Consider the following 72,089-nt stretch of genomic DNA (forward strand, 5'->3'; position numbering starts at 1 on the left):
CAGCTATGGGAGTTTTCACCTTCCCCACTAAATCGCATACAGCAGAAATTCAGCACCTGCTCTTTTTATTTATTTACGTATTTAAATTGCTGTTCAGTCAATCCAGTAAGTCTCCAAAGGTAAACCAGTGCCAAGGAATAGGAATGACCTATTGAGCGATGAGAACATTGTAATTTTAAAAGGGGGTCAGGGCCAAATAGTCCTATGATTTCTAATTCTTTCACCTCCCATGGGATGCCAGGGCAATCCCGTTGGGCATGTATGGATTCCTCCTTGCTAACATAAAAAGCTGCTTATGCTCCAGAATTTCCAGCTTCAGGAACTGAAATTCTGGCTCAAATTTTCAGCTGTTACAATGCCATCTGAACGAAGAAATCAAGAGATACAATTAGCCCACCCCCCATCTCTGATTGAGTGTATCATTAATCTCTTTTCTAAAGCATTCTTCACCACCGTAAAGGCTATTTTATCTAAGCAACAAAGAGAAACAGGTTCCAGCTGGGGTTTTAAAACCTGAGATACTGATTTTCCTAAAATAAATAGCATTAGTAAGCAATAATGAGGACATTTCTTAATTTGGTTGCTTCTGCTACTAAAATAGCAGCAAGCACAAAAAGAACAGCAAGTAATAGCCTCAATGAGCACAGTTGGATTTTGTTTTCTTACCTTATTCCTCAATGCTGAGGAAAGAGATGACAAAGTTATGCTGAATGTAATGACTTTAAAAAATTATTTAAATAAATCAAGGATTTAGCACACAAACAAAGCTGTGTTTTTCTCCTGAATTCCTGGTTCCTAAACATAACTTTTGCAGCTAATAAGGGCTCATATCTCTGCATCCTGGCCTAGCAACAGGGCTAGAAAAAAGCTGTTGACTATATGTACTTTCTGGCAGATTATGGAATATTTTTAATTTATAATTCAGATCCAGAATACACTGCTCACCAGGTCATAACAATGTTGATAGCTAATCTTGGTGTCTAGCATTATGCTTACAAAGGGAGTTTTGCTCAGTGAAGGAGATACTGTACAGTGTTCTGTGCCTGTTCTAACAAACAAAAAAAGAACCACATTGCCTCAAGATGTTATGCTGCCAAAATTGCTACACCAAAATTTAAATTGAACAGAGCCCAAAATCACTTGTCTGGCTAAAACAACGCGTTATTTTCAGCATCCTTGTAATTCAAAAGCAAGCAAACCACTAACGCTTTGTGCATGTTTGTAACCCCGCATATGTTCCTACCCCCCCCATGAAAAACATGCATCAGGACGTGATGTGAAGAAAATACCAAGAATATTTAGGTCAGATTAAAATACCTACATAGGCCCCAGTCAGTCATTAATATTCCAAAGAAAACACGTTACAGACAAGTAAATAAATTCCTTCTATTTAACACATCACCTACTAGAGTTGCTGAGCAGCCATCTTCTAACACCTGCAATGAACCACTGAGAGCCCAGTGCTGCTCCCTCGTAGCCAGTGGCAGGACCAGACCCTCAGAGTCAAAGACTCAAGGTGTTGAAAGGATGAGAAATTGCCTCAGACAGGTGCTCAAAAATGAGCTGAACCATACTTGCAAGGCAACATATAAGTATTAAAAAAAAAAACAGGCATAATTTAGAATTCAAACTGTCGTTCTAATGGTTCAGTTCCTAACAGTGCAAGGATTATAGTAAATCGGTACCTCTAGAGCTTTTGACGGGCTTTAGATGAGACCCTCTAGATCCAAGGGATTTATCGACCTGTGAGGCAGACAACTTATGCCGACTGCTTATCATTATGGTACTACAGGTGTATTCCGCAGTGCTGGTGCAACCAGAGGCATTCAAGAGAGTTTGAGCTACAAGTGTTGCACCTACAATCTCATATCCGAGCCCTTATCAAAAGCATATTTAATAAAGTGTCAGAAAGCAAGGGGGGGGGGGGGGGAGGGGGGAATCTTCCCATGCACTTGTCTGTAGCACAAAGCAGGTTTTTTTCTCAGTAAGGAATCTGCCACAGCCAACACTGTGCAAGTTCAAAATACATTGCCACTTCTCCTAGTTTTTACTAAGGTAATTATACCTTCATTGTGAAGTCTAAAAAAAAAAAATCTAAATAGAAAAAAAATTAATTTTTTGGTACTTATTATTCTCTGAATATCTCTTAGTGTGCAGTGTGAGATCTAGACAGTAAGTGAGGTCTCATAAATTCTGCTAGCATCATGGAGTGTCCTTAGCTAGTGAAAATTCTCACTAAAATAAGTGAAACTTCATCTACAGAACACCAAAAAGCATCAAAGAGACAGGATGAGAATTTGTACCTGTGCAAGAAAATATTTGTACTAAGTTACCTGACTTTAAAATAAAAAACAAAAGTCAGATTTATATAAAAATCCATTTTTTATTAAACTCTGATCACAGAAGAGAATAGCTCAGTATAAAATCTCTAACAAAGTGATTTTATAGCGCAGTAAACTCTGTCGCAGCCACAAGCTCTGGTTATGAGCGTACAACACGCCTTTGTATCATAGAATACAAAACTGGAGTTTGTCCTTGTAGCCCTGTATTTGTTAAGCAGGAAGACAAAAAGTTAATAAAAGCTGATCCTTTTTCTAGCTTACTGTATCCAGAACACCCAGTTTTGTCGTGATGCTTTGAGACCATTATACGCGAAGTATTGTTACTAGTCAACCTGCTCAGACTGTGCGGCTGCTATTAGGCATCTCAGACTGTAAGAGAAGTCACTTCAAACGCCCCAGTGACAAGTCCCAGCAGTAAATTACTTCCTGAACACACAGGGCAGCCTTCCTCCAAGGAGCCACCCTAGCAGAGCGGAAGAGCAGAAAGGCATGCACAGTGGTTAAAGACAGCAAAGGGGAAAAAAAGGGGAAGTTTTTAGTAAAACACTAGCTGCTACATAAAGCCTCACTTTCTGAAGAAGTCCTAAAAGGTTGTTTTGGTTTTTTTTTCCCCTATTTAACTGGAGTATTTCCAGCACGTTTGGTTTATGTCAAGCAATTAAGAACTGAAAAGCATGCTAGGCTCTCTACGAATACTGAATCCAGAGCCACATTTTCTTCAAACTCTGTACCTCAAGCTGTCAGTGGAAAGTGTTCCAACACCCCCTGGCAAGTTTGGTGATTTGAGAGTAGGCAGAACTGCAAAAAAATTCTTCTTTGGCCCAAGACTTCTCCTGCCCCTTCTGCCAAATGTGTGGAAACCAGGTCAGACACCAAATCCCAGCTGAGAATCTGCTGACCAGTAAAGAAAATTCATAACGGGCTAGATGGACCCAGATTGCTGTTCCCTGTGCCCAAGAACAGTATTTGAGGAGAAGCCAGTGTACCAAGTGATGCCATGGACTTGAAACCTTTGACTATACAACACCCCAGCGTCCATTTTAACATTTTACTCACTTGCAACTACTACAAGATCTTTCTATGAAGTACATCCCACTCTGGAATAATTTAGTAAGCAAGCATCTGACCTGAAGACACGTTTACAAGAATGTAACAAAGCATAATAGGAGCTCTGCAAAATAGGTTTTTAGCAGTTACATAGCAATTTTCATCTTCACAGAGCTTTGTGTTATCGCAAGAAGCTCCTCAGAAGCTCTGAAAAAGATTATTAAAGGGAAAATAGAGAGTATATATTAATTATTTGTGAGTCCGGCCAATGCAGGACTACGACATTTGTCATTACTTCCACTACAAGCATTTGTGGTTAGATAAATAGCTCTCTTCATTGTAACTGAAGACAAAGCAATTTTTATGCACTTCAGAATGTACTTAGCACAAGTACACTACTACTTTACTGTTACGACACCTATAAATAATAAATACACAGCAGTAACAGTTATAGTCACTAAACTCCTACAACATCTAGAGGCAAGGGCAAAAACTAGAGGAGCAACTACATGTTCTCCAGCTTTTGGCCCAAGTTATTTCTTGTATTTCTCTGGTTTTCTCTCATAAACACACTCCAAAAGATACCAGCATAAAGCTGGTTTTCTCATGAAACAAATTAAGACAATACCACTGCAAGAATAACAGTTCTCAATCTAAAGACAGACAACATTCATCCTTGAATCATTTCAAGAATCAAAGATTTCTTCTCATTTAGCAGACTAAAACCTACCCGATACCGATTTGACAGATAGCTGTGATGTCATGAGAGCTCGTATCAGTTCCCACATATTGAATCAAAATGGAAATAGCTTTTTCCCCTCAAAGCTGTACTGACCGTAGTGGTGCTCTGGCAGAAACTACCAGCACTGTTCTAATACTATCAGACCAGCATGCGCTAATCGGGCCCTGGACAACTGGCACCGCGTTGATCAAGAGCGCCATAATCTTGCCCATCAATAAGCATCTTTGTAATTGAGTCAAATGTGATGTCACTGATGCATTAGGCAATCAATAGAAAAGCGTGCATGCATTCATTAGGCTACCTAGAATTCTCAAGCATAGAAAGACACTGAAAGGCACTAGTCCATAGAAGTACTGCCTTCAAAACTGTCTTTGACTACATGCTTCATTTGTGTCCAAGACTACAGCGTGTGTTCACCCAGCCTCTTGTGGTAACTCCAGTGCTTTGAGCTGAGCAAGCTAACAGGTAATAAAACCTTTCCCCCAATCCCGATTTCCTGGACAATAAAGAAAACCAAACATGAAAAGCAAAGGATCCAGTCTATTCTATCCAATCATCTGATGAATCTAACTTGATCACGTGTGCTTATTTTTAATTACTGGTGGGGAATAAGTATTATGGAAAAGATGCCTGGACAGAGTGCCTACCACCAGCATGTGTTAATCTGTTAATCATCTAAGGGACAAATCCTGCTCTGAACACTTTGTGTATTTTCTTATTTCAGGGAGGATGCAAGCAATGAATTGAAGCAACAGCTGTGAATTATGCAAGAGAGAATTGACCACTCATTATTTTGCTATGATAGCAGACTTGATTCTCTGCTACCTGACATCCAGAGTGCCTATTTGCACTTCGGTGCTAGGAGTGCAACATGGGTGCAACTCAGTATTATAAGGTTGATTACAGAGATCATACTTGGTGGACTAACTGTGAAGAAACTTATCGTACACAGCAACATGTAATCGTGAATTACACCTACTGCCAAGAGTGCTCCAGATTCTCCGGGATGAGAGGCATCACATTAACACAATGTGGTGTCCAGCAAAAGCTACACCACGTGGAATTGTTAATACTTCCAAGACCAAACAATCTGGAGCCTTGCATACAGCGTGCAGGTTCTTTTACCACCACCTTCTCAAAATAGAAGATTGAGAAGGTTTCTTAGCTAGAACCATTATATTCAGGCATTACACCCAGTTTTCACTTTGCTGATCCTTCCCTCCCTCTCCTGCATATCCAAGGCACAAGCCATACTGGGGTAGTAGCAAAGGCCAACTCCATCCGACACTTTCCGTTTATCCCAGCCTTAAGATGACGTTTGGACCAAACGTGATGCCAACACATGTGCTGCTCAGCCAGAATATATTTCAGGAGACTTGTTTTTTGTTTAAGTGGACATCCTATTTTCAGTCAGTTCCCCAAGGGTGACTTCAAAGCCACTAGACTACCATTTTGGGGCAATATTCAAAATTAGAAAGTCCCCTAAACCTTAAAATGGGAGGATGTGCCACAGAAGTGTTTCTCTCAAACTTCTGGGCTACGTAACAGATTACATCAATACAACCTGCGCAACACTGTAAAATTAGCAAGCATCTCGAAGCAAGATGGGACACAGAAGAACGTTCTATGGAATGCATAAAACCAAACTCAAACAGCATGAGAAAAGTAATTTTTATTTTTATTGTTTACAAAAGCATGAACACCTTAGGCAAAAGCAGCAACCTGAACCATACATTTCCCTCATCCTCCTGGGATATTGGCAGAAAGCAAGTATTTTCTCTGTTCTTTAGGGTTAAACATACTCTGCTGAGATAAATGGGAACCACCCCCCCGATTTCCATGGAGCTCTGACTGCTTACGTTAGCAAAGGGGCCAACTCATCAGACCGCAACGCAATGAGATGTCATATGGGTGACTTGCTCTAGATGCCAAATTGGCTTAGCCTGTGCTTCTAACCAAGATGAATACACTATCCAGATACTTAATAAGCTCTCCATTCTCTTGAATTTTAACTGAAACAGATCTAATTTTAAATATCTGCTTAAACATTATGACTCTCATCCCACACTAACTTCATGCAAGGTTTAACTTTATGCACCATGAACAATTTTACTCAAGTTTTTAAGAGATAGCAAGTGTGCTTATAAGCTATTTTAGGAGTGAGATCTTTCAGCACAATAGCTATTTGCTCCTTTCTTACCTGCCTCCCCAGCACACGGAGGTCAAGTGCTTACTCTGAAGAAACATGCCCTAAGTTTAACCTGAAAAAAAAAAAACGTGCAGCATTTTTATTTTGCCTTCATCTTTTTCTCCTGATCTGGAGCTGGAAGTAGTTAATGGTCATATAATCAAATAGGTCATGCTTTTGAACCTACAGAGAAACATTTATTTATTTTAAAAGTATTCCGTTAACCAGAGAATTTGATTATAATGGACTTCAGAGACTTACCTGGAGAAAATTACTCACTGTTTCCTAAAACGATCCCTACTATAAAACAGCTTAATTCCTCAGCTCCTCTGAGTTGAGGTCCCTCCCCTCAGAATCTACAACTGATGCCTCAAGATATTTATTACACTGGGAGAAATGGCTCTGGCTTGTCTGCCATCCTATGTCTAAAATGACTGACAAATACTATTTATGTCTGCAAGACTGATATTGGACCTATGGATCAATGAAGACTGCTTCATTTTACTACTCGAGCTGTAGGAACTGTTCTATTAGCTCCTGCCAACTTCACATTAAAGAAATATAATTTACTTCACATATTGAAAAAACGTGCTAAGAGCCTATATATACACACACACACACTATGTATGCGTACACATATATACACACACATATATAGATAATTTGTATTTATTTTACACTGACAAAGTGCTAAAAGAATCCAACAACTGTCACTGCTAGAGATGAGGCTAGATGAAATGGTATCACTCATATGGCATCAAATAATTATGAGACTCTGGTCCAAGAGCTTCAGAACTGTTAGCAAAAAAGTATCTTCCATTGGCAAAAAAGAAAAGTTCCAAATGGTTTGAATTTCACTTTTAAATAAATTGGAAGCATTTAGGGAAAAAAACCCAAACCAAACCCCATGCAAAGTAGATTTTATAATTTAAATTTCAGTTCCGTGTATAGCAAACACACACATTTATACATATATTCTATTACTTTCATGGCAAAATTCTGAGGTGCCTTGGACTCAATGATGACTTTAATGAATCTGGCAGTGTCTCACATGTGCATCATTGCCTCAAATTCTGAAAACAAAAAAGCTGTACAAGTTCAACCCTGTATTCTGTGAGTCTGGCTGCATAGTCAGAAACAGAAGTATTGCACTCAAGACCACGCCTACAAAAATGCACATTTAATAAGGCCATTATATTCAAGATCATAATGGGACTCAAGTCACATGAACAATCAAATATATCATAAATAGTCCTAGAAAAGCCATATTGCAGAAGATGGACTCAAAACAGCAGCGTTCCAGCAATTTCATAACTGATTTTTTTTTTTTCCCCATGAAATGCCAATCTCTCAAACTGGTTTTACCCACAGGGCCAGACAACACAATGTGTATGTATGCATGCATGCATTCTCACAATGCGTTGTTTCATTTTTTCTTAAAAGTTACCAAGTGCCCCAGAGTTTGAGGGTAGGATTCTACTCAAGTTCTGCCAATAAGGTTCAAGTTATTATCAACTTTAAGCAGCTTCCATGCATGATGAGGGGAGAGAAGATTTGACTTTCAGTTATTTAAATATTTGCCAACATGCAAGACATAATTCTTAATTTACACAGTGTAGTAAAGACATAATTGAACCCGTACTGGAATACTTCTCGGTATCCTCTTTCAGAGCTAGATCACATTAAGAGCATCAGTTTATCTGATCTGGCCTACTGAAAGAAAGACGGAGCAAATAAAAGGAATGATACAGATTTACAAGTTAGCTGCCCACATCCCGTGGCAAATAGAGAGAAGCTACCCTTTAATCAAAGTGGGGTAAGCTACCTTGAATTTAATCAAAGTAGGGTAAGTGTATTCACACCAGCCATTATCTTGGAGTAGCAGGCGTGCTGTAAATCTGCTAGCTTGCTTTGTAGTCATTTGCTCCTTTAGCCATTCCAAGTTACCCAGTCAGCCAGCATTTTGGCTTGGTTAAGGGTAGTGGCATTTGTCCAAGAAGGAAGGGTAGACCGCTATCCCTCTTCCCCACGCCACACTACATAAACACACAGAGTTATGCAAATGCAAAAAGCATCAGTACAAAGGCTGGAAGAATCACAAGACACAGCAGATAGGAAACTTAATGGTCACATGCATTACAGTTCAGCAGAGACGGTCTTTCACAATCTTATGTTCTTCCATAAAATCCAGAGTGGTGGAGATTATGGATGAACTACCTTCCAGCTGAATCAACTCCAGCATTAGGAATTATTTCTGAATACAACAGACTATATCCAACCCTTTTGGGTTCCTAGGACCTGTTTTTTGGGTTTAGACAGTTTTTAGTATAGAGACAAGAGACAAACCTGAGACACAGAACATGTGACCTGTTTGCATGTTATAAACAGACAAATGGATAATCGAGATGCAAAAGTTATTAAACGTGTCACACACCTTACACATACAGCTCCATGTACTTTTTTCCTGCAACAATGCTGTCACTTGCTGGATGCAAGTCTGTCACTAACTATGAATATGTTTTTGACCAGAGCTGGGAGGAATGCATTTAGACAGCAACAATGCAGCTCTTGCAGTGATGAGCAAGGAACATGGGAGTTCAGGATATGGTTTCTAATTCCACCCCTGTCTTATACTCATTGCATGCTGAGCAGCTCAAAACATCTCTCTTGGTAATCACATTATTTCAAAGGAGAATAACTCTTTCCGTATTTTCTTCACAAAAGGAGCAGTAAGAAGTCCCTTAATGTAGCACATAAGATGAAAAGCCATCTAAAAGGCTTCTGCTTATTTTAGCAGTTTTGACTAAAAAATGATTAGCAGAATCACTTTGTCAATTAGGTTGACAAGAGCTGAGAATATTTTGGGAACAGAGTTTCAGAAGCCCATCTCTGACATTCACATTAAAATAGTGGCCTGACTATTAGCAATACTTTGTCTGTAAGTGTCTAAACAAATAGAGTTTTGACGGGTATCAAGCAGTAGCAGCATTTTCAACATTTTATGTTTGCTGTATTTAGTACTTCTTAACCGAATTCTCTCTCCCAATAAAGTGACTGTCTTGTAGTTAGCATGACTACCCATACACACAGCATTTCTAAATGTAATTACATATTGTTGTTTTTCTCTCCACCATAATATTATCCTACCATTTTCAGTATCAGTCAGCACCACAGGTTTAATGCAGGTCACGGACAAAAAGTAGCAGGCCTACTTTTACTGCTTGCTTCAAACAATGTATTTTCATATTTATACATTCTTAAAATATTTTCTTCACTTAGCTATACTAAAAGTACCACTCCAAAATTTAAGTTTACTTTGAAAAAGGTTATTGATGACTTGACCAAAAAAATACCACCAAAAATCCCTTTTACTCCTACAGGAAATCATATTTTCTCCTGAATTAGTGTTAACGGATATTTATATTAGAGGACTCCATATTTCAGAAACCAGTTTTTAATGCTCAATATTCTTTTCAGCAGATGAAGAGGTAGGTATATTTCCACACAAGAAAAAAAACAGAAAACAAAACCCTGTAACAGACACTCAATTAAATCAAGTAATGTCTGAGAACTCAAACACTGTTCTGACAGCACATAAACATAATGTGTCTGAAGATACTCTCCAAGGAGGACAAGAAAAGTTGCGCATTCTGATTAGATAATATGTCATAATTTGAAATTTAATAATTCTCTGGAAAGAAAACACAAGTATCCAAACGCTACTTCCTTCCCCTCCCTCCCCCAAAGAAATGTGGGTGCCAACAAAACTGCCTCTATCAATGGTAGTATTAACTTTTGGACTGCTAAACATGGAATCAACTGCAATTCTTCCTTATATTCACCAACACCAGCAGTCTACAAGTTTACACAGAGGTCATATGCATGATAATTACATAATTACAATAGAAATTCAACTTTAGTGTTGTTCTTAAAACAATCTTCATAAATAATGAAAATATCTGTGTTCTAGCTCTTCAGTAACCTAAGGTTAATTGGTACAGATAGTGTTTTTTTCTTCCTTTTATAAACCAAACTGGAGGTTCCTCACTGCCAACAACGGTTAAGGCCTGGATCAAGTTACTCTCCTTTTGCTTTTCCCTTTTTCTGCTTTTTTCCATTTTCCACCACTGCATTATCTTCTGGTTTGCTTACTCCATTTGCAACAGCACCATTTGCTATTTTGCCATTCTTTACAGGTTCCTTGGGCAGCTTATATGTCCGATAGTAGAAGTTACCAAACAGGAGAATGAAGGTGACAGCATAGAAAATCACACCCCAGTGCATCCATTTAGGGAAAGGACAATCAATATAAATAGACAAGGCTGTGTGGCCAATAGTCACATGGAACTGCACCTGAAAGACAGAAAATATAGACTCAAAAAGGTCTCGATATATTCTGTAGGTCTGACTGCACCAATGTATACCAATGCATTAAGTCATTTGAAAATTGCTAAATTGGTAGGTGGTAGGGAAGCTGTATTTGACTGTCACATCATGCACGCGCACATATGCTTGACCAGGGACATAAAATTTATTGCTGTACCTGGCACCAGTTTTCAGAAATGGGAAAATGAGAAGACATTAGGAGCTCTGGATTTTTCTCTACCTTTTGAACAGGTTTTTCCAATTCAGTTGAAACAACCAGTAAAGTAGTATTAGACTTTACTCACACAAATCTTATCTATGCTGCGTATTTTTTGAGAAATGAAATAAATACTTCCATTTCCAGGAAGTATTCTAACTTGAGTTGTGAGTATCAGACAGCTAAGAACTTTTGGAATGAGCAGCATCTGTTCCAAAGCTCTGCAAATGCAATTCCACTCGGAGGCAATACCTTCTGAGATAAAGGGAGGAATTTTACTTACCAGTTGCAATATGGTTAAGTATCGTTTCCACCACAGGTATTTCTGAAATTTAGGGCCACAGGCAGCTAATCCGTAATACATGTACATAATGACATGAATAAATGCATTCATCTGAGCTCCAAAAAAAGCTGTCCAGGAACAGAAGGGAAGATTGCCATGTAATTTTGAAAAAAGAGAGGTGTCTTTTCTAGTATTATTCATGTGACAGTAAAAATTATAAAGCACAGGACATGCCAGGATTCCATCTTTGAAATATTCAATAGTATAGTATAGACCTGACTGCCAACATGTGCTGACACAACTAGCTGTTCATGCAAGTAGTATGTCACATCTTTCATGAAACTACTTATGCAAAAGCTTTTCATAAGGTTTTTTGTTGAACAGACATAAATCACATGGATTCCACATTAGTTACTATAGTATAACTGCAATTGTTTTGCTAAAGGATTATTAAAAGCTGTATTTGACAATATAAAGCATAAAGTATCAGGTTCTGAACTTAAATCTTTTAAACTGTATTTAAATGCACAAGCTTCACTTCTCAGCAAGAAGTCAAGAAACTCATGTGGAAGTCTGATTAAATAGGCCAAAAGAAAAAAAATCATACAAAGCAAAACTTCACTTGTGGTTACAAGACGTTTAAGGGCATTGCCAAGTGAGTTTGTCTAAATTGGTCATCTTTAGTTTCCTTATTTATAGCTTAAAATATCCAGCATTCTTAAATATATAAATGTATAGTGTAACTTTTTCCAGAATGGTCCATGCTGGAAATGAAGACGACTTCTCATTTGCATTAAGATCTCTTTGTTCTGTCAAGATTAGCAGCCATTTAACAGAAACAAATTATATCTTGTTAAGGTATTCTTACACTGCCGGAGAGGCTCAAAAAGGCTCTAATGTGTAAGATTAGGGCAATACAGACAATAGCTGCTGACATCAAACAGCTCAGATACCCATGTGGTCTAGACCCAGTTAGTTATAATAGGGTCTAGTTTATAACAGATCTGTCTATGTAAGCAATGTGCTATCAACTAGAAAACAGAAGAACATAGATCTATCCACATTTATGCAGTAGCGCTACATAAATGCAGAAGAGCAACTGTTGCTTTTCCTTTTGCAGGGGCTATAAACTAAGAGGCAGTGCAAGAACACCAAAACTTGAAGTAGATTTGGAAATAGTTGCAACTGTCGTATTGAAAACTGCTGATATTTAGCATGAAAAGTCTGAAAAGGCAACAAGGGAGAGGGCATTTTGAGATACCCAGGAAATTTCTAAGTAAGACTACAAGTAAGCATCCAGTCTCCAGTAAACTTATTTTATAGGTGCAGTAGCCAATAAAGATCATGAAATGTCTGGTTGAGTACCTGCATCCTGCAGATTACTTGGGAGAAATTCAAGGATAGTCACAGATACTCATTTTAAATATTTCTTCTTTTGAATGTAAGTAACCACTCAGTACAAGATATCTATAGTAAATGAGAGCATAAAACCCCCATGCATTAAGTATTAGTGTGGTTTGATAAAAAACCCCAAAATATTAGTTTGGTGTGGTGTTTACTATATGTTATTTTCAGTGTCTTAAGCCTACAAAGCACATCACAAACAAAACGGTATTTTCCCTGAACCCTCAGCTCTGTAGAGCTTATAATTTGAGAGAGACAAGGCAAAACAACAGGAACAAGGGTACAATGCAGGCAAGGGAGGATGTGGCAAGTACAATGGAATAAAATTCTTTGATGGGGGCTTTAGGAAGGAAGCAAGGGAAAAAAAAGGCTGATAATGAATTATAGACTTGTGTCATTATGAATAGGTTTTAAAAGTTAATTGACAGATTTATTGGCTCACCTTCAAGGGAAGGTTTCAGAATTTTATACATACTTCTTATAAAAAAAGAAAGCAACCCCCAAACTCAAGATACAATGGCAAAATAACGTCTCCATTAACCTCATTACATTTGCACACAGATTGTGGCCTGTAATTAGATTTTGCAGTTCTCTGTATCTGCAAAAATTCAAGTTAGGCAAGACATGTTCATCTTTATTTCATACAGAACAAGGTTAATTTTGAAGACAGAACTTCAGGCTTGCAATTGATGCCCATGAAGGAAAAAAAAAAAGTTTTGCAATTCATTAGATTATTGCCCTGTTATCTTTTCCTCCCCCACGTTTCCCACAGAGGAAGACCATACACATTAAAGCTACTGCACTGCTTCAGTGCTATTTAAACAGTCTTGTGTATTATAATGTTAAGTCTATGAAAACTTTTTTCCATTGCTCCCAAACAATAATAATTCTCCCTTGTGTCCAGTCAAAAGGGTATAGGAGGAAGGGAACTCACCTTGTCCGCCTGCAACCCACTTAATACCAATCCACCACAAGGTGAACATGGTGAAATGGTGATAGACATGAAGGAAACTAATTTGGTTAAATTTCTTCCTCAGGATGAAGAATACTGTATCCAAATATTCTATTCCTTTAGAGACATAATACCACCATAAAGCAGCAGCTATCTGCAATGAAAAAAAGACAACACACAAGTTTTAGTGATTCCAAGCCGAATGCAATAAAGTTCTCTCCACCTATCTGCTGCAAGAGAAGGATACCTCTTCCTTCCCTGAATCCTGCTAAATGTTGAGGTGGAGTCATCAAACATCTGATGGTATGAGAACAATAACAAAAGCAATACTCCCTTCATCTATTCCGGACATGGAAGTATTATTCCGAGTCTACTGCTCACAAATCACAACCGTAAAAAAGAGCTAACATAATTAAAAGCTTTGCCATCTCTGAACAGCTTACCAGTTAAACATAGGGAGTTTGTGTCCTCATTCTCTATCCCAAGCTTTGCGGGAGAAGACTACCACAGGGCTTCCCATACTAATGAGGCAACACTTCGATGTGGTCAGAACAACGAGGCAGTAACATTATGATAAAATGAAGTTGCAAAGGCTGAAACCTTATATAAAATTCCTTCAGTAACACAGGCATATGGGTGGGAAGATACCATATCACTCTTCCAAGCTAGGTGTGGTACAGATTTCACATCCCTTAGAGCAATATTCCCCCTCAGCTTCCTCTGGCCTGCTCAGTAACCCCCTCTGGAAAGCAGCATTCCCCCAGTGGCTCTGTGCCATTTGGGGAATAAAAGAAATGAGAACATGGGAACCACACAAGCTGCAGAGATATAAACTATCTACCCACCAGGGCAGTGCTACACACCCAAAATTCTTTTTCTAATCCACCCATCATAGTGAATCTTGCCCAAGATGCAACATAAACATGGCTTTCTGCTGAAATCAGGATATTGTTGTACCAGGTAAAGCCCAGAAGCTCTGCGTAGCAATTTGCTAATACTATGATATGGGGGTATGGTGGTGGTGGGGACTCCCTTCCAGATCCCAAAGCATAGCAACAAGTCTAGTTCCTGGCATCATAAGTCATCTAGCTCGTTATGCAAGGGTGGGACCAGAACATATCCCAGATGGTGACTCACACAGAGAATGGGAAAAAAAAAAAAAAGTTGGAAATGGCATCACCAGCAAGGAGAGCTGGCAATGTCACAACACACGTATTTGTAAGAAGTTCACCTGGTCCTTCAGGACTCATCTGATGGCAAATCAGACTTTCTTACCTTAACATGGTGTGAAATAACCCCACCACCCCCTCAGTCCCCAGGGGAGACAAAAGAGAAAAAATTAAGACAGCAGTAGCTTCCCTTCACAAATACACACATACTGTTAGGCAAGTGAGAGAAAGGGGAATCAGGACAACGAGCAGTACAGAGCAGTGCTACAGCCCCACATGGTGTTCTTCTCCACCTCTCCAAACTAGCGGGAAAGGAACACATCTCTCCTCAGAGTAAGATTGTCACAGCCATAATTGGACCGGTGAACATTTTAGGAGATATTACAGCAGAAGCAAAAAAGCAGCACGGGAGCAGAAGAGCGCTGCAGATCTGCATTGCAGACTCTGCTGTTTCCCAAAGGGACTGCACGACTTACTGTTGCCAAACTGCAGACTTCTATGCACCCATTAATGAATACCCTTCTCACTCTCTGCATGAGATTTAGCCTACTTCAGGTCTCAGGAAGAGGAGGCTGATTTTGTCAATTTTATATAAAAAGATACTAATATCTGTCAAAGTTGGAGCGAGGCTTAATGAGAGAAAAGTGACTCTCACAGATCTTGGAGTTTCCAGACACAAAGGCAAGCTGCAAGAACCATATATATATATATATATATATGTATGTATACACACACATATATGTTGCTCAATATCCAGTACAGTTCTGCCTCTGGGACAGGTAGTCAGGTGTTTAGTAACACCCACATCAAGGCTTTGTCTCACACCCATGGATTAGCATAACAGTCCAGCATCTTTTACAGATCTTTGCTAAAGCTGCATCTCTTAAATAAATTAAGATAAGCATCTTTTCATCTCATGCGTTAACGATAAACACCTTGGACTGTATCCATAAAACGAACAGCCAGCACTACAATACTCAAGCTCTTTGGAGGTCCTTCCTTCCGAGAAACTTTTAAAGAATCATTAAGTCAGTTACAAGCAAACTGCCATAAATCTCTTATAAAGCTGATATGCATTTTGTTAAAGAAACAGTGGAACAATAAGCCAAATAGCCAATACACAAATAGCCAATTTACTGTATGACATAGAGCAAAATGTAAGTGGAGAAAAATCCAATAAAAAACCTTATTTTTTTTATGCCCAAGATGCCACATGTTCACTATATGCTCCTGGACAAGTCATTTAACACACCTCATTCCTCTTCTTTCGAATTCTACCTGCCTTGCACAGAAAGCAATTACAGCCCATGGATCAAAGTCAGCTGAACTTTTGATCAAAATGCTTCCCATCACTTAAGAACAAAAATAGCCTCCATTTCTTTGCAGGGTTATACCTGATGATTTTTGTGTTCCTGTAGATTTTTTTGCCTGACAGCTCTTTTGCTCTCTTCCTATCATCAAATTTTACTACCATTTATTCTCAAACCTGATAGGTTTCGTGTACTGATGATCTATTTCAGTGCTCTCAATAACTTACACAGATGTTTTGATCATTAACATACAGATACAGAAAAAAATGAAACAGATGTTAAGCCATTTGCCCAAGGCCACGCATGCAGTGACAGAGGACATAAATAAAGTAGAACAATACACCGATATGTAAGCTACGTCAGGAGCAGATGGCTACTATTAAACAACTTCTGCAAAGCATCAGAAGTTATGACCTAACCTGTAGCCTTTCTTTGGAGACAGCATGAAAGAAAGATTTAGCTTAAAAGAAAATATGCATTAAAAAAGCATATTCCTGAAATGAATAATACTAGTCACAACCATACCTTCTCTGGCAATTTTCATACGCACCAATCTAAGTCTGTTAAAACACCAGATGGCACAGAAAGATTACATTACAGCCTAGGGGGGTCAACAAGAGGTCCAGTCCCATGATCTCTGCCTGCTGCAGGGTTTTTGAACAGAGGGTTGTTTTAACATGGGACTCCACTCCTGCACCCTCCTTCCACATTTCAGGTTGAAGACAGTTATACATTAAGGGGTTTGAAGGGACAGGTACTTCTTAGAAGGTAACAGTAACATGAATAATTAAAGTGGCTTTTAAAGACAATTCTTTTCTCTGCTTCAGTTATAGAATTTTGTTCACAGGGCCATGAAGTCTATTTTGTTAGCTCAAGTTCCCTTTTCACAGAAGTTTAAAGAAAATTATTATTTTTATTTCATAAGAGGAAACTACTCAAGCTCTAGACAAAAATACAAACAATGACATAAATACAAACAATGCAGATTACAATTATAATACAGAAGACAACCATAGCTCAGCATTATGATTGCAATCAGCACACTTAAAACTAGGAGCTAACTAATTCACACAGCCCCAGATTCCTAATTCTCAGCTCTCCAGAAATGCTAATAAAATAGATGAACCCTGACCTGGGAAACAAGGACACACAAATGTAAGCAGAAGGGGAAAGTGACTACTCACAGACACTAACATGCCTTAAGTTAGACAGTATTAGGAAATTGTTCGCTCCAAATACTGGAGCTTCCAAAGCAGTACTACAAAGCATGGATTTAACACCTCGGCCCTTTGCATTTATTATTTTGACTCCTAAGCTATAACCAAAAAAAGTTCTTCCAAGATGCAGCTGCAGCTCCTTCAAAATCCCTTCTTGGGGATTTCTTCCCCCTTTTCTTTCTTCTCTGCTATGAGCATTTTTTTTTTTTTTTTTTTTAATATAACCAATTACAAAACACACTCCTCAATTTCCTGCCAGCAGTCAGTAAGGTGGCTATCTACTACACCCAGAAGTAGTAAGTCCTTTAGAAAGGAGTTTTTGTGCAACTGTGGAATCTAATTTCCATCCTCACTTGCTCCAGTCATCCATTGCCTCTTGTAGAACAACAGCCAAGGGAGACTGGATGAGATTAACAGGTGTAGGTAGGTTCAAAACAGCAAGTAGGAGGACCAACTTCTTCATACTATGTGTAAACTAACTACAGTATTAATTGTCAGTGAAAGCCAGAAGCTTTGTACGTTTTCTTCAACTTTATTGACAAATTCATGGAAAAATATTTCCTTAAAAACTGGCAAAACAAAGAGCTACGTCTGACTTAAGAAGTCTGTGAGCTGTAGATTGCTGGTGTTGCTATACTATACAGGGGAAGTGCCACCACATGCCCTTACACTGTTCCCTTGAAATCACCATTGGCTTACTGTCTTGAGACATGATGTGGGTTGGAAAGGAGAGGAGGGACATTCTCTGGCACCCAGGATAGCCAAACTTTTTTTTTTTTTTTTTGGAACTGTTTACCAGCTCTCTGTACTCCCTTAAGGAACAAAGGATGGTTTCTTGACCCCTCATTTTGAGCAAGAGCTTTGGTCAAAAAGGGCCAGTACATGGCAACATCATAGTGGCACATACCGAAAAAGACAGAAACAGAGGTCATACCAGGGCTTCTAAGTTTCCATTTAGACCACTACATGCAATTAGTTTCACATTTCTCAATATTTTTTTCCAGCTTTTTAAGCTCCACAATAAAAAAAGTCATACATGAAGCTGTTGGTTTCCAGACCATGTTCCACAACGCTTTCTGGTCTCAGTGCTGTTTCCATTTGAGTTAGTCCCAGTCTCCTTTATCTGACTAATAACAGGACTCATTTACTCATTCTCTTACAAATAAAGTTATTGCATCTGTAACTAATTCTACTGTTGCAGTGCAGCATTCCTCTTCAGAGAAAACCCAGTGCCAATAAATACTAGACATTTAGTATTGAGATCTATTAAAAGGGTGTGAGAGATGTGATACAAGGTTTATAAATTCTAAACTCAAAAGTGCAAAAAGAAGCCCACATTCACTTAACATTTTAAAATTGCTTTTGCAGGTTTCTATTAAGAAAAATGATGGTGAAAGGAATCTTGAGGAGGTTTTGGGGTTTTTTGTGCCCTACAGTGTCAAAAACCAAACAACATACCTTCTAAATGCAGAGCACGATACACTGTAAAGCAGGCCAGAAACTTACCCTAGACTCTTTAGTTAGACAAAGTACACTTGTGGAAAGGGTAGTTTTCTACTTGCAACTTATTTACCTAAATTGAGAATTCATTCAAAAGTACTTCATCTTTATCTGGTAGTTAAGGGTCTTGACTGATAACATATAGTTGCTGCAACAACTGGAGAGAACTCAAATTTTCCTTGCTTCCTCAACTCTCAGCTGCAAACTGAACATGTTACAACTTAAAACTTTAGAAATAAAGTTTATGCAAATCCACAAGTTTGTGAAGAAACTTAAAACGTCAGGAAATCTAAAGAGTAGATATTGCTAGAGCAAGCTTTCTTTTCTGGACATATCATATGCAATAAATACATTGTGCAGGTCATTCTGCCTTTATTTCATTGTATAATAATGCTTTGTTTGTCATAATGACCAAAACAGAAGATAATTCTTTTACGCAGGTCTGACCCCTGCACAGCCTCCCACAAACAAGTGCACCTAAAAGTGAGGCTCTGAAAGAGTTTTTGCATACTAAAAGTCATTACCCCTTGTACCTAGCTATTATAAAAATTCCTTCAATGTATGCCATACCAGTCCTCAACGTCATCCAGCTGAGTACAAGGGCATTCTATTTTGCTTATCTATTGAAAAAAACCCAACTGTCAAGCATTTGTTATACTTGGCTAGATTTTGTTTTTAAACAAAATTACTAACAGAAGTATTCTAGTGACTGAAATAGTGAGTGCACAGTATTGGCAAAGGTGAAAGATAGGCGACTACCATAACGCCAATAGAAATCTACACACAGAGTTGTTCTGCAGTATCAGCCATTATACATAAGGTGTAAAACTCAAACCTATCCTTCTCACTACCACCCCTGCCACATGCACAAGCTTTTGAGTAATACTACCCATGAACAGCCACCTTGTAGACAGACATTTTTAAAAATGTGTTATAAATATTAAATGTATTTAGACTATAACACACTTTCATTACATTTTCAGGAACATGTTCTAATCTGCAGATGAAACTTGCAAGAACAGCTGAGAGATTCTCAAGCGTCAGCTCTGCTGGAAGATAAGGTTTAGTACATGAGCTAATCAGTGTTATGGAAATTAACAAGCATCTGCACTTTGATTTTAATTTGAATGCTTTCCAAAAAATACACATTTGAAATGTAAGCTTCTGCAATGAAGTGTACTGATAATACATTTGGCAGAAGCCAGCAAGACCTCATGAAGCCAAACATGGGTAAAGGAGACAAAAAGTTGCCTCACCAGTATGAGTGAAGTGCAACCACAGTATATGCTGACAAATCTTACGTGCTTTGATCTAGCTAGAACACTACACCTTTACTGTGATTACCCTGGTATCATAAACTTCAGCAAGGTCTAGGAACCAGAGTATGTATACAAAGTTTATCCTGGATTGCACAACCGCAGATGAAGCCAAGGATGGCATCTTTAAGACTACCCTTACTTGTAGCAGTTAGATGAAAGTTAATGCAAATACACTGATGCACTTTGATTAAGCCTACCATGTGCGAAGTAGTCAAACTTGAAGCAATCTGTGAGAATATAACGGGATACAGTCACGGGTGACAGCAGAACTTTGGAAACACTATTTTCAGACAAGACTTAAACCATCATGAAGTGCTATATATTACACACATTAATATATAAATACAAAAAAGAAATACTCACCCTAACTTCATATACATTATCTGAATAATCCACAGTCTGGCAGACATAGCTGTACCCTCGAGCTCTTGATGACAAAAACAGCTGAAAATATTAAAGTCATACATGAGGGGAAAGATGCTACATAAAACACGTTCATAACAGTTACCAGCAAATTTCTTGCTACATCAAACTTACCTGATCAGAAATACTTAAAATATCCTTATCAGTCCTGAGAATACTATTGAAGGAAGCCAATATTTAGTTCTAACAACCTGTTGTCACACAGTACCTATTTTTTTCTTGTAAATTAAAAAAGTACTCGTTTTTCCCTGCACATATCTGCCCAGATAATTAGAGCCCTGTACAAATTAGTAAGAATTCCGGTATGACCTTAAGCTATTCAAATATGAGTATTCCCTCTGATGGCTCTAGCTTCAGAGACAGAAAATACCTAATTGCGTTCACTGTAACAGAAACGCTATTCCCGTGATGGATTAGAAAGAATTCTCTCCAATAGACAGGGATTAGATAATTTGGATCTACTGTTCTTAAAACAGTATACCAATCAAAATCCAGAAAAGAAACCCTGAGCAGCCAATGCTGAACACCCATAAAACATATTGAGAGAAGTTGGATGAAGAGAAGTTCCCCATTTCGTGCCAACAGAAATGGCCTGAAGCACATGAAGTGCTCCTGTAGGGCCACTCCAAATAAAGCACGTTGCAATAACCTGAACAGGAGAAGATAAACTTGACATTTGAGCAAGAATTTGGAAAGAAGAACACTTGCCTAGAGCTGTACAAGGTTCAAGTAATGCCTCTAATCTTGACATTCATAAATGTAATGATCCAAGATTGTTTAAAGCCAGGTAATCCCACGCTATTAAGGATCAAAAAAAGACAGCAGTGGAGCAGACATAACCTGTAAACTGTGAGCCGTAAAAGTAAAGAACGGTGATACAAAAAGAACTCCAAAATAAACATGGGTAGGCACTATTCTTACCACTAACCTGACTTCCATCCCATTTAGACTGAACTCGAGTTTACTTTGGTATCTCAACCTGCACACAGCACTAGGAGTGCAGACAGATGCAGAGACGAGTGTTATCCAGATAAAACCAACATACAAAACCTTGTGAAACTCTGGACTTATTTGCTGCACATGTCTTAAGGAGGGAAGTGAAAGAACTGTCCACAGAAATGATCCTAAGAAAGAAAATGAACTACTTCTGCAACATCAGAGTCCATTTACAAACCGCTGTAACACCACTACTCTCAAGTGTGGTCCCACACAGTCACAAGCACATTTGATAATATCAGAGAAGAGCAGGGAACAGTTTAGTCCGCACTGTTACAGAAATTAACCAATCTCTACTGCGACCTACTGGGTAATTTGACCAAGGTTCACTTGGCAAAAGGCAGTAAATTGACTCCACCAGACTGCCTCAAAGTAGAATAAGAAATTCAAGATTTTGTGGCAAAACAGGGGCTATGCACCTGTGACTTCTGCATGTTCTAAGCAAAATTTGATCCTAATTTGAATCTGAACTTGAGTCCAATGTATGGGAGTCTTGGACTAGACAACCTAGCAGTGCTTTATGGACTTACCATTTTAACATAAGTTATCACAGATGAACAATACAGCTTGCCATCAGGATGATTATTTAAATAACAACATTTAAAGGCATTTCACATTCAAATTCTCGTCTCAGCAATACCTGGAAACTTTACAGTCATTCACAAAATACAAACCGTATATCATTTTACCAATAACAACTACATTACTCATGCAAATTACAATGGTGGCACACTGGTATGGTAATCCTCACGTAGATTGAAGCAGAAGTTGCCTGATTAAAGGGAACAACTGAAACTTGAACACCTACCTCCTGACAGTCTCTAAGATCAAAAAAAGACAATTCCTGTAAATGTTGTATCCATAGCCTTAACATCCATTGAATACCAACCTACCATTTGAAATAGCAGGAAGCTAGAACCTCTGTCTGTGTCTAAAATTATGAGCTTTCAGCCTATCAGCAGTAAACACGTATTTGCAGTCCCTTTCATTTTTATGTTAATTCTGTGATTTGGAAATGCCATGCAAACACGTGTTATCCTATAAGCAACATAGGTTTGAAAATTAATTGACCACAAGTCTGGTATAAGTCAGCTTATGGCTAAAACAAACCAATTTAAAAGATTAAGTGAAAGACACACATGGCAAAAACACTACAGAATTCATTTCAAAGGAGTTTCAGTTTTAACCTGCCAAGATGATTGGATTTCATCCATTCCCACAACTATCCTTGGGTGTCAGCATTAAATTCTGTTGTACCTGTAGTATTTTACTACTTAGTTGAATAGTGCAAGGAAACAATTTAGACAAAATGACGACTGAGGTGTGATAGCTAAAATTTTACTAAACCATGTCTTTAAAAAAAAAAGAAAAAGGCTGAAATCAGTTAATGATTTTATTATAGAAGCTCTGGGGAAGGGTCAATATGCAGATCATCATCAGATATGCCATGCTTTCCTGGTAAAAGTACGGAACAGACCAGAAGAAGAGTTCTGCAATGCTGTAATTTTAACTGCTCTGTTCATTTCCTTACTTCTGGAAACAGATTTTGCAAATTTATGATCTGAGGTCTTCCAGGAAGACTTTCAATCCACATGAGCAAAGTCACAGCAGCATAAACTACTCCTTAGCATCAGCTATATTCTGGACAGCTATCCTTGAATAACGATTATCAAACTGTTAAAGTAATCGCACTTAGCTACTGCTAAAGAGCTGATCCACTGCATTGTTACTAGTCATTTCCTCTGTACAGAAAGCCTAACAAAGGAGAAATGCAGCAACACTGCTATTTGTTAAAATTAACACACTCGGAACTTTGCAAACCAAATATTAGAAGACTATATCCCTTATTTTTATTTAAAGGTACAGTTCACTTCATTTTTATTCTTATTCTAAAAGATAACTTACAGACAAGATACTTTTCCTCACTACAGACAATGGACATCTGAATTTCTAAAAATGATAAACACATTGAAGGCACCAAACAACAGCTCAATTTCTAACAAGATACATTCTGACACCCCTTAGGATTATTAAAAAGAAAAAAAAAAATCAGTTACAAGTGTTAAATATCTATGGATTTTAGTTAATCGGTCCAGTATTTACACTAACATAAATCTAAGAACTTGGAATAGCTAGTACACAAATTCTCTCCAGAGACTCATTTAGTGCATTTATTCTCAAACAGAACATACCTAGGTACAGAAATACTCACACCAAAGGCAAACTCAGCTTTAAAAGTCTGTGCAAAACAGTCACCCTCAATAGACATCACGAATATGTAAGATTATTTTCATTTTGCAATCTGTAGACACCCTCAGACTTAAATAGGAATTCCCTCCTGCGAGAGGGCATACACACCTCTTTGAAAATGAAGAAGTTGAGCAGAACCATTCCAAAGTTGTAAACAACCAACAGGAAACGTAACTGGAAGGGCTCTCTTGTCTTCATCCATTTGGGGCCCAGCCAGACAGTGAGGAGATAAATAGTGCTTATAGTCAGGGTTGGAAATGGAGACTGCATCAAGGGCCAATCATCAACACGTTTGTCTGGGGGGGTGAAGCAAACAGAAGGAGTCAACAAGGTCTGAACAAAATATATTTCATCATCATTTTAAGTATTGCATTTGTTAAGTATTATTCTCTCCTGGAATAGCTGCATCAGATAGTAGAAACACAATACACCCATTCTTTCTAGGAAGGTTAAAGAAAATAGTTTTAAAAAACCCCACTATATCACATTACCTCACACAGAGATTCATTATGTCATGCAAGTTCTATTGTCCAGTTCTACAACCCAAAACAATAAAGCAAATAGAATCATGTGAGCCCAAACCCAACCCACTAATCCCCCCAAAACCAATTTTGCTTATGATGAACAGCGACTGCAGCGGCAACATAACCAAATATTCAACACCACTGCAAGTGAAAGATACACAAATTTGGCAAAATACTGATAAAATTAATAGCTTTTATTAGTTTAAAATTAGGCACTAAAAAGCCTCTAATTTATTTTATACAGGCTGTATGAAGCTAACCAAGTACCTTTGCTATTTTATGTAGGTCAGACTCATATGTTTCAGAGAGAATACTAACAATGTTACTGGGAAAACAACTGAATAAAAGAGTTTAAAGGGATGGTTCTAGTTAGAGTAATCTGTGCTGCCATATGGGAGACAGTTTTATTTACAGACTCCTTCAGTCACTCACGGGATCCAGAGTTACACATATTCTAGGGCCCAGAATATGCTATATTAAGTTCTGGATCTGTATCAAAAAAGCACTCTTAGTCTGATGAACCAGTGACATCTAGGATTAGCAGATGGCTCTGCTACAGAGGAGGGAAGAGAGACTACAGTGACACCTCCTTACTCAGTGTTTCCTTCCCCACTCCCCCCCCCCCCCCGAAGGCTAATCTCTAGTTATAGCAAGAGAAAAAAGGTAACTATTCCATAACTATCAATACTTCAGATACTGCACAGATCTACAATACTAACTGGATTATTTTCCAGATGCTTAGGACAGTTGGAGTTCAGATGGAAATCACACCACAGGGCTCCTTGGGAAGCTCAAGATATCTAAAACACCCGCCTCCAGTCATTTGTGGGTAAACTCACAAATAGCAATGCAGTTGCCCACAGACTTACCTAGAGGACAAGTTTCTTTTAAAGAACTCTTTTCCTTCATGATAACCCAAAGACAGTGAAAAAAACCTATACCATAAATTAATTCCTGATCCCAGGCATACTAACAGGCAAGTTAGAAAACCCTTCTTATCTACAAAATGAGGAACTCTGATGCAATGAGGAAAGTACAGAACAGCACTGCCATTACTTCTCCTCCACTTCTTTCTTGTTTCCTTGGTTGCCCTTAAGATCATAAATTAGAACCTCGTTTTAGGAGCAGATTTCATGAGACCCTCTATTTCTAATAAACAACACATATTGTGATCTACAGAAAGATAGTGTGCATGGCACTGACTCTTCCTGCTTCCAGTTGATTTAACAATACTTGATCTGCACATTGCAAGCGAGATGCTAGGAGGCCTAGAAGTGGAGAAGAAGAAAGAAACCAGCCTAGCTGCTTCCATTATGGCTGTTAACACCAGAAGAGAGAAGTCATCCTAATGCATGGACGCCTCCAACAAGGCTGACGCTGCCAGAATGACGGGAGTCAGCCTTGCAACCACAGCCACCAACAGAAGCTAACGGCAAGGAGTACAGGGAGGAGTGGCAAAAAATTCACATAGATTGGCTGTAGAAACACAGGCAGTGAAACAAAACTGAAGAAAGTGAGAGAAGAGAGTTAGTTACCTCTTACTTTTCAGCAAGTCCCTGGAACTTGGGAACTAACTATTCTATTACAGTATAATGTACTCTCTGTAAAACATGAGAACGATTGCTTTATAGTACAGTATAATGTCTTGGAATGTAAAGGAACAGCCCCATTTTCCAGACCTTACAGAATGCTACCTATTGAAGCTGTGTTGCAATTACTGCACTGCTATCTCCCTTACACTTTAGTTCCTGCTTGCTTTTAACAATTGCTCTACCAATCTGAATTTAAAAATAAAAGACAACACCATTTAAGAGACAAGAGAAATGGAGAACCTCATCATCTACCTGATACGAAGTAAAGGGCAAAGACTCATCTCCACCAAGCAGGAAGAAAGGTGTCACTTGTTAATTAAGAGACAGCTCTGGGAATAGCCAATGTGTGACATGCTTTAATCAAATCCACATCTCACTTCAGACACTGTAGTGTGCAAAGAGTTAACAGCAGGTGAGGCAAGAGACCCAGTTGCTTTCCCAGGCTTCTTGCATTAGGCAACGTAAAGAGGCAAGGACATATTAGAGAATCTGTCTTCTATTTTCTAACCCAGTGTTTCATGGTATCCTGAACGCTAAAGTGACAATACAAAAAATGTGAAAAAGAAAGAAGATTTGAATTTTACGCAGGAGCTGAACATTACCACCCACTGCTGACAACAGGAAACCATGACCTATTCCAGATTTCTTTTTGTGGCAGGAGACAAAGATTTCTAGAGGGAAGAATGAGGATTCACCAGAGGGTGAAAGACAAAGGGACTTTTATGAAAGTCCAGCTGCAAGTGAGCTTTGCTTCACACTTCATCAGCACTGTAAACAATTCTTTCACCTACTTTCCACAAATACTACAAATTGAAGAACTTCACTGGAGAAAACCAAGAGATATTTAATTAACTCTGACAACAATGTAAGAGCACCTGGGCAGCTGCCATTACACTTCCATACCCGTATCACTGTTTCAGCCTGTTACTTTCCCCCTGCACAGGGTTTCTGGACAGTAAGCCACCACATCTCAGCGACAAGTCTTAAAGTATTTGCAAGAAAAGCATAGCTTACTGATACAGACCACATAACACACTGCCCAGGGAATCTATCCGATTGGGATTTTGGGGGCCTGACCTCTCCTAGGACAATTAATTACACTTTGAACACAAAATGCCTGTATGAGAGGAAATACAGTAGGCGATTCAGTTCTGGAACACATCCTGGCCAAAACAGAAGCATATCAATAGTCAAAAAGTTTATCCTAATTCCTACTGTGCTAACTAAGAACAACACCTTGCATTTATTTTGAGGGCATTTAGAGGACTCTGCATATGATTATTTTTTACTAATACTGTGGCATCAGAAAACATGCTACTATTCATCCCAGAACTTGCAAGATTTAGAAAACTTGTTCATCACAAGATCTCGCCTGGATAATGTAAAGTAACTTGTTCAGTTTTAAGTCAGTTCTACACACCATTCTTATTGCACAGAAGGTATTACAAAACCAATTTCATTTCAGTTTACCAGGCAAGCCTGCTTGTCCATGTTCTACATAGAAAACGCTCAGTTACATGCAGACCCTTGTTCCAAACTTCTTTTCAGATACCTTCTTTTAAACCAAGATAAATTCACTCTCAAGTCATCTGCTTAAGTGACAAACCTCCCAAGCCTCTCCAACACCCTCCTCCCTCCCACCCTGTTTTAGCAAAACCAGCATAATTTTGTGTCCTACTTACTAGCTGGTGCTGATGACCACAAATTATTTCTGCAAATTACAGAGAACTGTGATAGCTTAAGGGGACATATAAGTGTATTAAATCCTGCAGTACTTCACATGCAATAGGTACATTATTACCTGAAAGATGAAATAAGCTTGAAATAAAAAGGCCAGTTCCCTGAATTAAAAAATCCCTCCAACTGCTTTGAAGCAAAATGACCAATGCCTTTACCTGATTAGAATTGACAGAGACTGACTGAATCTTTGAGGGGATTAATGCGTTTGTCTTTCAAATCCTAAAACCCAGCTTCTAATTCGATCACAAATAAAATGCCTGTTGTGATGGCACAACCTGTATTACAGTGCCTTTTTTGTAAAGTGGGAGAAGTTCTAGAACAAACACTTAAAATTGCACTCAATTGTAAAAGTGAATCCAGAGTAGAATAAGGCATCTGCTAACATGTTCCTGATAGAAAATTACTGTTATGTAAGGGAAGAATATGAAATGTTTATACACACAAGGTTTTCCTGTCATTTCGTGTATATACATCTTAAAGTTTCACATTGCAAAGACAAGACAAGAAAAAGAAGAACATATTTTTTTTTTTATATATATATTAAAAAAAAAAAATTGAAATTGTGCTGAGGCACCTACCCTTGCAGGATTTAATTCTTTATGTGGGGGAATTAACAGGAAACATGCATGTAAACCCCTCCGATTTCTTCCTCCAAAGCAAGAACAAGAGCAGGACCACTGAAAAGGACTGAATATCCTACCCAGTAATGTCCAAAGAAGACATAATTAACCTATATTGAAATATGGAAGGCAAATGAAGATGAATTTCAATAAGTAAGGCTGCACTGATGGTGATCTAGAGTTAAAAATCACAAGAAACTTCTGTGAAACATGCTGTGTTTTAATACGCAACTGCTTCTGTTAAATGTGGTTCAGCAATTCCTTTCCAATAGAGAGGATTTCAGATGGTTAAATTTCCTGCATATTACCGAGCCTATGATAATTTTTTTTTCTTTCCTCAAGAAGTACAAACTTTAAAAATAAGCAAACAAATGCATAGCACAGTTGCACCTATATTCATCAGGAGAAATCCTGAAACAGTACAATGGTGACTATCTCTGCTTTTAACATTAGTTTTAGAGAAAATACTACATAACTAAAATACATGACTTTTGAAATTCCCTGCATTCGTATTAGATTCAAAATCAATGCCTAGTAAGTCTTTATTTTTACTTTTCCAACGTATGTGTTCCTTAGCTATAAGGTCGCTGCTCACTAATTTATCTGGAGAGCCTTTCGGAGTTATTAATAGCTATTGATACTATTCTCAGCGCAAAGACACTTACAGTGCCAATCCAGCACATCCATCTGTCCAATTACATTTCTAAAGACACTGCAGAAATGATGTCGACTGTTTAAAAGTGGTTCTTAACAGTGAGAGCTCTCTGCAGATCACACCGTTTATTTTAACAATAAGTCCTCTCAAAGCCCAGCCTCAAGTTTAAGAAAGTTTTCCTTAAATGAGTGAAATTTTAGTTCCACAATATAAGGAAGGCAAACCAGTATTATTTAACTCAAGTATTGTTCTATGAACTACACTGTTTTAATATCTCAGAATTTCACACATTTTGTTAGCTCCACTAGCACTATAATTGAAGGATATTACAAAATGAAAACACGTATCATAAGAAAACGTGAGAAACATAACTTCACACACCTTAAAACGTTTACAAAGCTTTCACATTAAATTCCTTTGCAGTATTTTAGTGCCCCCCTCTTCCCCTTTTCTTTCTGGTTACAGATTAATATTCTATACAACATACTTCTCTTTCTGCATTTGTATTAGAAATACTGGCTCAGTTCTGTAAATATTTGCAAGTGAATATAAGGTTCACTGTGGCTATACAACCGCTGCAGATTGGGTCAGCTGAAAGTAAACTCGAATAAGCGTCTATGTGATTAGACCCTAGGCTTTTAAACTAAATGGAGTAATGCATCAGAATCACTTAAAAGTACATTTACTGTTACCAGTTTGTAGAGATTCCAAGAAAAAAAAGCTCAGTCTTTGACTAACTGAAACCTCAGAACGTACAAATGGAACAACAACAGCTGAAGCTATAAACTTAGCCTTTAAAACAGTACACAACTAGCTACATGGGCTGCACAACTTGAGACTGAAGACTGTTAGAGAAGTACCATTGCAGAGTCAAAATTGAGAGGCCGTATATCTTTGGATTGAATACCTACAGAAGTTAAAATTTTGAATTCACTTATTAATTACAATTTTAATAAAGCAGTTTATATGGCCCAAAATGAATGATTCTTTTAAAGGTCTCCAGTGCTTGAATTAACTTGTCTGCTTTGATATTGATTATTCATTGCACATATTGCACTCTAACCCTCAATTATCTCAGTTTATCAAGTTTCTTTATGATAAATCCTATGATAGAGGATTGAAGCTAGCGCACAAACTAAAATAACATGCCTATTGCCTCACTCCTGTTTCAATCAGAAAAAAGTCTATGTCCTCCTAGGAGGGACTGTGCAGATAGATTGCTGCAGGAAAGCAAAAGGATTAGGACACAAAGAATGCCCAGTTTATGCTTCTTTCTCACCTTTATCTCACCTACCACACTTGGCAATGTCTGCTGTCTTCTAGCACTATGGGTATTTCTAAGGAGTCTGACAGGGTCAAAGATACCTGTATCTAACTCAGGAACACTGCAAACTAGTATAATCTACAAAACAAAGGCCATGAAACTTCCCTTAATGCATGTTTTAGCTAAGAGATCTTTGTTAGAAGAATTTCCCATTTTACTACAGGATACATCTTTTCAGAAGCAGAGAACCCAGTAGAACATATAAGAGCTTGCTGTAAAATGTTAACTAGACCCACTGCATAAATTTGCCCCCTAAATCCAAAGGAATTAGGATTAAACTTCAACCAATTCATGATACCTTTCGCTGCTAGACTGAAGACCCATCTTTTATCAATTTTTTTCTTCCTCCTCATTTGGGTAGTTATAAGCAGCTACCAGGTCACTCACTAGCTGCTTTTTTTTTTTTTTTTAAAGAAACACCTTATTTCATTCACCTGAAGGCGTATTTTCCAATCCTTTAATCATTTTCATGGCTCTTCTCTGGATACTCTACAAACATTTAAATCATCCTTGCACCTGTTTGACAGGGAAAATTAACTGTACCAATCAAGTCCCTGCCTCTTTCCCTCACAGAAGAGTTCTGTATTATCACAATAATGTCATAGCATCAGTGGTGGTTATAATTGGCAAGAAAACAAAGAGGTATGTTACTGGTAAAGCTAAGGATGATAAGCACATGATGCTATATGGACAAAGGTTCCCAAAACCTGGCACAAAAAAGCACAACAGCTGGCCTGATTTAAGTATTTAAGTACAGAACAGTACAAAGAAAACATGTTTACTTTGATCTTCAAGAATGAACAGAAATATCTGAGTTAACAATTTTGTCTATCCTCAAGCTTTAACTAGCCAAGAACAAACTGATTTGCTTGGGCCGAGAACAACAGACATCAAAATCTTATGGCAAAGCATTGTTGTTTTAACAAGCTATGAAACATCAAGTTAAAATGCAAGAATAAAAATATTCAGTCTCAAGCACAACAAATAATGAAAGCATATACTCTGAAAAACAAAACAACAAAAATCACAGATTTTAAAAGTTTGCAGATGAAGCTGTACAAATCCTGTTGCATTGAGAAATGAGAGATGCCTGCCCCCAAACCAAAAGGACTACAGACAAGACTAACACATACTGCCTATAACCACCTGTGGCTTTGTTTGAAATTTCAGGGCTCTGTAATTGACTGTTTAGTCTTCTTTAAAGCTATATACAGCAACATAAATCAAAATACCATACAGCTAAGAACATCTCCTGCAGCTATCGAACACCTGTGTAACATGCATGTGTTTCACAAACTCCCATTAAAGTAACAGGACTGCCTAATCCCAATTTGTTGTTAAAAGGTCAGATGTGTTTTAACTAGTGTTCCTGTTATTCTAACTAGCATTCTAGTCTTCTTGAGTCTCCCATCATTCAGTCACTAATACCATATTCTCTTTGTGCCTGTGCACAGCAATTACAGAATACACTTGTTTCAAGACAAGGATAATAATGGAATTATTATGAAGTTCAAGAGCCATATCAATTCACCATCAAGTCTCAGGATTTTCAAGTCTAAGAGATTGCCTTGTGCAAATTATTTTTGATTTACCTCCTCCATTGATTATGATTATTTGTGAGGACAGTGCAAACATTCTGCTTCAAGGAATAATAAAAATATAATCCTCATTGAAGCTTACACCAGATTTGCAAGATAGTAAGCCCTTGAGGCACGTAGCACTCTTCCGTTTGTCAAATCTTACTTTTCCAAACATCACAAAAGCAAGATGCATTCCCAGTACAGTGATACCTGCATGCCTTTTCTTAAATGTTACAAGTTACAGAGTAAACAGATGAAGAAAACAGATAAACAAACAAACAAACCCCAACCAACCCACGGGATGCAATTTTATGAACTAGTTGCAGAATCCTATGACCCAGCCCATGTCTCTATTTCTAAAGAAATAAAAGTGCTGCATAAGACACACTTCAACAAGCTTTCCTTCTACAGTGTTTTCCTTATTGCAACTTTTATTCAAACTTCTCTGGTCTTAGCCAAAACTGTATTTGAGAGCTCAGGCTGGAGATGTCATTACTTCATACAAAAGTGGTGGGTTTTGGTACTATGAAAATAGTTGTAGGGGTATCAGTAGGGAGTGATACAAACACAAGATTTATGCACATTCAATGTTGCAATAACAGATTAGACTATTGGCCCATCTAGTATGATTCAGGGTTTTATAATGCCAAAGGGGATGATCATATAATAGATCTTGTCCATAGACAGATTCTTTTATTGGATTCCCTCAGTTAGAAGCTAACATCCTTGAAAAATGTGAAGGATTATTAATAACAGTTTAATAATAACTCTGCAACGCCTTATCCACTGTAGAGACACGTATTACATACTCAGCATACACGGAACAGTAAGTTCCACACTGATATATCTTGCTAGTGTGCTAACACAGTGGAAGGATACTGATGCTTAACTACACAGCAAATGTAAACAACTTATGTTGCTGCTCTCGTAACACAGAATGATTTGGGGTTGCAGATGAACATTTAGAGACTCCTAGATGCAGTGACTGAACTTGTATGAAAGCCAGCAAAGGCAAGTAAAATCTACCTAAAAATAATACTAGAAAGCTACGGGAGAACATTTGCAAGGAGCTGCACAGAGATGTCTCTGATAAACTACCCGTTTTTTCTGTTTGCATCAGCACAAAGATGCTGGTCATCAATTTGTTTTTACAGAAGGATGAATGAAGTGGGAATTCTGTTTCGAGTAAAAACTACAAAATGAGTTATTGAGATATACTAGTTCTTATTTTCAAAGTTCAGGGACAGAAGTAAAATTTACAGTTGTGAGGTACATTAGGTCTTCTGTTAGTCTAACAGAAGTACATCAGTCAAAGCCGCCAAAGAAAAATAACACTGCAAAACATTTAGAACTTATTTCTTCAACATGCTTTCGACATCAGTAAAAATGACAAATTGGGGGGGGGGGGAGGGGCAGGGGACGACACCAACCCCCCCAAAAAGAGACCAATTTTGAAATGTTGATTTTCAAAACATGAACTTAATGAGAAAATGTTCTTATACCTAAAGATGACTGGAAGAACAATCAGTGTCTGAATCTTTCACTCACTAAGTATATAGTAGCAAAATCATCAGTTTGGCAGCTAGATAATGCCGTACCCAAATGACTGCTACAACTAAGTCTCTTCGCTTCTACAGTCGTGTTACTTTTCATGGTAACATATGCCCCCCAAATCTAAGCTTCTCTAATAGCTTCTGCAATACAGTTTCTCACTCTTGATCAAAGATTCATGTATCACTGAAACTGAGATTAGACAGCGTAGAAGAAAACCTGACCTAAATATGAAAGCATTTTGGGGTGATTTATGTGTAAGTATTTCTACTGAGCACATCTGTTCCTGGTAAACCACTAAATATTAAATGCAAACTCAGAAAATATGGTTATGAAGTCTCCTATTTACAGCTCAGCTATTCAATTAGCACCTGTATTTCCTTTTTTTTTCCTTTAGAGTATCTTAAACCACTTAAAAACAAGATGTTACAATGATGCTCTAGGAATAGAAGGACATAAAATCTTGTATAGAGAGGTGAGGTTTACTGGCTCAACAGAGGAAGCAGAAGACATGGGTTATAAATTCCCTTCTTCCAGCAACATTCTGCGAGCATTTAGAAAGCAATAAAACAATCTCTTGTATTTGCTATATAACTGGGAGAGGGAAACAAGGAGATGATACCTATAAGCAGATAACAAAGAAAAATAGAAAACCACCATGGTCAAGCATGCAAACTGAAGCATGACATATACGAGAGCTGGAAGAAAACACTTTTGAGATACCACAGAAAGAGATAAGAGGAATAGGAAAATATGATGGAAACAAACCAAATAGTCAAGAGTCCACAATTATGCTGAAACAGAGGAGTACATGTGGGAGGTGGATGGATGGAGTGAAACTAGGGAAGAATCTCATGGTACAAGCAGACACAATGCCACAGAGAGAGAGAACACTCCAGGGCAGGAGTTAAGGATCAAACCACTGAAATTATTCAAGTACATAAAGAAAGGAGTTGAGTTGCAGGCACATAAGTGAGTTAACCTGACACAACCAAGAGCAGTTATTGCCCACAGGCATGTGATTATCTTGCATCAAATGCAAGCCAAATTGAGGTAACTTATTCCCCCCCACCTTCCATGAGAGAGAGGTAAACTAGCTCATGTTTATCTTGAGATCCAAGCACACACAATGGGAGTTAATACAAAACACGTTGCACTCAATTCATCTCTAGGCTTGCCTTGGAGCTACTTATTGCTTTACCTACAGTCTAGAGTGCAGTCTTGAAAATCCCCACAGGGCTGACACCTAAGTCTCAGCAGGCCTGAATTTCAGAGCTGCCTCCATTTATGTCCTTAAAATGCCACAAGACCTTGAAGTCCATATGCTCAGAAGCACTTGAGTCTTGACAAAATTGAGTACGGTTGTACCCGCTTACCACCTAAACAAGATCCATAAACTATGTATCCCTCCATCTACATCTTCCTAAAGGAGATGTCAGTCAGATAGTCCTACACACAAGAGTTCCTTATGAAATGCAATGGTAGCTTCAACTTTGTTTTCAAATACAGTCTGAGAAAGCAAAGCCCTGTCATATAACAGTTTACTAGTCAGAGAAGTCCTACCTCATGGATCAGATCTGCCCTTAAAAGCACACTGTCCCAGCTTCTGTGCTCCAGGCACACTCCACTCATACCAACACTCTTTAACCAAAGCTCTCATTGTTTTTATGGCCAATTCTTTTTAGCTAAATGAACTCTCATTTAGCTCATTTTTCAGGCCATTCATGTTTAGCCCTATTTGCCTTACCTCAAAAAACTCTTTACACACCACAGCCTTTCCCCCCCCCCAGTCTTGCATCCTAGCAAATTCTTCCTACCAAAGTTCTCTCCATGTCTGCTTGGAGCCTTTTCATTCATTCACCTTTCATCTAAGTGCTCCCTTAATCCCTTCCATGTGAATCGAGTAACTCCAAAAACCTGTCTGAACTGGCAGAGCAAAAAATGGAGTCTTGCCTCACCCACTCCTCATGGATCCTGAACTACAAGACCTTAAAAGGAATTACAACCTATGTTTCCTACACCTTCCTCCACTAATTCTCCTTATGCAGCCTTTGACAATCTTTCCTGGTTGCACAGGATAGGATAGCATAGCTGCCTTGAATACAACCTCTTCTGGTCTTCCATAGCTATAGCCATAGCCTTGCTACATGCCTCTTCACCCCAAGCACAGCATAAACACAGAATGACTACCACAATCAACTTCTAGTCAAGTTTCTCCAACTAGTGACAGCTACTTACGAACAACAGTTCAATCACTATGCTCAATCAATTTATGTAACCAGTGCAGTCCCCAGAATGAATGCATCTGTTTCATGCCACAGATATTTCAACTGCTCAAGAATTCTTCACCTTTCATTGCAGTATGTGGCTCCAGGGCCACATGCTGATTTGCACCTCACTCATGACATACAGCCTTAGCTGAGAAACATGATCTGCCAAGAACTCCACAACAGTAATTTATGGTCTGCTGCAATTTTAAACATCCGGTCATTTGGCCTTCTGCAGTAGGTACCAAGGTCATGCAAACAGCTTCGTTACATTTTGTATAAAGCAGTTTCCCAACCTTTTTCCATGGAATCTGCTTTAAGAGTATTCATAACATCTTATTTCCTCCAGAGATTTCAAGACATGCTACCTACACAGCTTTAAAAGGAATTTTCAGAAGTTCAGTTGTGTTCTTACCATTTTGTCCACACATTTCCTTTTGCTTCTGGAATATGCTGATGAGTGCTCAAACAGAAGTTTGTATCACATTCTTGCTGGTGGTCTTTGAAAGCTTTTTTCTGTTTCACCTCTTTGCTGGAGCTGAGAGTTGCAGGTGATCCCCTACAACTCCTCCTCCTTCATTTTAGGGAAGAGAAGTCTTCCACTCACAACTCAGCTCCTCGTCCATAGTGCCAGCTTTGCTTCAGGCTACTCCCTCAGGCTTGAGTTCTTGAAGCTTAGTGATCCAAAATCGCTAAGCAAACATTTCCACTTCAGTAATATACTTTTCTGAATGATGTTTCCATTTCTAAAGGTGCTTGGTATCTGGTTTGTTCTGATTATCGGTCTTCTGAGTTCCACAATTTGATAAAATCTCCTGGTGATGAAACATGGGTGGAATTTCCCTCAAACACCCAGCAAATTGTCTTCAATACCAACAGCTGTTTTTTCTTCACTAATAAAGTCCCTCCCTCCACTGACAGGCAATTAAATGTGATGCTTAATGAAACAAATCAAGTAAACTGGGGTGCTCCTATTGCTCGGTTTGATTGACAGCAGACTCACATCACCTAGCCTTTAACATTCTTTACTTCTGTAATCAATTTCTCCAAGTGCTGCTTCTGCCACAGGTTTTTCTTTGTGTTTCTGCCACAAGACAGCCAAACCCAATTACACTAGCTTCTCCAGTTTCTGGTGTGTTTCTTCCTGTCTAATCCTTGTGTTTTACACAGTCATGGTCACAGATCGAAAAAACAGTTCCCTTGAGAAGAAAATTGTACCTGTGAGACAAGTATCTTGCCAAATCACCGAGTCTGATGCTCAGCCAGCCCTCTGAAAGCTTAGGAACACATTCTGCTTTGTTTCTGTGAAACGGGCTTCATGAACCTTCATCCTGCCCTTCGTTCTCTCTCCTCATCACCACCCTCTGAAGAACTTTTCATCAGGATTCTACTTGCCTCCAGCTTTGGCACAAATCCTCAAATACAACAAGGTACTACTTGCACCCAGACTGTTCTGCTAACCACCCCAATGAACTTTCCTCAAGCATAAACATTCAGGATCCTTCAGCCACGCTTGGTTTCTGCATGGGGGAAGGAACGAGGGAATAAGAAGAAACACGTTTTCTTCCAGTTCTGTTCCCTGGACGGAAAAAGAAACTGAACCTGAACTTCCTGAGCATTCTTAACTTAGTCCCAAGATCTTCCTGGCAAAAGTTTTTGTGGCAACTTGAGTTCCCACAGAAGCAGCTCCACCTGATCACTTTTAAGGCAAGCAGCTGTAAGTTTCTTGTGTTTCCCATCCTCATTGCCTTACACTTCTGACCCAACTGATAAAAGCTATGATTGATATTGCTCCTGAACAAGATGCTACTTAGAAGACTACCACTAAAGTGAAAGTTTGTATCTTTCTTCTCTCTCCTCTCCTTCTGATGGAAAAAGTCTGTAATCTTATTAACTGCATCAGCTGTAAATAGTTGCTGTTCCAAAGCAGTCTCACGAGGCCCGGGATGGCCCTGCCTTCTTTGAGCTCCAAGAACAATCATTCTCACCTGAAGTCAGTACATCCTTCTGTTCTTTAGCTCAATACATTCAAATTAACTAGTTCCTCTAAAATAAATCTTTTTGATACAGGGTTTCACAGATCTCCTTTTCAAGCCACAGTCTCCTACTCCCCCTCCCCAACTGCCAATGATCTCTTCACCCATGTCTTGAGATTTCCACATTCTTCTTTCCTGGATTGTGTCCTAAGTTTCTTAATAGCTCCCCTGGACTCAGCCTGGAACCTCCCTTTAAGTCACTTATTCAGTCATCTAATCATACCCTTAATCCTTCTTGGCAGATCTAACCTCAACCAGCTACCTGAGCTGAGAGAAAGAAGGAAGCCCTGCCCTACCTATTACGTGTTACCAGTCCCATGCCTTTACAGAAATAATGGCACGGAATTCCTGGATCATCTTTCCTGATAGTAACTGTTCCACCGACCACCTTTTCTTCTCCTGATGACCGCTAAAATCATGTTTTTGTCCCTTCTACCTCTCCTTGAAGTTTATGGCTTCCTCAATTATCTCCTTCAGCCTTTTCAGGTGAATATACGGTTACAAAGGATTTTAGTCTTTCATGAAAGGGGTCTAAAAAGATAGTCAAGGAATGAGACAAGAGGAAAGAAAAAAAAAAAAAGTATTTCAACAGATTTACAAGGAAAAACATATTAAGCTAAGGCTGAAAATGTATTTGATAATATATATGGGGAAAAAGTCACAGAATACTGTTATTATTCCCAAATGCAAGATTTAAAAAAACAAAAAACAAACCCACAAACAAACTAGCTTTAGATAGCACGCTTAATACTAAAAAAAAAAAAAAAAAAAAAAAAAAAAAAATATCCAGTTAGGCTCATCATATACTCAGTCTTTTGGGGTTCTTTTTGGTCTCAGAAAATGTTGGTTGCTTTTTAAATAGCACAAAGCAGGGGAGGAAAAAGACCAAACCTTTACAGGACAAAAATAAAGCAGCACAAGACTCAGTGGGACATTCTGGCACAGTTCTACACAAGTTTCATCACAGGAGTCCAGGGCAGCATTAGAAAACACCTGCTGGCAGGACAATCCTGCTGAATAGTGAGAACAGGGCTAAAGACAGACTTGGGCGTCCAATAAAAAAATGGAAGCAAAAACTGGAGAGAATAAGCAAATTTGGTTTTATATGAATGAGAAGGTTTTGTGTAGGAGTAGCAGTGAATAAAATTTCTTCAGATTTTATTGTGTAATTTTGCTGTGTAGTAGTGTTTCAGTATGATTTATTGTGTAATGCTATTGCATGGCATCACTTGTTGAGCAACTTTGCTGCGTGGTATAGTTTTTTATTTAATGATATTGAACGTTAGGCAATGGTCTTGCATGCCATAATTTGTGTTTTCTGTTGAGCAACATCACTGCCATAGTTCTTGACACAAAGGTGAATTGAATGAATTCACACAACAGTGCTGAATTAATTACTTTAACGTATATTCACTCAGAGAAGGCAAATGGAGACTATTATTTTTTTCTGAATGAAGACACATGCAGAAAAGCAGCAAACTGAGCAGGTATTTAAGCAGAAGTTAGGGCATTAAGATACGATTTCACTAAATAGCAATGCAGTGTAGCCTCATAAATGACACTTTCTTATCTGGAGCTACCTTATAACTACATTGTGTGATATCACGTGTTTCATATATCCATACCTGACTGCAAAAACTACAGGAGAACCTTGTTTTGCATACTACTGGGTATAAATAAGAACAGTAACATGCTTTTGATGTGACTTAGGCTCTGTCCAAAACTATCCCTGCAGGGAGCTGCTGAAATCCAGAATCTGAATAAGAAACTCTCCACCCACACTACCGAACTTAGAGCAATAATTTAAAATTTGCATTAGTAAAAGACTTAAGCATATTTTAGATTCCATCACACTGTCATCCTACTACTGCTTAAGATTCTCCAAAGCAGCAGGAGGAGGAAAGAAAAGTTTGCCCTACGTATAGCATTAACATAAGTTACTTATCTTTACATTTGTTACATCAACTTCCCTTTTCATCCCTCTCCCCCCCCCCCCCGATCATTTTTGGTTATAACAAATGTGGTCCCTATATAGACTTAAATAACATGTTTGAAGTTCAGGAAATGTAGCAGAACTTGAAATCTTTTTCCAAACTAATCAAGTAATCCACAAGGATATCAACTTTGTACCCGCATCCATTTTTATATCCATCTGAAAATGCTATTGATTGGCTAGAACAGCATCTCTTTCATGCATTACCTGGCAGTCTATGAACAATTGTATGTTGCAAGAGGCAGAGAAAGAGAGCAAACACTGGTAGGTTACAATGCAGTGCTGCTGCAAGCATTTTTATTTGAGCTCATATTCTGGCACATTTTAAATACAGAAGAAACACATATGCATGCAGGCCTAATTTTTAAAATATGGCAAAAAAACAGAAGATAGGCTGGGAAGGCAAACTGTGAGAAGAAAAGTGGGCTCCCTCCATCTATAACATAAGATTAATTTATTATCTGACAGATGGCAGAAGGGAGGGGGCGGAAAAGAAAAGACTGCTGATGCAGTAGTGAGCTTCCCGTCTGTAATGAAGGCCCCACATTCTCAGTTATCATACTGCCACAAAATACGTCCATAGTTGCATTCACTCCAGAGTTTTGCTCCACGTATTTCTAGGTTTAAATCAAAATAGCCTAGACCTCATCGCTGTGTGGACAACTAAAAAATGAAGAAAATATCCAGAGAAGTGATTCTTCTGCCAACTGCCCAAGGCTACTCACAATAGCAACTATGAAAGCTGCGACTCTACCCTGCTCATTTCATTTGACCAACGAGAGAGAGCCGTTCACGCTGACCAATACTTCCAGAGCTACTGATCATTGTAGCAAGTTACCATCTCATTTGCTGTCCCAGCACTGAAAGCTGCTTTTTCACATTTCTCCAAATTCCAAGACATTTTCTCTTCCTTCAGCATCTTCCACATTGCAGTCATGGGGTGCCAATACAAAAATGGAGCATATTGAAAACGGAAAACAGCAGAACCAACCCAAATACACTTAATATAAAATGAAAAGCTTCTGCGTTGACAGTAACAATCATTTCCTCATTTAGTTTGCTGAACTCCACACGATGCTGTCACAGGACTCGCACCTGCTGCAGAAGCCAAAGGCCGCCTGAGCTCCAGCACGAATTACCAGAGGGCCTTGCTTACCTCCGGCATCAGATTCCCGTATGACCACCGCAAGGCACGCTGCGGTGAGAGGGAACCAGAGGAATGACGGCTCTGGGAAGGGGATTTTGCTATGTCCAGCCCGCAGGCGCCCAGGGGACACCCTCACCTTGCCACGAAGAGATGCCCTGCGCACCCCGGACCGTTACACGGGATTAAGAGAGACAAACAAACAAAACACCCAAGCACACCCAGAAGGACGAGGAGGAGACGCGGGTGCGGAGGGGCCTGGCCCCCCGCCGCGGTCCCAGGCCCGCGGACCCAGGCCCGGGCCCGCCCGCCGCCTCAGCCCCCTCAGCGCGCGCCGCGTCTCCCAGGAGACGGAGCCATTTTGAACCGCTGCGCCTCAGTGACAGCGGGCGGGGGGCGCCGGCCACGGCGATGGCGGTGCCGGGGCTGCCGGCGGGGCCGAGGGCCGCCCTGGCGCGTTACCTCGGATGCTCCAGGTCCAGCGGTAGAACTCGAGGGTGTCGTTCACCACGCTGGACACCAGGCCCATGGCGCGGGGGGGCTCGGCGGCGGCGGCACCCATGGTGAGCAGCAGCAGCAGCGGCGGAGCCGGCAGACCTGTCTCGGCGCGTGCGTCCGTGCCTCTGCGCCGGGGCTGCTGCTGCTGCTGCCCTTCTACAGCCAGGGATGTGATTTAAATCTCTATCTCTCGGTATCTTCCCTCCAGACTCCGCCTCGCTCCCGTCACCGGCTCCCGTGTCCCGCGGGCAGGGAGGAGGGCGAAGAGGCGGAGGCGGGGGGGGGGGGGAGGGGGGGGCAGGGAGGCGGCGGTGCGGCCGCGGCTCCGCAGCACCATCCGCAGCGCGCGGTGCGGTGCGCTCGCGTCACGTGACCGCCGGCTCGCTGCCCGCCGGCGGCTGCCCGCGGGGTGCGCGGCAGCCCGGCCCGGCCGCGCAGGCGCACTGCGGACGCCCAACCGCCTCCCGGCTGAGGGGAGCGCGGCGGGAGCAGGTGCAGGGCGGCTCGGCGGGTCCTGGCGCTTCCTTGGGGACCCCTCTCTTCCCTCAGTGGGCGTCCGGGGTGGAAAATAGGTGCTTATTATCTTGATTTGCCTTTTTTGTAAAATAGGTATGGTTTTACCAGACGGAGGAATAAATATTTCAGTCAACTTTTATTTCCTTTCTTACTTTATCTTTTTAGCAGTTTGGATTTTTCTTCCTCTCTCCTTCCCCTCTTGCTCCTCCTTGACAGACAGGCCGAGGCACCCGCGTGAGCAGCGCTCACTTCACTTCAAGCTGTTTGTACTGAGGTGTCGGCTTTTCAGCCGACCGCACCGAGAAGCCTCCGCTAAAATCCCTTCCCTTCCCGGCACTGATAAAACCAGCAATCGCAACGGGATCTCCCTATCTCCCTGCCCCACCAGCGGTGGTTAGTGGCATCTCCCCGACCAGCAACTTGCCCAGCCTCCTCCAGGCGCCACCGAGGTGGCTTTCGCATGCTTTCCCCTCCATCTCCTGGACCACAGCCTTTATGATCACTTCAAGGCGCAGAGAGGTTCACTCGCCTGTACCGTTGCTGGGCACTGAGGAGAAGGAGCCTCCGTGGCAAAGGCGGGCAGGGCTGCAGGTGCAGTCCCGGTTCATCCATTCTGCACCCTACGTTTCAACACCAACAAACCCTCTGCCTGGTGTGGGTGCACCAGCTGTTCCTCACACCCTTTGCCTCTTATCTCCTCCTGCCAGCTTGTCTCTCTCCCTCCCTCTCCCACGATCCGCATAGTGCGGATGGCTGCATGACACCCTCAGGATCGGTTTCTCCACTGAGGGACAGGAGGGGAGCTGCTCCTCTGGAGTTGTGAGCTTTCCTCTAGGCAGACAGCAGATCAGATGGTATCTACCTCTCCCTCCCCCAGTGCACCAGCACCTGTGTCACTTGTCACTTGGTCTTGGTGAGCACAGCTCACACTCCTCCTCCTGGGTGAGTCACCCTCCGCTCAGCTCCTGGACCGCCCTGGCTGCTGCGATCCCAGCCCTATGGACGGGAAAGGCACACTGGCCGTTGCTAGTTACTCCCACCATGAGCAGAGCCGCTGCGCCTGGAGCTTGGAAACCAGCAGGTGTTTGGGAGTAGGGGTCACCTTCACTGGGAAAAGGAAGTGGAGCTATGTCAACCCCTGGAGGCCTGGATGGACAGGGCAGTCCAGCTTATCCCAGTGCTGCCTGAAAGTCGAAGCCGAAGCAAGGTTACCGCACACCGATGTATGGACATCTAGTACCTCTCTCACATGAGAAGAGTCAATCAAAACTGCATGAATTGCACTGACTTGAATTACATTTTATTTTGATGGCACTGCTCATGGCAGGAGGTCCGGTGAGAGCTCTGGATCTGTCACTGGGTGGGGCACGGTGAACACCAACCTGCTTCCCAAGTTGCAGGCAGGCAGCGTAGTGTTAGCTGTGGTTCCTGTGCCTCCTTCAGGTGAAAACACTGCAGCGGATTGTTGGGCAGTTAGAAACTTGATGTGTGTTTGGCATCATCTAAAGCACAGCTTCAGAACTTTTTTTTTAACATCATCATTTAAATCAAAAGGAAACCAGAAGAATCAGTCATAATTCTCAGATTGGTACATGGCCATTTGCCTTGGCCACATGTTTGAAACAGAATGGCCTGCTGAATGAATCAACATGACAAAGGATTGCGCTCCGCTGCTGTCCTTGATGTCAGGCAAGATGTGGACTAAGCAGAGTGCCACTAACACAAAAAGTAAAGATCCACAGACTACCCAAGAACAAAAAGGAATAAGACATACTAGCAATATGAATACATATTCATAATAATTATTATTTATATTATACCCTAGATATACTTACTTCTTTATTAAAATGGTTATTTATTTATTCCATGGAAGTCTTTTTTGCACAATCAGCACTGATAATTATTGTTTATAAAATATTTATACAGTCCAGTTTACCGTTTCATCTATTTCAGATTAGATGACTTTTCCTTGATTGCAATTAATTCCTTTATATTGGCAATATGATTGTACATAGATAATTTTACAGATCAATTAGGTCTTGAGAAGAGCCACAACAGAGCTGCAGAGCATGGAGAACAGGGAGAAGATGAACAATCCGACCAGAGTAACTTCTTCTGTGCTTCAAGAATTGACATTGGCTTTAGAAAATGTCATTAAGTTTATGACAAACTATTCTCATTCGTTTAACTTTCAGCCTGCAAGCATGTGGAGATGGTTGTAAAACTGGGTCTGTGTCTGAGGGCTTCCAAACACATCCCAGCTAGTTTCCTATGTTTGTGCACCCAGCAGGATGTACTGGTTCTAAGAAAGCTGAGACCCATGTCTTCTACTTAAAGAAAGCAGAAGGAGGAAGGTATCCAAGGGCCTATTATCGAAGCAGCCTCCGAGGAAATCTGCAGCATGGTAGTCAGAAAAAGATGCATTTTTAATATTAATTAGCCAGTGTTGTCATCTTCTACTTGGTGATCTACACGTTCCTAAAACCTGGACATCTCAGATGGGCAAATTTAATCTTGGAAAAGGCAGGCCTGTGGCACCTGACCCCAGAGGAGCACACAAATTGCCAGCCGCGCTCTGACCATTTGTCCAGCGCTCCAGGGTGCTTGTGCTGGCAGCAGGCAAGCCTGCGTGCTTCAGGAAAGGTGCAGTAGGTAACGGGAAGTTGTGGGACAGCCTGCCCCAAGGAAGGTCTCCTCCCAGATCCCATTCAGGGTTTGCTTATACTCCGAGATACAAACCGTTTGTATTCCTTCCAGACCTTTTTGTAAAAAAACAATGATACCTTATTTCAGAACTACTTCAAGCCATTTTCTGCTTCTTCCTGACACAAATAAATAGCAGTAGAAATGTTACAAAGTCCAGATGATGAATGCATTTAGTAAGGCACGCAAAAGAGCATTTATTCATTAATTTCAGTGAAGCGTATTCTACTGTAATGTTTGATGAATGAGCAGATGCTTCTGCATTAATTGAAAGTATTCCCACTTGGGTTCTGCTTCAGGTTAGCAATGAGATTGTTGTAAGGGGAAAGTGAAATACAGGTATGCTGGATAATATTTGTGAAGTGTAGTAGGAAGAAAGCAGTCAGAGCTTTGTATGTCGCCGCCAGTGATCCCTCCAGGCAGCTCACCACAAGATAAAACCAGGAGTAAAAGACCTGTGCTTAGGTCTGGGAACTTTCCTGGTGGGAAACCATAAAAGTGCTCGAATCAATGCATTTGACAGAAGATCTAAGCATTACACCGTGTAGTAAGGGACAACCTATTCACTTACCAGTAAAGAAGGCATAGAAAGTGTTATATGCGCTAAGCGTGACCAAATTAAAATTGTTCAAAAGACCTTAACTTTAGAAATGTATGTGTTTTGATTACTTTAACTATTGAACTATCATAATTTTTCATTTGATTCCATCAATGTTTTAAGAGGCAAAATGATGAAATAAATCAGCACATCAATTTGCAGTGTATGGGATTTTCTTGCACAGCCTGTCAAATTTATATGCTCCTTGCATTGAAGCTTTCTAGCTGATATGCCTTATAAAGACTGCTAGTTATGCAAAAAAGCTTGTCTGATCTTTGAATCAACAAGTACAGGCTTAAGCGTATGCATACGCAATAGTACAACTGCTATCTGCTTCAGTACAGAGGCTGGTTTAAGGCAGCTTTATATTATACATGCTTAAAAGAGACTGTTTTCAAACAACCATCATTTTTTAAAAACAGTAACATTAAAACCAACAAACAATGTGTCTCTCAGCACTCATTAATTTTTTTTGTTTATTACGTAACATGTTATTAACTCCATAATTTGAGATGGGGTAACTCAGGCACACAGGGATTACACAGCTTTTGCACAGGGAGTCTTTCGTAGGATCTGAAGCAGATCCATCTCTTTTGTCTTCTAAACCGTCTGCTAGATGCCATCTGTCCTTTCATACATTCAGCTGCATCAAACCAGTTTTTTTCCAAACCAAATATATTGGAATGATGCGTCAGAAAGTATCCAGAGATGTTAATACTCAGTGCAGGCTTTGGCCAAAACTTACCTTTGATGTAAGTTCCCACTAGGTTCCCCCTCGCTTGCATCTGCCAGCACCAGCACTGAATTTGATTTCTGGTCTGTACCAACTTCATGTTTTGAACATCAGCCGTTTTTGCTGTGGCTCTACCTGAAATATCAGAAGTAAGGTATGTTTAATATCCTGGCTTAAATGCTGAAGGACCAGATCCAACAGAGAGAATTCCTAGTCAAGCAAATACAACTTTTGTTTCCATAGGACTCTATATACATATTGACATTTCTTCTCCATCTTTCTACCCAAAAACCTGGTTCTGAGAAGCAGACCAGGGAAGTGGTGGACAGCTTTCTCCCAAGCTACATCAGGTATTATTCCCAAGTAAATATCACTGTGGTTTGACTCCAGATCATTATGCTTACAGGTTTTAAACTGTGGAACTAACCCCATTTGCTGCAAATCTGGACAGTGACTGGAAGTGTTGGCCTGAAGTGCTGGGCTGCATCCAACTTAAACTGCTGCTGTTCTGTACTGGTCCGGAAGAGGAGCCATTAACGCAATGCTTCCCAGCCCCATTCTGAGAGATTCATTTGTAATTAGTTCCTCTGTGGGAGATTTCACCCTAACCAAGAAGCTAATGTGTAATACACAGTATATGAGATGTGTTTTATACTCAGCAGGTGAACACTCATAGTTTTACCTGTGTTTCAGCTTCCTTTTAAAAATGAGTGTTTCATGGACACAAGGATGATAAAAACCTGTATGCATACTATCTCATTCTGCCTTACTGATACTTTTCTTACATGGTTTCTCATACTTTTACACAGCTAAGATTTTTATCTGCAGTGATATCTGTCACAGCATCTACCATTTGTGAGGTGTGGCAAGCACACTTTTGCAATGAGGGCTTCATATGTGTACATGCTGGAGAACAGCTATGCCAAATTATCAGCTGATGTTTTGAGGACACTATGTTGAAACGACAGCAACATGTATAGTCAGATCTGCAGCACCTCGCTAACTACCAAATCCAGCCTTTTCCATAGGTGTGTGTCACTGCTACTGCACCCACTTCACTGGGTGTGTCAGCCTCCTGAAGGCGTGTAGCTGTTTGTAGGGATGATTTTGCACCTCAGCTTCTGTGCTAGTAATGGCCTGAAATGTAGGGCATAGTCCCCTGCAGAAGCCACTTATAGCAATATAATTAGGTGGAGGGGTGCTGATTACGCAAGCTGTGTGCTATTATGCTGTCTCCGACTGCTGCTGCTGTAACTGTGTGAGTATGGGTGGTAACGATGGTGCTGGGGATACCCTTTATCTGTGTGATGTGTGGAGGACAAAATTGTGGTAAAGGAGTTACATAAAGAGGCTGTGTCAGCCTCTGGGCCTCTGAACTGGTGCGACCTGGCACACACGCCGCCTTCCACTCTGCCAGGGGAATATTCTGTAGATCCCGTACGCTCTTGTGGACAGCCCGAATGCCAGTCCTCATTAGAGGCTCATGTTGTCCTATTCCCAGAAGATCATGTGGAAGTATTTGCCAGGGTTATACATTTTATAAACAGCAGGTTAGCCATATAACACCCTACTGAGATAAGCGGGTATTATTAACTTCATCTTACATATGGTGAAATCAAGCCTAGAGAAAAGCAATGGCAGTTCTAGCTCTTTGGAATGGAATAGAGCAAAAATGTTGGGATCTCCCTTAAGTTAGCTAAGTCTTGTCCACTCACTAGTATAAACCCATGGTTCACTGGTCTTTCCAGCACCATATTCAGACATGATCAGTTAGGGCATGAGCCCCAGGACCCTGCTTTGAAAGAACCTGAAGACCCACTAGGTAGTTGTAGGCAGGCCAGACACATATAAGACAGACCATTTCCCATGCTGTATAGTGAGATTCCAAATTTCTCACTGTTGTGGTTTAACCTGGCAGGCAGCTAAACACCACACAGCCGTTTGCTCACTCCCCCCCCACCCCCAGTGGGATGGGGGAGAGAATCGGGAAAAAAAAAGTAAAATTCATGGGTTGAGATAAAGACAGTTTAATGGGACAGAAAAGGAAGGGAAAATAATAATAATAATGATGATGAAAGAATATACAAAACAAGTGATGCACAATGCAATTCCTCACCACCCACCCACCGATGCCCAGCCAGTCCCCGAGCAGCGGTCACTGCCTCCTGGCCAACTCCCTCCAGTTGATGTACTGAGCATGACGTCACATGGTATGGAATGTCCCTTTGGCCAGTTTGGGTCAGCTGTCCTGGCTGTGCCCCCTCCCAGCTTCTTGTGCACCTCCAGCCTTCTCAGTTGGTAGAGCATGGGAAGCTGAAAAGTCCTTGACTAGTGTAAGCACTACTTAGCAACAACTAAAACATCAGTGTGTTATCATCAACGTTATTCTCATCCTAAATCCAAACCACAGCACTGTACCAGCTACTGGGAAGAAAATTGACTCTATCCCAGCCAAAACCAGGACACTCACAAAATGTGTAAGAGTTTTCTTGTACATTTTCATGCAGTGGCTGCTCTAAAGTTTTTTAGTTGGCAGGGTTCTCAACAGAAATTTTTGTAGCAGTTGTGTGTGTGTGTGTATAACACAATGGTGTTTTAAGAGAACAAAATGAGCAGAAAAAGATAATACAAGATAAGAATATTTAGTTGTTGAAATCAGAAAAACAGCCATTACCTTGTAAAGGACCTTGAAACTGTCTTCTGCAAGCTCCTGTCCACACTCAGCCCAAGTTGCCATACGTCCATCCCTCCGGCCTGGGGATAGGCAGGGAAATCCCCAGGGAGGGCTGCTGTGCAGGCACACCGTGCTTCCTGCTGGGGTTTGCACTGCCCATGGCAGGGTGTTGTGGTGCTGGGCTTGGTGTTAGCCTGTGAGCCATTCATTCTTAGCGCAAGAGGCAATTAATACTCGGGAAGATTTTAGCAGGATTACAAAGCTCTGGTGGGAATTAAGTCACCTGTCCCCAAGGTAGGAGTCACAATTCTACATGGCAGCTAAATGGACTCCCAGAAGGGAAGGTGACACCCTAAACTGTTGTGCTTTTTAAAAGGCAGCTATTGCATATGAGTAGGTGCACAAAATATGCATATTTTATCTGCCATGCACATTTTATCAACCTCGCATTTAGCCACAAACCTTTATTTTGCCTCAGGTCTTGTCTCAAAATTTTAGGCCTTATCTGTGTAATGGAGAAGGATGCTTAAAACCAAAACCTGGGAAACCTGACACTGGGGGAGAATCTATTTGTTAGAGGCAATATTAAAGTATGCCCAAATGACAAAGACCAACCAGATACTGTAATATGTGCCCAAAAGTCATAGGAACAGAGGTGCTCATGGACACAGAATAATAGCTCTGTATCTCAATTACCTCAAGAATTCACGAAGGAACAGTTATATCAGATCCTCAACTTGTATAAATGAACAGGACTCTGTGGACTGCAGTAGAGTCTTTATGGACACCTATTTTATGTCTTTTATAGGCAGAAGCACCAATAGAAATATAATACTTGCCTTTTCATTGAGAAAGTGGCAACTGAAAATGTGAGGGATGCCAAAGATGCTGCACTAAAAGAGCACAATAAAACGTTTATAATTATATTAACATACTCTGAGGATCAATTTATTAATACATGTCAACATGAAAAAAATATTTTTTTTTAAATAAAGTTGTTGACTAATAAAATTTGTTTTTATTTCTTCCTAGCTGATTCTAATAACAAAAGAATTGGGCTTCTTTTGTCTACTCCTAGTAAGCCATAGGATTTGAAGATGGAAAGCAAAAGAGGCAAGTAGCAATAACAACTCTGAACTTCAACAGAGAGGACTTCAGGGAGATTCCTGGTGTGCTAGTTCCCAGGGGCTGCTGCTTTGAAAGACAAAGGGGCCCAGGAGAGCAGGTTGATATTCAGGGACAACCTCCTCAAAGCACGAGAAGCATCCACTTCTGTCTGCAGGACATGATGAGGGTGTGAGGAGGCCAGACTAGCTGAATGGGGAACTCCTGACTGGGCTTGGAAAAAGGAAGCCTACGGGGGATGGAAGCAGGGATGGGCTGCTCAGGAGGAATAAAGAAGGAATGCCCAAGCATGCAGAGATTGAATTAGGAAAGCCAAAGCTTAGCCAGAGTAAAAACTGATGAAGGACATGAAGGGTTACAAGAAGGAAAGACTGAGGGAGCTGGGTTTGCTCAGTCTAGAGAAGAGATGGCTTCAGGAAGAACTTATTGCTGTCTACAGCTACCTCCTGGGAAGGTGCAAAGAAGACAGAGCCAGACGCTCCTCAGAGGTGCACAGAGGAAGGATTAGAGGCAAGGGGCAGAAGTTGCAGCTGGGAAAAAGATATTCAGAACCCAACCAAAGGGCCTGAACTATCTGCTCCGACTTCAACGTTATCCAAGGTTTGAGCAGAGGACTGAATGATCTTGAGATCCCTTCCAACCTGAATTCTTCTGTGATTCGCCTTCAACTGCAGAAGTTAAATCTTCCCTCCCTTAACTCCAGATGTTAATTTTCATCACTTTTAGTAAACTTCAACACTCCAATCTGAGCAGACTGATGGTGAGCTGAGGTTGGTACTATTTCGCACATCATCCCTTGCTTAGACTTGTACAACTTTCTGTACATATTGTTAATACTTTTAAACTTGTTCTTAAGAACATAGCCTAAGGAAATGCTAGGTAATGCATGATGATATTACTATGAAGTAAATGTAAGTACACCCTCACCAGCACATAGCAGTTTCATTTTATTCTTTTTGTCTGTGCCTCATTGATTTCACTTTAAATTTCTGAGTTTCCACACTCCACATGGCAGCAGCTGAAATGATCACAACCATGGGGCTGTTTGTGCTAGACAGAAATCTGGCAGTTGGACTAGATGATCATTGTAGGTCCCTTCCAACTGAAGTATTCTATTCTATTCTATTCTATTCTATTCTATTCTATTCTATTCTATTCTATTCTACCCTACCCTACCCTACCCTACCCTACCCTATACTATTGAGAATAAGCTGTCTGTATGTCCCATTTAAGTTGACAGCTAATGAAAGGGACTTGAATCTGTAGCTTCTGGAACAAGAGTAAACGTTGTACTTATTGTAAGAATGTAAAAATGTCCAAGCAAAGGTAAATTGTGTCTGGTAGAAACCAACAGCGGAATAGAAAGTAACAGCAGGAGAAGCCAATGAACGGTAATTCTCCAATAGACTTCCCTAACTGCTAGCAATCTGTGACTGTTTGATCTATCTTTGAAGTGAGTTTTATGGGCATCCTTAAACAACAGAACAATCAGCCTTATTTCAGCACCAAAGAAAGAACCCTGTCTGAAACATTGAAAAGGGAATTTTAAAAAGCATGGAATATGTTAAGACTGTAGCTACTTGGTAGCATAATCTTCTGGGGAAGGAAAATAGTTTCTTTGCTATTCTAAGAAATTTTTTAGCATGTCCGAGAAATTACGGATGACTCGATTTATCTGTATTTTCCAAAATCCTTTAAAGAGATCAGTGAAAGTATGTTAAAGAAAAAAAACATCGCTATAATGCAGTATAACAACATACATCAGAGACTGGGTAAGAAAAAAAAATAAAAGTAGTAATGTACAGTTAACTCTGAACATGAAAATGGCTATCATACAGTCAAAAGTTAATAGATGTACTTATGGTATATAGTAGCATTCATTATACCAGCATGCTCTAGAAAGGGTATCTGTAGGTACAGGGCTAGCCCCAGGGATGTATTAAAAGTCCACAGAGGCTATTTAGCTACAGAAAGGAAATCTTACTTCCAGGTATTTTACAGTTTCACACAGTACAATATTGGTACCTAAAGAACAATGCCCTGTAGGACACTATCTTATTATAAGGGGATCTGTCTCCTCTCTTTTACTGATGCAGGGGTAAGGGAGCACACCAGATAATTCTGCCAAGGTGCAGGTCCATGCATAACCCAGTGCCAGCCCAGAACTGGTCAGCGGCTGCAGCACAGAGGACAGCCCTCAGACCTGCTGGCTGTCGTGTCGAGAACCAGCTGAAACGTCCGTCTTGGTTGCTGTCACCATCCCCGCTCTCTTTTCAGCCCAGACTGGCTGCCTATCAAATAACCTCCATCTAAATTTCTGCAGCCAAAGCAAAAGGAAAGTCATATCTTTTATCTCTCTGGCATACAAGAGTTTCCATTTCTCTTCTATTTTGAATTAAGTACTTATGAGTTGTTATTTATCATCATTTTTTTCTTGTCTGAATGTCCCATTGCAGCTTTTAACTACCTGTTATACTTTCTCTGCCCTATTGTATCTACTGCCAGTAATCTCTTCTCTATGTAGCTATTCATATGTTTTCATTTAGTAACCTCTTGATTTTTTATTGGATTGCAAACCAGATTAGTCTTATTTTGACTGTTATTGTTAGGCATATATTCCAGATGTTATATCATTCACCAAAGTTTTTGCAAGTTTTCAGTATTTTTTTAGAAGTGTGAATGCCAGATCTGTCCATGGTATCTCAGAAATGGTCTTACTACTTACAGCTGAATGGCTCTCCATTTGCAGTTACCCTTTTTGTTCTGTCACTTGAAACTACTTGTTAATCCACATAATTTAAGTAATTTTTGCATCTCTATTTTTTTTTTCATAAACTCATGCAATTTAGGTGCCTACAGAAGCTTTATCTTACATACTAGTACCATTACCTTTATCGGTCAGACTTTTGATCTTCAAATAGCAGAACCTATCTGACAAAATCTGTATTTCATAATACCAGGCTGATGGACATTAATTGCTTATGTATTTTATTTTCTTTCTCATGGCATCCTATTTCTACCTTTTTAATTGAGTCCTGAATCCATGTCATGTTAATGAGCTACAAGCTTCTGAAATCAATCAGTTTAACATTTGGACATGTTTTCCCTAATGCACTTGAAATTCATGAGTGGTTCAAGGTTAGAGAAAAATCGACTTCAATCTTTCAGAGAGTTCTTTGACCAACTATTTTAATACTCTTGGAAAGTGAGTTCTCCAATCCTATGTCTTTTTAAAAAATTACCAATATAACTAAAGATCTGTGTCCAGTTAATTAGAATATTACTTCCAGTGTTTCAAGTGCGACAGCTTTACTTAGTGACTTGTGAAGTGTGGCTAGTTGGGATGCAAATTGTATTCTGTTCCATGTGTGTTGCATTTAATGTGTCAGAAATGACAGAAAAGTTGTATGGCAACTAAAAATGAAATCTATTCCTAGCTGTATTTTGTCTTTTTTTCTGATATGTGCAAAAGTATCCTAGAACACAGATTACAATTATGTGACGTGTCCTGAGCTATACTTCCAGTACATGCTATCTCACAGTATATCATACAGGATTTATGATCTGTTAATGTTAATAATGCCAAATTTGCTCACATTCACGAATGATACAGGTAATACATACTGTAAAGGAATATTTGTGAATGTACAGATGTGACAATAATCACAAATATGCTACTGTATAGGAATTGCAATATCGTGATTAATAATAATAACAGTAGTAACAATACAGCCAGAATATCCCTCATGGTCATCACAGGAGTGTTTGCAAAACTGCTTTATTTAGAGAATCAAACACTAAACCATATATAGCATATATAGCAACTTTTTTTGCCACTTGGGTTCAGATTCCCTATGAGTGTATAGGGTTTTTTCCTGCATGACAATATTAAACATGTCAGAATAGCTTTCAGTATATCCTAAAATCTAAATACTCTGTATGTCTAGCACATGTATGAATGGAATTTCATCCATGAATGGAATACATCCAGTGTATAACAACTATGGATTATAGGAGGTTGTCGTGGTTTAACCTCAGTCGGCAACTGAGCACCACGCAGCTGCTCACTCACTCCTCCCCCCGCCCCGGTGGGATGGGGGAGAGAATTGGAAGAGCACAAGTGAGAAAAACTCGTGGGTTGAGATAAAAACAGTTTAATAATTGAAATAAAATGATGATGATGATGATGATGATGATAATAATAATAATAATAATAATAATAATAATAATAATAATATAATACACAAAGCAAGTGATGCACAGTACAATTGCTCACCACCCGCTGACCGATGCCCAGCCAGTCCCCGAGCAGCGGCCCCCCCGGCCAGCTTTCCCCAGTTTATGTACTGAGCATGACGTCCCATGGTATGGAATGTCCCTTTGGCCAGTTTGGCTGTGCCCCCTCCCAGCTTCTTGTGCACCTGCAGCCTTCTCAGTTGGTAGAGCACGGGAAGCTGAAAAGTCCTTGGCTAGTGTAAGCATTACCTAGCAACAACTAAAACATCGGTGCGTTATCAACTTTGTTCTCATCCTAAATCCAAAACACAGCACTGTACCAGCTACTAGAAAGGAAATTAACTCTATCCCTGCCGAAACCAGGACAATATCCACCCCTTATTCTATACCATCTGCATCATGCTCAAGTCTCATATTTTCCAGTACATTTTCATTAATCACCACCCCCTTCGTTGTTTTTTTTTAATATATATATACACACACAGACACACACAGAGATATCATTCCCTTAGTCTGTGGGCCATCCCTCTAAAATGTTTGGTGAGTTCATTTAGTCCATGACTTTGGGCTCCATCTGTCATAATAATCTTCCAGGGCAGGAAAAAATGGAGATGGTATGTGGTGTTGGATTGTTTCATGTTGAAGTCAGTTCTGGTACCATCATCACTGTGCTTTGCTTGGTTTCATTGAAGTTATTCTTCATTAGTCTGGGTGATTCTTATTGTAATAGCATTAGTATGGCATATAATATTATTAGTATTATTAGTATATCTGTGTATTATTATTATAACTATTATAACTATAATTGGTACTTAACATCACATAATTCAGATCATTGGCTATTCTCACCCAAAATCAAATCCCCTTGAGGCACACATCGGACTGCCCCATCCTCCTGCATCACCCACCAAGTGCACCCAGGTCCTTGAGCAAAAGCAATCCCATGGATGGGTTTGACTTTGCCCGAGGTAGGAATAACCCAGACTGTCTTCCCCAGCATATTTTTTATGTGCACTACAGGGACTTTATCCCCATCTACAGTACGTAAAAGTTCTGACTGGGCAGGGCCAGCTCGATTGGCAGATCCCCGAGTGTTGACTAACCAGGTGGCCTTTGCTAAATGCGTATCCCAATGTTGGAACGTCCCGCCACCCATTGCTCTCAGTGTAGTCTTTAACAGCCCATTGTATCGTCCGATTCTCCCAGAAGCTGGTGCACGACAGGGGATGTGATGTACCCTCTCAATGCCGTGCTCTTTGGCCCAGGTGTCCATGAGGTTGTTTCGGAAATGAGTCCCATTGTCTGACTCAATTCTTTCTGGGGTGCCATGTCGCCATAGGACTTGCTTTTCAAGGCCTAGGATAGTGTTCCGGGCAGTGGCATGGGGCACGGGATACATTTCCAGCCATCCAGTGGTTGCCTCCACCATTGTAAGCACAGGGCACTTGCCTTGGCGGGTTTGTGGGAGTGTGATATAATCGATCTGCCAGGCTTCCCCGTATTTATATTTCAGCCATCGTCCTCCATACCAGAGAGGCTTTAACCGCTTGGCTTGCTTGATTGCAGCACATGTTTCGCATTGATGGATAACCTGCACAATAGTGTCCATGGTCAAGTCCACCCCTCGATCACGAGCCCATCTGTATGTTGCATCTCTTCCTTGGTGACCTGAGGTGTCATGGGCCCACCGAGCTAGAAATAATTCACCCTTATGTTGCCAGTCCAGATCCACCTGAGCCACTTCAATCTTAGCAGCCTGATCCACCTGCTGGTTGTTTTGATGTTCTTCAGTGGCCCAACTCTTGGGTACGTGAGGATCTACGTGACAGACTTTTACAACCAGGTTCTCCACCCGGGCAGCAATATCTTGCCACAATGCGGCAGCCCAGATGGGTTTGCCTCTGCGCTGCCAGTTGCCTTGTTTCCATTGCTGCAACCACCCCCACAGGGCATTTGCCACCATCCACGAGTCAGTATAGAGATGAAGCACTGGCCACTTTTCTTGGCCAGCAATGTCTGAAGTCAGCTGGATGGCCTTTACTTCTGCAAATTGGCTTGATTCACCTTCTCCTTCAGCAGTTTCTACAACTTGTCGCATAGGACTCCATACAGCAGCTTTCCACCTCCGATGCTTTCCCACAATACAACAGGACCCATGAGTGAACAGGGCATATTGCTTCTCATTTTCTGGTAGTTCATTATACACTGGGGCCTCTTCAGCACGCATTACCTCCTCCTCTGGCGATATTCCAAAATATTTGCCCTCTGGCCAATCCATGATCACTTCCAGGATTCCTGGGTGACTGGGGTTTCCTGTTCGAGCCCGTTGTGTGATTAGTGCGACCCACTCACTCCACGTAGCATCAGTTGCATGATGTGTACAGGGGACCCTCCCTTTGAACATCCAGCCCAGCACCGGCAGTCGGGGTGCCAGGAGGAGCTGTGCTTCAGTGCTGATCACTTCCAAAGCAGCTCGAACCCCTTCATATGCTGCTAATCTCTCTTTTTCAGTTGGAGTATAGCGGGCCTCGGATCCTCTGTATCCCCGACTCCAAAACCCTAGGGGTCGACCTCAAGTCTCCCCAGGTGCTTTCTGCCAGAGGCTCCAGGTAGGGCCATTCTCCCCGGCTGTGGTGTAGAGCACATTCTTTACATCTTGTCCTGCCCGGACTGGCCCAAGGGGTACTGCATGAACTGTCTCCTCTTTAATTGGTTCAGAAGCTTGTCGTTGCTCAGGGCCCCATTTGAAATTGTTCTTCTTCCGGGTCACTTGGTAGAGAGGGCTTACAATCAGACTGTAATTTGGACTATGCATTCTCCAAAAACCCACGACGCCTAAGAAAGCTTGTGTTTCCTTTTTGCTAGTTGGTGGAGACATGGCTGTTATTTTGTTGATCACATCCATTGGGATCTGACGATGTCCATCTTGCCATTTTATTCCTAAAAATTGGATCTCCTGTGCAGGTCCCTTGACCTTACTTTGTTTTATGGCAAAACCGGCTTTCAGCAGGATTTGGACTATTTCCTTCCCTTTCTCAAAAACTTCTCCTGCTGTGTTGCCCCACACGATGATATCATCAATGTATTGCAGGTGTTCTGGAGCTCCACCCTGTTCTACTGCAGTCTGGATCAGTCCATGGCAAATGGTGGGGCTGTGTCTCCACCCCTGGGGCAGTCGGTTCCAGGTGTACTGGACACCCCTCCAAGTGAAAGCAAACTGTAGCCTGCACTCTGCTGCCAAAGGGATTGAGAAAAACGCATTAGCAATATCAACTGTGGCATACCACTTGGCTGCCTTTGACTCCAGTTCGTATTGAAGTTCTAGTATGTCCAACACGGCAGCACTCAGCGGTGGTGCGACTTCATTTAGGCCACGATAGTCTACTGTTAGTCTCCACTCTCCATTAGACTTCTGCACTGGCCATATGGGACTGTTAAAGGGTGAGCAAGTCTTGCTGATCACTCCTTGGCTCTCCAGTTGACGAATCAGCTCATGAATGGGAATCAAGGAGTCTTGGTTGGTGCGATATTGCCGCCGGTGCACTGTGGTGGTAGCGATTGGCACCTGTTGGTCTTCGACCTTCAGCAACCCCACAACAGAGGGGTCCCCTGAGAGACCAGGCAAGGTGGACAGCTGTTTAATTTCTTCCGTCTTCAAGGCAGCTACACCAAAAGCCCACCGGTACCCTTTTGGGTCCTTGAAATACCCTCTCCTGAGGTAGTCTATGCCAAGGATGCACGGAGCATCTGGGCCACTCACAATGGGGTGCTTCTGCCACCCATTCCCAGTTAGACTCACTTCGGCTTCCAATACAGTTAGCTGTTGGGATCCCCCCGTCACCCCAGAAATACAGATGGGTTCTGCCCCTATATAGCTTGATGGCATTAGGGTACACTGTGCACCGGTGTCTACTAGAGCCTTCTACTTCTATGGGTCTGATGCACCAGGCCATTGAATCCACACAGTCCAGTAAACCCGGTTGTCCCTTTCCTCCCCCTGGCTGGAGGCAGGGCCCCTCTAATCCTCATCACAGTACTCATTTCTCATTTCTTGTACGTACGAGTCAGAAGTTTCTTCATTAAGATCAGGAGTAAGATCAGCCCTTCTACTCTGTCTGGGGAACTGCCCGCTGGAAACTGGAGCAGCAATTTTCCTGGAAGAACCTCTTTCTGTGATTGTTTTCCCTTGCAATTCACGTACCCGTGCCCCTAGGGCTGCGGTAGGTTTCCCATCCCACTTCCTCATGTCCTCTCCGTGGTCACGCAGATAAAACCATAGGGTGCCCCGTGGTGTGTACCCTTTATATTCTCTCCCTTGAGCAAAAGAACGCCGACTCCTAATAGCCGAGATACTGGTCCATACAGGTGAGGAGTAGGACCTCTCTGAGTTGCTGGATCTCCCGGGAGAGTTTCTCCACAGCCGAGACGAGGGAGGAAGAGAGACTTTCCTCATATTGCCGGAGTTGAATAGCCAATTCATCCACTGTTTGTTCCTCTCCATCTTTCCAGGTCATCACTGCCAATGAATTGGCGTATGACGATGGTGAGCTCCTTATAAACTTCTGCCACATGGGTCATGTGCACTTGACTTCATCTGGATCTTTGGATAGTTGTTCATTGTTCAGGTCATCATAAATCACCTCCAGCACAGCTAATTCTCTCAGAAACTGGATACCCTTCTCCATGGTGGCCCACTTGCTTGGGTGACATATGACATCTTCCTTAAAGGGATACCTTTCCTTCATGCTTGACAAGAGTCGCCTCCAAAGGCTGAGGATACGTGTCCCTTTTCCAATCACTTTGTCAATGCCCCCTTCCCTAGAAAGGGATCCCAGCTGCTTGGCTTCCCTACCCTCTAAGTCTAGGCTACTGGCTCCATTATCCCAGCATTGGAGCAGCCAGGTGACAATGTGCTCACCTGGACGGCGGCTGAAATCTTTTCGTTTATCTCGCAGCTCACTCAGGGATAGAGATCGGGTGGTCACTGCCTCGTTTATGAGTTCTTCCTCTTCCTCCTCCCCGATCAGCGGCTGGCTCTCCTCCTCCCGTTCTCGTGATGGCCCTTCTCCAGGGTAGTCGTACAGTTCTTCCTCCGGCTCCCTTTTAGAAGAAGCTTCTTCCTCCCTTACTAAACGAGCCGACTTCCGCTTCCAAAATTTCTTCTTGTGTACAGGGGCGACTGATACCGGCACAGGCTGGTTCTTTGGTTCAGCCACAGGGCGTGTCGCTGGGGTCTGAGAGGCCGCAGTGCATGTCGCCGGGGTCGGAGTGGCCGCAGGGCCTGTTGCTGGGGTCTGAGTGGCTGCAGTGCATGTCGCTGGGGTCGGAGTGGCCGCAGGGCATGTTGCCGGCGTCTGAGTAGCTGCAGTGCATATTGCTGGGGTCGGAGTGGCCGCAGGGCCTGTTGCCGGGGTCTGAGTGGCTGCATGGCCTGTCGCTGGGGTCGGAGTGGCCGCAGGGCGTGTTGCCCAGGTCTGAGTGGCCGCAGTGTGTGTCATTTTACCGTCAGAGCCAGAGACCTTCTCTTCCCCTTGAGGGTACTGAATGGTGTTGAACAGGGCTCGGTAGGCATGGGCCAGGCCCCAGCACGTTGCAATGAGCTGCATCTCTCTGGAGTTGCCAGGGTGACAGCATACTTTTTCCAAATATTCTACTAACTTTTCAGGATTCTGCACTGGCTCAGGGGTGAAGTTCCAAAACACTGGGGGTGCCCATTGGCCTAGGTACTTGCCCATCTTGTCCCACACACCCTGCCACTCATAACTATTCAGCCTTGGGGCAGATCTCTGGATGATATTCTTAAATTGCTTACCAACTTTAGACAAAACCGAAACAGTATTCCCAAGAAGTATTAATAGAAGTATCTTAACTACCCAAGGATGTTCAAAATACTGAAAAGTTACTGTAATGAAGGAGGAAACATCATAGAAGAAGGTAGTGACACTGCCATTCTGTATTTCCTCCGTAAAAAAACTCTCAGAAAAGTTACTGCAATTGCTAGTTGTCTCCATGAAATGGTATCCGTGGTACAGTAACAGCTTCATTGCGAAACCTACATACCACACTAACATCAAAGTCAATGTTCTAAAAACAAGCGAGACCACTATTCACTGCAGACCACAGCAAACTGCAAAAACCAACACCAATCTTTAACATGTACAGCAGGAAAAAGAGCGCGATGCAGATTACACAAATCAATATCAAGAACAGAGAAACCAACATTGTGACCCACAACCATTAACAGATATAAGTTCCTTAATACACTCTGGTTAATCTGTTATTATCTCAAACCCTTTGTGCCCCACGTTGGGCGACAAAAAGGACTGTCGTGGTTTAATCTCAGTCGGCAACTGAGCACCACGCAGCCGCTTGCTCACTCCTTCCCCCCCCCGGTGGGATGGGGGAGAGAATTGGAAGAGCACAAGTGAGAAAAACTTGTGGGTTGAGATAAAAACAGTTTAATAATTGAAATAAAATTATAATAATAATAATATAATAATAATACACAAACCAAGTGATGCACAGTACAATTGCTCACCACCCGCCGACCGATGCCCAGCCAGTCCCCGAGCAGCGGCCCCCCCGGCCAGCTTTCCCCAGTTTATGTGCTGAGCATGACATCACATGGTATGGAATGTCCCTTTGGCCAGTTTGGCTGTGCCCCCTCCCAGCTTCTTGTGCACCTGCAGCCTTCTCAGTCGGTAGAGCATGGAAAACTAAAAAGTCCTTGGCTAGTGTAAGCACTACCTAGCAACAACTAAAACATCGGTGTGTTATCAACTTTGTTCTCATCCTAAATCCAAAACACAGCACCGTACCAGCTACTAGGAAGGACATTAACTGTATCCCTGCCGAAACCAGGAGAGAGGTTTAAAAAATATTCTATTAATTGCAAATAATAATAGTTTATCTGTAATGCCATAGCAACGAGAAACTCTGGAACTTGTATGCTAAAGCTCACTTACACCTACAGCAAGGACACAGCCCTTACCATAAAGACCTTACAACATAGGCTTGGATAAAAATATCTTACAGGCAAGTTGGATATTGGCAGTTTCAAAACACTCTGACATGACATGCTTGCATGAAAAATGCTTTGGCCGTGGGAGGGGAGGCTAGGAAAAATGGCATCTGGTCCATGTTATGGGTAGAGACTGCCAAGAAAATATTCCTGTATAGGTATAGTGACCTATAATAATAATTCACTGATCTTACTGCTGTTTAAATAGGTACCTGAGGTGATTCCATCTCCTTCACCTCTTTCTACTCCTCCTTTCCTTTTTCCAAACATGAGCTCAGCTTTGAGGTTAAGTTTAAATAGATTCTTGCTGCGTATTCGATTTCTGTGGTTTGGGCTTGCCTTGCATTCAACAAAGAAACCTGATCTCATGCCTGCAGGACTTGGAGTTTCCAGGTGATTCCCCTGTGTCGTCTCTATACACTAACATCACAGTGTAGTAACAACCCACATGTGCAACAATAGAGCTGGGTACACGCTTGTATAATTTTTGTTATGTGGCTGTCCAACTTGACTTAAAGGGTATGGTGGGTACAATGCATATTATCATCTTACAGGTTATATTTTAGCCATATCATTCTTATGAATAAATAATACATAGCAGCAGTTGATCGAGCAAAATGGTAAATCTGTGATTAATCTCACTTTACTTTGTGCGCCTCCATATCTTGTATGAGCTACTCTAGGTTTCATAGCCAATGGGGAGAAAGAGACACTTGCAGAGGAAGACGCATCCTGCCACCCTTAGATAAAACAAGCCATTGCCTGAGGTTTTCTGTCTCTATCAATAATATAAAGAGCCTAGGATGGTGACTAAGGTGAGATACCTAAATGTTAGATGGCTAAAGGAAATGAATCCCACCCTTATATATAGTTTAGGTAAACTTCACCAGTCCTGAGCCAGTGTGTATATTCTCTATGTACATACAAGCAGAATGTGCTGTCCTGTTATGAATAACAGGAATACTTTTCATGTATCTATCTCATTCACCCCAGGATATCCTCTGTGTGCTTTATAAACATTAATTAATGTGGCTTCATAACAATCTCGTGAGGAAAGAATTGCCCCCAATTTAGAGATGAAGAAACGCAGCCGTAGCATGCTTAAATAAGTTGTCCCAGGTTGCACAGAAAACCAGTGGCATAAATGTAAATACCAGAGGATGCCTTACAATCATAGCCCAAAGATAAGGTAATAATAAGGTGTGGCTCCCAAATCAATACAAACAGTGTAATATGGTGCTTACTTCCGCTCTATTCAAAGTAAATAGGTTGAGGTGTGGTGTGCACAGGGTAATTCCTGATGTGTTCACATCAGTGAACATTAAACTTGGTACAGATGTAGCCAGACTGACTAAGGACAAAATGACAGGGCAAGGGTCAAATACCTATTCCACATACTTGAGACATCTGTGTGTCCGTACGATTCTGCAGAATCCAACCTTTCATCAAAGAAACACAATTTCAGAACAGTCCTGTGGAGGAAAGACTTGGGGAGACTGGTGGATGAAAAATTGGACGTGAGCCGGCAATGTGCACTCGCAGCCCAGAAGGCCAACTGTATCCTGGGCTGCATCAAAAGACGCGTGGCCAGCAGGTTGAGGGAGGTGATTCTGCCCCTCGACTCTGCTCTGGTGAGACCCCACCTGGAGTACTGCCTCCAGCTCTGGAGCCCTCAGCATAAGAAAGACATGGACCTGTTGGAGCAGGTCCAGAAGAGAGCCATGAAAATGATCAGGGGGATGGAACACCTCTCCTGTGAAGAAAGGCTGAGAGAGTTGGGGTCCTACCCCTGGACAAGGCTTAGGAACAGCTGGGGAGGAGGCTAGTTGTTTCAGGCTGAAAGCGGGACAGGGAGCATTTTAGGAGCTTGCTAGTGTAGATGATTTCAGTTCAGGATCGTGGAACATTCCCTGATGCCAATTTATTAGTAGGGACATAGGCACTACTAATGCCAGGCGTTGTTCACACCTTCAGTAGGCTTCACGTCATGACTTCCGAGGTTATCATCAATACGAATTCGCTGCATATTTTTCTCCACACCACCCCTCTTCCCTCCTGGCTTCATCCCCTTACTGCCATTCTTGCCCAACACCTCTTATGCTCATGTCTAAACCTACGATCATCAGCGTGTTCATCTCCAGAGCTGCAGGACAAATTGCATGGTGAGGTTACCTCCCTGCTTTGCCATATGGAAGCAGCAAACACATGGGTACTTCAAATGCTGTTAAAGTAGTCTCCAAGTATTATTCACACAAGTCCCTTAGTGTTTTTATTCTCCCTACTTTTTCCCTTGTCACTCTTCCATGTACTGGATAACTTCCTGATGTGTTGACATTTGTACAATGTTTCAGTCTCCGTTTCCATATGGCCCTCTCCATTTGCTACACAGTTCATCTCAGTTATGCCAGCCAACAAAATGCCAAGTCACCTTTCCTGCTGCTATCTGGGTCATGGTATGGTTTGGATTACCTGCTGGTGTAAGCAACCAACAGCCAACTCCTTCAGCCACCATCATCTGCTATGACACAACTTTGAACAGAGGCTTTCTCATTCTTTTCCTGGAGGGTACAAGTGAAAGTAATTGAGAGGTTGCATGTTAATGGCAAAGAGGAAGGAGAAGAGACCACGAGGACCATGGGCCTCAAGGTCAGCCTCTGGAAGTGGGTGCACTGGAAGGTATTCTACTGAATGTTACAAGCGCCAGACTAAGTAAAAGCTGTGGACACGTCTTAGAGAATGGTCTATGGCCAGAAAAAGGTCCACTGATCCTCTTTGCTACAGTCATGGGTGAGTTGTAACAGAACAGGAAGAGATTCCTGAATTTCACTGCAGTATTCAGCTTTTATTACTGTTTTACAGCTATGGATTATATTTGGCTTTGTGTAAAGATGGCAGAAAGATTCCTATCTCTGGTAATCTACAGTGGATGGAAGTGATTTAAACATACAACTAGGGACTATTTTAAACTATCTTTGCAATTTGCTGAAATATAAGAGATATAGGTATAGTGAGAAAGAGTACCCATCTCTTCCAATATTTTTGTAGATCTATCCCAGCAGTAGATTGAGACAGATTAACTAACACTGAAAAATTGTGCAAATGGATGGACTGTGGATCCCAGTACAGTTATATTCTTTGGTTTGTGTCATTTCTTAGCAAGCTTTTTCTGATTGAGAGGGATGGGGAAAGGTGCATGAAACAATTTGCTTTTTGGAATTCCCCTCATAGTTCAGTTTCTTTTCATGCTTGCCTAAATTTTCCCTTTAGCTGGCAAGTGACACCTCAGAACAATTCATGGGAGTGGAATTGCAGGTGGTCAATGAGATGCTAGTGAGTGCATGTTTTCAATGGCAACCTCCATAACTAACAGATATTACAGTCCATAAGACACTGTTGAGTCACCAGGTAATGAAGAAATCTCCTTTGCATTAACAGGTGGAATTATGCTTATCTTTCCATAGTCTGCCTTTTTTTCAGTCTCCAATACTAATGTATTCCTTGACCTACTGAGTATGAAGCAATAGTGAAACCATTTCTGGTAACACGACCATGATGCTATTATTATGTTACATTATTATTTTCCCTAGCAAATCCTCCTTTCATTTCCCCAGTTATTAAAAGTTTTAGTAGTTAATAAAGAAAAAGAAATTCTTAACATAGTTTCTGTTTGTTTGTTTTGGCCCAGACTGCTTCGGCTTTAAAGACTTCCAAACACACACTATTTCAAATGGGAATAAATGCACGTCATGTTGATAACAAATCCTAACCAGGCTTTTGCTTTTGCTTAGATAGGAGGAGGAGATTTTTTCCCTCTTCTAGTAAAAATATTTTCAGTTGTTCTGCACATACTTTTGTTTTTGCACATACATTTGATTTTGTTTATGTCTTGGCTGAGTACCCTAAAAATGGGGTTATGTGCTTGGAAAATGAAGGAGAAACACGTTGTTGCACCCAAAACTTTTATTGTAGGTAGAGTCTCTTAAAATTGTGTAAAACCAAAAGTTGCTGATGCACAACACCAAATCAGTTCATAACAGGAGTGGATATGCATACCACACCAGTGCACAACACATGACATGACCCACGGTCACCTGGCGTTCCTTCATTCCTAAGCCACATCACCCTGCAATAAGGGATGTGGGAGCAGGAGGCATCCCTCATTCTCCCTGGTTGCCTCCCCTTAGCTTCAGAGGGAGGTGATAGGATTTCTGTCTGTGTGCCCCAAATCTACAAGCTGAGTGTGTACTGGGATAACGTATGCAACCAGAGCCTGGTCAGATAATGAGAAGATAACATAGGAAGTATGTAAGTGTTCACTATGTAAGCTGCAGTATGGCCAGGACCACATCCAGGTGTTTCCCCACACAGTGACATTTTCACTGCAGCCTGCACATTCTTCCATCGTCCGCAATCGCTAGGCATCATGATAGGAGCAGGTCAATGGGATTCCTTGCAGCAACAGTGAAATCACACGCTTTATTGATTACCTTGTCAGTGAGTAAAGTCTCTGTTGTCCCAAAAGGCAAACATCGGATCTCTTCAACAATGTGACAATATGTACCTTTGCTGATACTTCTTATATATACATATACACACATTGAGTTCCACTTGAGAATGATGGAATAGCAGCCTCAGCAATTCACTTTCCACGTGTTCATTTGATGGGCAAACAATGTACATGTGAGTACCACTGATGACCTTACTGGCACTTGGTAAGTCCAATTCCGGACAGCTGCTATTTCAGGGATATTTGAAGAATTGTCCTATAACCCAGAGGTGTCATTTCAATGCCTGACTTTGTATGGTGCTACTCTAACAAATGAATTAGAAAAGGGAGTAAGAGTGAAGCATGTAGAGCTGGATCTTGATGCAAATAAGAAGACATGCAGATGAGGAAATGGACAGACCTTTCTGTTTGGGAAAAACGATGTGAAGACAGAGAGAGTAACAGTATAATTTTATGATGTGGAATTGGGAAGGGATTCTCCCAAAGAGGATGGGATTGCCTGAGAAGACGTGAATATAGCATTGCCAAAATAATGCCAAGTGATAGGGGCATCAGATATGAGTGTGCATGGAAAGCTGATGAGAATTCAGTGTGGAAAAAGGAAAAAAGGTGAACTAGTAGTGAAGTTATTGGACGAGGCTCTAGGATTACAAGTGTTATTATAGACATGTACATGTTGTTTTCCTGAAGGAACGGAACAGGTATGCTATTACACTTCCATTTTGATGACTTTCAGAATCTTGTTAGACAATCAAAAACATTTGCATATGGGGGTCTCATTGATGTTGAGTCTCTTGAGCATTATTCACCTGTCACCAGAGCTGTGTCCGTTTGAGCTGTTCTGTCATCAAAGAGGTAGGGCACAGGTAAATCTAACTGTAGCTTCTCACCTGTCTTAGAAGTATGTTAAAAAGGAACTGTAACTGAATATTCAATTTATTCCTTTGGAACTGTTCTGGAGTTCTTCAAGCTCTTAGAGTTAGTCTGTACTGTAGCTCACTTTCTCCTTTCTTTTTGCTCCCTATGATACAAAATTTTGATAAATCAAATACCTTATCCAACAAAAACATTGCATAAGTCTTGCAACAGTTATAGACTCACTGTTCAACAGAATGGACAATTCTGAGAAAACTACCTCTCAGAAGTCTCATTTTAAAGTTATCATCTTTAGCAAATTCACCATTTCAACAGATGGACTAGAGAAGAGATAGGACTAAGGTGCATAGTGGTGGAAACAGGACTGTGATGCAAAAAAGAGTTCCCCACAATATTCACGTCATATGAATTACACCTTCTATACAACTATGCAACCCACTCACTCAGCATATGGCAAGTCATTTAGTAAACAAAAAGTAATAAAATAAACATGACAATGCATTTTATAGTTCTGGAAAATTTATTTAGAACAAAATTGGCCCCAAAGTCAATGCAGCATTGCTAAGAATGCCGAGTAAGGTACATACACAAATAACTAGCCAGCAATGGCAAAAAATGGTCATAATTCCATGGTAACTTAATTAGCACAAAAATTGGATTGAAACACTGTTGAGTAGGAGTTTCAAAATGTTCAGTGTTTAGTGGGATCTCTTCTCCTTCTGGTAAAATGGACTCGTGTTTAAATAGATTGTTTTTTCTGATCTATCTTACATGCACTACATGTTTTTAATTCCCATCTAATTTTGGTGTTCATGCCTCAAGAGCGACCAGAGATACCTCAGCCTGACTGGTATTCTTCAGGTGTACAACATCAACCATACTGATCAGCACAGGCAGCACTTTTTGAAGTCCCACATTGGTTTTGGCCCTCAAACTCACTGTCAGGACCTCTGAAATTAATTCTTTCACAGAGTTTTAAGTCAGACAGGACTGTGAAATGAACATCTGTGCTGATATACCATGACTCACTGCATTTCATTGTATTACCTTTGTATTGAGCCAAATACATTTTTGACAAAAACATTCTTTCAGAAAAAGTAAATTTTATTCAAAGATGATTATTTACAAATCCCCTTGAAAGCTTTATTTCAGTGGTTATGCTCAGTGCTGTGCTTTGTCTCCAGTTCAGATGTGTCCAGTTTCTTCTTGCAGACATTAGTTCCTTTGAACTTTTTCTCCACTAAATTAGAGACCACTGTAATACCTACTTTTTGCTCCCAGCAAAGAGAAACACAGTAATCAAGTTATCTCTCAAATCTCTTTTTCCCTTTTAATAACTAAGAAGGCATTTTGTTCAGCTCTGAGGTATTTTTGTGGCTCTTTTGTGCATTTTATTGACTCATTTTTTGAAATAAGAATTCTTTGCTCTTGTCTAATACGAGATTCACCAGCACCATATATGAAAATAAAATCAACTCTCAGCTCTGACTCACTAATCACCTAATTTTTATACATGAGGATTGACTAATTTGCTTTTGCAATACCATAATAGTTTTAAGTTTGCTGTCCTTAAATCCATATAAATCTCAGAGTTTTCGAAGATACATCAAGGTTCTGGAGCAAGGAAGACTTTCCCTTGGTGGAGGAGGATCACATTAGGGACTATTTAAATAAACTGGACATACACACTGAACCTGATGGGATGCACCCACAAGTGCTGAGGGTACTGGCCAATGTCATTGCAAGGACACTCTTGATTATCTTTGGAAGGTCGTGGCAACTGGGGCAGGTAACTGAGAACTGTAAGAAAGCAAATGACAGTCCTGTCTTCAAAAAGGACACGAAGGAGAATTCAGGGAAATACAGGCTGGTCAGCCTCACATTGATTCCTGGGAATGTGGTGGGGCAAATCCTCTTTGATACTATTTCAAAGTATAGGAAGGATAAGAAGGTGTTGGGAGCCGTTAGCATATATTTACAAAGGGGAAATCGTGCCTGACCAACCTGATAGCCTTCTACAATAAGATGAGTGGCTTGGTGGATGAGGGGAGAGCAGTGGATGTTGTTTATCTCGACTTTAGTAAGGCTTTCAACACCATCTTGCATAATAACCTCATTGACCAACCGATGAAGTGAGGTGGATTGAAAGTGATCTGAACTACTGCGCTCAGAGGGTTGTGATCAGTGGCATGAAATCCAGCTGAGGCCAGTCACTAATGGTACCCCAGGGGTCGATACTGGGGTCAATACCGTTTAACATCTTCATTAATGATCTGGATGATGGGACAGAGTGTACTCTCAGCAAGTCTGCAGACAGTGCAAAACTGGGAGGAGTGATTGGTATGCCAGATGGTTTTGCTGCCATTCAGAGGGACCTTGACAGGCTAGAGAAATGGGCCAACAGGAGTCTCTTGAAATTCAACAAAGGGAAATGCAGAGTCCTGCCCTGGGAAGGAATAACCCCATGTACCAGTACACACTGAGGACCAACCAGCTGGAAAGCACCTTTACAGGAAAGGACCTGGTGGGCCTGGTGGAAAAGCTGACCATGAGCTAGCAATGTGCCCTTGCAACAAAGGCCAACAGCATCCTGGGCTGCATGAGGAGAAGCGTTGCCTGCAGGTCAAAGAAGGTGATTCTTATCCTCTACTCAGTCCTATGGTGAGACGCATCTGGAGTGCTGGGTCCAGTTCTGGGCTCCCAGTACAAGAGAGATATGGACATACTGGAGCAAGTCCAGAGAAGGGCCACAAAGATGATTAAGGGATTGGAGCATCCCTGATACAAGATGAGGCTAAGAGAGCTGGAATTGCTTAGCCTTGAGAAAAGAAGGCTCAGGGAGATCTTATCAATAGGTATAAACACCTGATGGGAGGGAATGAAGGCGAAGGAGCCAGACTCTTCTCAGTGGTGCCCAGTGACAGGACAGGAGGCAATGAACACACTTTGAAATACAGGACATTCCACTTAAGCATAAGAAAAGGCCTTTTTTAACTGTAAGGGTGGTCGAAAACTAGATGATGTTGCCCAGAGAGGTTGTAGAGTCTCCATCTTTGGAGATATTCAAAACCCAACTGGACATGGCACTGAGCAACCTGCTCTAGATGACCTTGCTTTGAGGAGGGAGGTTGGACTGAGTGATCTCCAGAGGTGCCTTCCAACCTCAGTGATGCTGTGATTCTGTGAAAGGCATTAAAAACTGCCCTTAAATGACAGATCGGTTACCATTAATTTTTTAGAAAAGAATGATGGGGAAAAGAAAGTTGACATAGCACTTAAAAGACAAGAGGATAGTTCAATGCATGAGATATAAGCAGAAGCTGGAGAAGTTCTCTGTATCTTCTTACCTTGAATATGACTCAGTTATCTACATTGCAGAGCATGTCAAAGAGGCAAAAGGTCCAATAAGTAATGCAGATTGCTTTTGGAGTCCAAGAAGGAATCTGTTCTGGCTCACTTGTGGAATAAGGACAGTAATAAAGATAAAGATAGCAAAGAACTGACCACACTCCGTTAAGCAGGAGGTTGGACTACAGACCTCCTGAGATCCCTTCCAACCTGAATTATCCTGTGATCCTATGATACAGGCGAAATGGCAGGTAATGTAGATGTATTAAAAGACTAAGACAATAAAATAAAAAATGCATAAAAGGAAAACACTTTCAACAGATACTTTTACTCAGGAAAGAAGAATTCCATATCCATATTCATATATTAAGCTGGATCATGTTCATATTTATATTAGTAAATAAGAAGAATGTTAAAACAACACTTAGTTGAGATAATTATTTTTGAATTAATAAACTCAAATATTTTGTATCTGGACATTGCAGGAGATCTCTGTTCTACTGATGATTTCCAGGAAATTCAGGAGAAACAGTAATTCTAACGTTATTTTGTCAATGCTCAAAAAGCCAACCAGGTATCAGTCCTGAGAAAAACAAAGTAAAAAGCTTGGAAACTTGATGTATCTTGGAAAACTCGGAGATTTATATGGATGTTAAGGACAGCAAACTCAAAACTAGGATGCTGATGCAGAAGGAAATTATTCAATCCTCATGTATAAAAATTAGCGATGCTGGTGGCACCTCTGTGATAACATATTTAAGAACGGGTAAAAAACAGCGCACAGCAGCTGTGAGAGAGGAGTGAGGAAAATGAGAGAAACAACCCTGCAGACACCAAGGCCAGTGAAGAAGGAGGGGGAGGAGGTGCTCCAGGCGCCGGAGCAGAGATTCCCCTGCAGCCCGTGGTGAAGACCATGGTGACGCAGGTTGTCCCCCTGCAGCCCATGGAGGTCCATGGCAGAGCAGATATCCACCTGCAGCCTGTAGAGGACCTCACGATGGCTCAAGTAGATAGGCCCTGAAAGAAGCTGCAGCCTGTGAAGAGCCCGTGCAGGACCAGGCTCCTGGCAGGAGCTGCGGCCTGTGTAGAGGAGCCCATGCTGGAGCAGGTTTTCTGGCAGGAACTGTGGCCTGTGGGGGACCCACGCTGGAGCAGTCTGTTACTGAAGGACTGTACCCCATGGGAAGGACCTATGTTGAAGAAGTTGATGAAGGACTGCAGATTCAGCTCCTGACTGGCTTTGGCTTTCCTAATTCCATGCCTGCATGCTCAGGTCATGTCTCTATAGCCCTCCTGAGTCACCCATCTTTGTTTCCACGTCCTGTACGCTTCCTTTTTGTGTTTGGGTTTTGTCAGGAGCTCCCTGTTCATGCATGCAGGCCTCCTGCCATCTTTGCTTGACTGCCTGCCTGTCAGGATCGACCATTCTTGAGCTTGTAGGAGGTGATCCTTGAATTTCAAACAGGTCTCCTGGACCCCTTTTCTTTCCAGGACTGTATCCCATGGGATTCCTCCAAGCAGGTCCTTGAACAGGCCAAAGTCTGCCTCCAGGGTTGTGACCCTGCTTTTTGCCTTGTTCCCTCCTCATAAGTTCCTGAACTCCACCATCTCATGGTCGCTGCAGCCAAGACTGCCCTTGGCCTTCACATATCCAAACAGTTCTTCCTTGTTTGTAACTATCAGATCCAGCAGAACATCTCCCTTTGTTGGCTCTTCAATCACCTGTGCCAGGAAGTTGACATCAGTGCACTCCAGAAACCTCCCAGATTGCTTGTGCCCTGCCATGTTCCTCCTCCAGCAGGTATTGTGGTGGTTCAAATCCCCCATGAGGATCAGGGCTTGTGAATGTGAAGCTTCTTCCCGTTGTCCAAAGCAGGCCTCATCCACTTCTTCTTACCAAGCAGCCTGTAGCAGACACCCACCCCAATGTCACCCATGTTGGTCTGCCCATTAACCCACCCGTGAGCTCTCAGCTGTCCCCAGTCAGAGCTCCAGGCATTCCCGCTGCTCTCTCACATAAAGGACAACTCCCACTCTTGCCATCCTGGCCTGCCCCTCCTGAAGAGCCTGTATCCATCCATGGCAGCACCCCAGTCCTGTGAGCTACCCACCATGTCTGTGATCCATGACACGCCAGCCCTGCAACTGTACTTTTCATGCATTATGCAGAGAAGATTCTGATGTCAGTGTGTAAATTTATTTTTCTTGTTGCCATAACTGGAGTTACATCCAGTTGGCGGCCGGTCACGAGCGGTGTTCCCCAGGGCTCAGTACTGGGGCCGGTCTTGTTTAATATCTTTATTGATGATCTGGATGAGGGGATTGAGTGCACCCTCAGTAAGTTTGCAGATGACACCAAGTTGGGCGGGAGTGTTGATCTGCTCGAGGGTAGGAAGGCTCTGCAGAGGGACCTGGACAGGCTGGATCGATGGGCCCAGGCCAACTGTATGAGGTTCAACAAGGCCAAGTGCCGGGTCCTGCACTTCGGCCACAACAACCCCATG

At 41.3% G+C, this 72,089-nt stretch overlaps 1 protein-coding gene across 1 annotated transcript; it reads right to left on the reverse strand.

Moving 5' to 3' along the window:
• Positions 1-5,788: 5,788 nt before the first annotated feature.
• Positions 5,789-41,450, reverse strand: ELOVL4 (ELOVL fatty acid elongase 4). Its single transcript, XM_076333129.1, has 6 exons — positions 41,213-41,450; positions 23,833-24,020; positions 20,419-20,499; positions 13,523-13,694; positions 11,185-11,312; positions 5,789-10,672 (listed from the first exon to the last, which is right to left on the reverse strand). Exons 1-6 carry the CDS (start codon positions 41,310-41,312, stop codon positions 10,397-10,399), a joined length of 945 nt encoding a protein of 314 aa, XP_076189244.1. The 5' UTR covers positions 41,313-41,450; the 3' UTR covers positions 5,789-10,396.
• Between the last annotated feature and the right edge of the window lie 30,639 nt (positions 41,451-72,089).

Source organism: Aptenodytes patagonicus, chromosome 3, assembly GCF_965638725.1.
Source record: "Aptenodytes patagonicus chromosome 3, bAptPat1.pri.cur, whole genome shotgun sequence".
Taxonomy (NCBI): domain Eukaryota; kingdom Metazoa; phylum Chordata; class Aves; order Sphenisciformes; family Spheniscidae; genus Aptenodytes; species Aptenodytes patagonicus.

Coding starts and splice junctions, on each gene's coding strand:
- ELOVL4 (XM_076333129.1), bottom strand. CDS start 41,312: ATGGGTGCCGCCGCCGCCGAGCCCCCCCGCGCCATGGGCCTGGTGTCC. Junction 20,500..23,832: donor ACTTCTTCATTTTCAAAGAG/GTGTGTATGCCC, acceptor TAATATTTTCAG/CTGTTTTTGTCATCAAGAGC. Junction 10,673..11,184: donor ACTTAACCATATTGCAACTG/GTAAGTAAAATT, acceptor TCTGTCTTTCAG/GTGCAGTTCCATGTGACTAT.